The 72,089-nt window shown below is 38.9% G+C and overlaps 1 long non-coding RNA gene across 3 annotated transcripts; it reads left to right on the forward strand.

Annotated features, from left to right (window-relative positions):
* The first annotated feature begins 5,576 nt into the window (after positions 1-5,576).
* LOC139046621 (uncharacterized) lies at positions 5,577-32,658 on the forward strand. Of its 3 annotated transcripts, XR_011506921.1 has the most exons (4): positions 25,014-25,149; positions 28,254-28,376; positions 30,155-30,339; positions 32,285-32,655. It is a non-coding gene; the product is annotated as an uncharacterized lncRNA (long non-coding RNA). The 3 variants fall into 3 exon arrangements; XR_011506920.1 differs by lacking the exons at positions 25,014-25,149; positions 28,254-28,376 and adding an exon at positions 5,577-5,811 and having other exon boundaries at positions 30,155-30,351; positions 32,285-32,658; XR_011506919.1 differs by lacking the exons at positions 25,014-25,149; positions 28,254-28,376 and adding an exon at positions 5,589-5,811 and having other exon boundaries at positions 32,285-32,656.
* The last annotated feature ends 39,431 nt before the right edge of the window (positions 32,659-72,089 follow it).

The raw sequence follows: 72,089 nt of genomic DNA on the forward strand, positions 1-72,089 counted from the left end.
ACAGATAAGATAAACAACAATCTCTGTTTTAGCCCCAGAGTGTGTTATATACCATGTCAAAACTTGGGAGAATAGATTTTAATTACGTAAGCAGCAGAATTGGATTAAGGACAATTAGCTAAATTTTTCAGCATTTTCTCAAGGCTGTAATTAATGTTAGTTATTTATCCAAAAGCAATATTTTCCCTTGTCTGCACTGGAGGGTGCTAATCACAAGTTCACCTTGGTGCATATTGGCCATACGTTTCCAGACCCTTTCACCAAAATTTCTAATTGTTGGGAAGGGAGACTTCAGCTTAAAAAAATGCAGTTGATACAGAGTAGGTAAAAAAATGGATTAAAAAAAAAAACACTAAGCAACAATACCAGAAAAAGATAGAAGAATGGAATCAGTAAGAATTTGGACTGTGTGGAGAGAGGAGCCAAATGTGAGGCTTCTTGAGCAGAGACAAGGAGAGGAGGCAGGAACACTAGGCAGATTTGGAGAATCCTAGAGTGGTTTTTCCCAGAAGTAAGGTATATGGTAGTGATAGTTGGAGGGATCTTACTGGTGATTATATGATACATCCACACAATATCACCTGAAAGTAAAACTAAAAGATAATCAATCCAAACCATTTTCTTAGACTTCTCTCTTGTTATGAAAGTGAGTTGTAAAGAAGAGAAGGTTGTTGTAACACAATGTTTTTCAAATTGGAGTTCCAAGGCTTGAGAACTTTGGATGTTTTCTTGGGTGTCTGAGAGTTCTCTGCAAGAATTTTCAGATATTATGCTTTCACTATGATGACAAGCTAAGCACCTCTGAAGTCAACAAATGGATGTTTTGGATTATTTGTATGGCCACGTTATTATATGGAAATATGACAGAATATTTCCAGTAATTTCAATGCCTGGGTTTTCTATTGATTAGAAAGAAAAACAGGCAGATTAAATAGGAAAATGAAGTGTTCATGCCAAGTGAGAGCCAAGTGATGCCATGGTGTGCTGAAGTAAGAGTTTAAACAGATAAATGTAGTGGAAGAATTGTGTTGTCACACAGCACATGGCAATGTGACTCAATAATATTTTAAAAACATTAACCAATTCTTTTTGCCTCTACTGTTTATGGCAGAGATGCTAGAGGAGTTCTATTCCACTTGGACTTTCTCCTCCATCTTCATTCCTAGACAGAGCATGTGGGAGGTGGAAAACTTTTACCTACATTTGGGGGACCCAAGAGTAGAAGTATCTGAACTTTGCTTCCAGGGTAAGAGTCCAATGGAGGTGGCAAAACCCGCAGAGATTATGGCTGTCAGGTATGTCTGGGAAGATGGGCTTGTTGATGGTGTGATGGAGTTTCCTGTACCTCAGCCAGGCAGAGAGAGAGAAGAGAGCATTGGGAGACTGAAGGAGCTCAATGGACAGAAATCAGCACACTCTTTATGGTGACCTGCGTGTGTTGACAATGGCTTTGTTCGCAAACATTGGTGTGGACAGAGAATTTGAAGGTCAGCTATTTACCTTCCCCATCCCACCACCCACTCCCCCACTACACATCCCTTTTTCCCCTCCCGCATATGCTTTCGTACCATCCAAAAGCCACAGAACTTAGGTGCAATCATGAGGAGAAGCAAGGCAAACCGTAAATTGACTCTGAGATTAAGTTTCTACTGTTCTGGAAGATGAAAGCTAAAAATAGAAATTAAGTTGAGTCATTGAAATAGCAAAGTAAGTGATTTTTAGGTACACGAGTTTACAGACAAAGGTTCATGCCTCTATGAATCTGCACTATCACAAATCAATTACTAATCTTGTAAGCAGTGATTTATTTTCAGCAAAACAAGATTATGTGTCACATTAATTTTAATTAAAATTTTATTGATTTTGTAGTTTTGTTTTATATTTAATTTGTTTTGGTTTTATAGTTGTTAAATTGTGAAAGAATTATACCCAATTTTATGTTTGTACATATTGAGTATCATAAAAGCAGTAATTTATGTCAACATTGTAGTACACTAGAGTTTTTCTTTTGAAAGCGGTCCAAAATTTTTAAATGTGAGAAACACTCTTGTCAAGACAAAGGTGGTAAACTTCAAGGAATCTAAGAACATGAAATGAAGAAGCAAGAATTTGACATTGTTTTTCCAGCTTTGATCAGAAAATCACCACCACTAACTCTTCAAAACAATTCCAGTTAATTACAGAAGCTGTCTTTATATGGAGAAGGTCATCCATTCATTCCCAATGAGCATTTAGTAAGCATGCATTAGGTATCAGAGCTTGTGCCAAGAACTGTGGGTATACAAAGATAAATAAAACATGGCTCCTGCATTCAAATAGGAGCTCCAACTGTAGGAAAATGTGTGTATACAATTAAGTGAATGAGATAATATTATACTTGGGGTTTGAACAATATTGCATGTGGGAACACTACAAATTATTAGTCCTCCTTTTGTAGAAGTGGGTGTGGTATGTTGCAAAAAATGGTTACAAATTTATTCTCTCCCTGGGTCCGTGCCCTTGTAATTCTGTCACCCAGAAGTGGAGTCTTTTTTTTCATCCCTTGAATTTGGGCTGGCCTTGTGACTTGCTTGGGCCAATTGAATGCATCAGAAGTGACAGCATGCCAATTCTGAGCCTAGGCCTCAGGAGCCATTTTGCACTTCTAGTCTTGTTTTTGGAATGCTGTTGCCACCATGTGAACAAGCCCAGGATAGCCTTCTGGAGCATGAGAGACCATGTGCAGCAGAGGCAAGCTCTCCCAGCTAAGAATGCCCTAGACTAGCCTGCCAATAACTAAGCACAGACACACGAGGAATCCCAGCTAAAGCCACATGGACTAGAAGAGCTGCCCACTTGAGCCCAGCTTAAATTGCCAACCCATAAAGTTATGAACTAAGTAAGGGCTGCTACTTTAAGCTGCTAAATTTCAGAGTGGTTTGTTATACAAAAGCGTTGGCTGAGACAGCAGCTCAGGGAACTCTTTACCAAGGAGGTAACATTTGACCTGGGCATTGAAGGAAGTGGTTTCTACAGACAGAAAAGAGTGGGGAGGAAAGAATGTTTCAGCAAAAGAGGAAGCATAAACAACGTCATGGATCTTGTGTGCATGGTGTCCTAGGAACAGTCGACACTGTAGTTTGGGGCATGAAGAGTTTGTATTAAGAAACACAGAGGGCTGAGGACAAGATGGTGAAGGTATGGGAAAAGAAGGCTTTATAAGACGCAATAATAATTTAAAAAATTGTAAGAAATGTCAGAGAAGCAGAAAAGGGAGGCCTTGTGGAAGGGTGACTTTGCAGGTGGGTGGTCAACAGTGTTCAACGAGGTCAGTCAAGGTGAGGATAAGAAAAATTTTATTGGATTTGGCAGCGGTGAGAAAGACATTGACGATTTCTGAAGTGTTTTTTCATGGAACTGTTCAGGTCCTCTCCTGCCAGAAGTAAAATTGCCTTACAGAAAACAGAAACAAAAACTAGTTAAAATAGCTCCAGGTTATTATCACATCATCAAGCTCGGATGAGCATCTCCAGTGTGTGTGAATTCTTGGGCTTAAATACTGGGTAATCTCACACCTGATCCCAGCTAAGTGCATTTTGTGATTGCTTCTTTCCTGCTCATCATGCAGGTGTTCTTTTTTTTTTTTTCTCCTTCTCCTGTGAGTTCCAGGAGATGGAGTTTATTTCTTACTTATTTCTTGATACTCCTATTCAATATCTCTCAGCAACTTCAAATGCCTGAGATCATTACAGTCTCTGGGCTTTATCATTGTAGCTCATGTAACACATGCTTGGGGATGACTTTGAGCATGTGGAAATGGAATAAGTACCAATTCTCTGTAGAATTAGGGTAACTAGTGAAAATATTAAAAAGAAGGTTGGTAGAAAATCTTTTAGAGCAGGACAATGAAGATATGGAAATCTGTCTTCTACACTGCATTCTTGCTAAAAAGCAAAAGAAAAGAAAACAAAAAATTGACCATGTTATTTCCCCCACCATTGACTCCCCATAGCTACAAGATGAAGTCCAGTCTCCCCTTTTTTTCTCTTGATACATTCAACTCAGTCCCCAGCATTTACCATATCAGTTGTGTCTGAGCCCCCCAACCCTAGGAGAAGATAACTGTCCCATTCTTACCTTTAGCACTGCTGCAGCAAGTCCCAGCTTAGCACCTCATCTTATTGGCTTCTGGAATTTTGGCCGAGGGGAGATCACAACCTATTTGGCACCCAGGACTGCACGAAGACTGCATGAGTCTGGCCACAGTTGGACATAAGTTACACCAACTCTCTCATCACCTTTTGTCTCCAAAATCATACTATCAGCACTGCTATGTTTATGAGTGTGTGTGTGTGTTTGTGTGCATGTATACATGTGTGTGGCAGACCCTCATTTGTTACTCAGAACAACCCCACCTCTTTGGGCGCAGTACTGAGAAAATCCAAAAATCCGAACACCTTTCCTGAATCCAAAAGCATCGTTTCTCTCATCCTAGTTCCTGCGTGTCAAAGGAACTCTCTCCCTGGCCCTAGTCACTCACTGGCTCCTGGGGGTGGCATGCCTCATTTCTGTGGAGGGAAGGAGTTTAAGCTACTTTCGCTATGTATACCCTCCCTACCAAAAGAAAAAAAAAATCTCTGGGATACCCTCTTTCACCTCCTCACTATTTTCCCTTTACAGTTTCCGCTCTCTCTCTTCTCTATCCATATTTTCCTCAAACTTGCCCTCAGATTTGATACTTCCCCTTTTGATATTGGTCTTTCTACTTCAATGAATTTTTTTTTTTTTACGCATACTTCATTCCTCTTCTGCTATGAACTATTACTGAACAAGTCATGGCCCATTCTCTGTGGAAGCTCCCGAAGCAATTGGTTTTTAAATCTACTAGAGCAGAGACCACCAGACGAGAGTCTTCTCAATATTAGGTAACATGCTACCCTGACATCCCCAATGTCTGACACCGTGCTTGCCCCCTAGTAGATGCTCCAAATATTCATTCATTAACCAATTCTTAAATTCTATGTCCCTCAGTTTTCTCATCTGTAAAATGGTATTAATAACAGTATCTACCTCATGGTGTGGTTGGAGGGAATCGAGTTAATACATATAAGGTGCTTAGCAAAGTGCCCAGAATACAGTAAGTGCTACACAGGAGTAAGATATAGTAATTGCTATTCCATACACTATACTGTTCCTGGATGTGTAGCCTGAATAAGTCAGAAATAGAGTCTAATCCCCAAAGAAGCTACATTTTAGGGGAAGATAGCTATTTAACAAGAAATTATAGTAAAGGGCAATAAACGAACTAACGGTCTTTCTAGCTGTCTTAAATTTCTCAGCGCTTCTACACATCGTATTTCAGTTGTTTCAGATCAAAACTTTCTTGTATTGTATGCAAAGCAGGTACCATTGTTTTTATTTTGTAGGGGAGAAAACCAAGGCTTCAGTGGGATAAGTGATCTTCCCATGTTCCTAAACCTAATATGAGTGCTCTGACTTCAAGGCCAGTGTGTCCTCCACTGTGCCAGCCTGCCTGCTTTCAATCATCCCCCACTCCTGGGATGATAAATACGTGAAGCCTTGGGACACACGTGACCAGAGTGCTGGGCACTGTCACCTCTGCTGGGACAGGCTTTTACTTGAATTATAAAAAGGGATGTCTTTCCTACAAGTTTGTTCATACAAATGGATTATATATGATTTGTTTATTCATTTTGGCAATGCGATCTATGACTTCTTGACATCCTTTCAGAACAATCCAGGATGGCTCCATTGAGTGGAAACAGCTCGTTTCTCCTCGAGGGTCCACTTGGTCCTTCAAGGGTGCAATTGGTAAGTTCGGCACTGCAATTCTCACTTCCGGTGTGCTCCTGAGAGCAGCAATTTCATTAAAGTATGTGGAATCTTATTAATTCAAGAATGACAGTTTCAACTAATAGGAGTAAGTCACAGCACTGATCTCATTAAATACTTTACCTGTTGTACCCAAAGTAAGACCATAGGAGCAAAAATAATTAACTGCAACTTTCAAAGACTTTTAAGAATGAACATATATTTGAAAATTGTTCCCAAGAATATATATATCTCTCAAACATGCGGCCTTTGTTATCCCTAAACCAAAGTGTAATTAGACATCTATTTCTGTATCTAAGGAGCCTATCTTGAGAGAGAATATTTAGCTCATCCAAGGTGTATTTCAACCTGGAACCCAAGTTGAACCCAAACTGTAGTGACATAAAAAATAATCTTTTTTATTCAGATATAAGTGGCTTAAAATAAATTGCATATATTTAGTATGTAAAATTTGGTAAGTTTTGACATGTGTACACACCTGTGAAACCATCATCATGAGCAAGACAGTGAATGTATGCATCACTCCTAAGGTTTCCTCATGGCCCTGTGCGGTCTCCCACTTGTCCCCACACTGCCTCTCTCCAGGTAACTCTGATCCACTTTCTGTTGCTGTAGATTAGTTTGTATTTTCTTGAGTTTTATATAAATGGAATTATACAGTGTGTGGTCTTTTTATTTGCTTCTTTTAGTCAGCATAATTATTTTGAGATTCATCCATGTTGTTGCGTTTATTAATAGTTCAGTTCTTTTTATTGCTGATAATATACCACTCTTTTTTATTCTATTGATTTACCTGTTGTTGGGCATTTAGGTTGTTTCCAGTTTTTGGTTATTACAAATAAGGCTGCTTTTCTTTGTAGCACATTTGTGTACAAGTCTTTGTAGAGGTGTATGATTTTCTCTCGGGTATATATCTATGAGTGGTGTGCCTAATCATATAGTTGGTGTATGTAATAGGGTTTTCCAGAGGAATAGAACCAATTATATACATATACATATATATACATATATATATATATGCACACACAATTATATATATGTAATGTTTGTGCACATACACCCATCTATTTCTTCTAATTGGGTGGTTCTTTATGTAGTCTGAATACACGTCCTTTATGAGATATATGCTTTGCAAACATTTTCCTCCAGTCTGTGGATTGTCTTTTCATTCTATTAACAGAACTTCCAAAGAATAGAAGTTTTAAATTTTGCTCAAGTGCAATTACACTTTTATGGATTATGCTTTTGGTGCCATATCAAAGAAATTTTTACCTAACTCAGGATCACAAAGATTTTTTCCTGTGTTTTGTTTTAGAAGTGCTGATGGTTTTCAGTTTTATCTGTAAGTCTATGATCTATTTTAAGTTAAGTTTTGTATATCGCCCAAAATATGAATTGATGTTTAATTTTTGCATACAGATATCCAAATGTTTCAGAACAATTGTGTTGAAAAGCTGTACCCTCCCTTTTAAACCTCCAGCACGTTGTCAAAGAGAAGCAGTAAGAGTAAATGTCCTTGTCTTGTTCTTTATCTTAAAGGGAAAGCACTCGATATTTTACTATTAAGTTTGATGTTGGCTGTAAGATTTCTTGTAGATTCTTCTTAACAAGTTGAGGAAATTTCCTTCTCAAATTTCTATTCCTAGTGTGTTGAGAGTTATTATCATGAAAGTGCTTTCAATCTGGCAAATTTTTTTGCATCTGTTGAGATAATTGTATGGATTTTGTCCTTTCTACTATTAATATGGTATATTTAATTAATTCTGGATATAGCCTTCTAGGATAACAGCTTTTGTCCCCCAATGCTTTAAAGATGTTGCTTTCCTCTCTTCTTGCTTGAATTGTTTCTGAAAAGAGATCTGCTAGGTTCCTAAATTTTTCCTACGTGTAGCACACCTTTTTTTCTCTGGCTGCTTTTAAGATTTCTCTTTATCATTGGTTTTAAGAAATTTGATTTTGATGTGCCATGGTGTATTTTTCTTAATGTTTCTTATGATTGAGATTTATTGAGCTTGTTGGATATGTGGCTTTATAGTTTTTAATCAATTAGGAAAATTTTTGCCCACTAATTTTTCAAGTATTGTTTCTATCTTTACCACTGCCAACAGACATCAACTATTAATATATTAGTCTGTTTGAAGTCATTCCACAGCATCCAATTGCTCTACTCTGTTTTTTTAAAATTATTGTTTCTCTCCATTTCATTTGGATAGTTCCTATTGCTAAGTCTTCAAATTCACTAATCTTTTCTTCTGCAATGTTTAATTTGCTGTGAATCCCTTCCAATGTATATTTCATCTCCTATGCTGTAGTTTTTATTTCTAGAAATTTGATTTGGGTCTCCTAAAAAATATTTTCCATTTTCTTTCTTGACATTTGGGAGATATGGAGCATAGTTATAATAATTACTTTAATGTTTTTGTCTGCTATTTCTAATATCTACATAAGTTCTGGTTCATTTTTGATTGACTAATTTTTCTCCTCATAATGGATTGTATTTTCTTACTTGTTTGCACGTCTGGTAATCTTTGATTGTGTATCAGATGTTGTGACTTTTACCTTGTTGGTTGAGTGATGTATTTGTACACCTATAAATGTTCTTGAACTTTGTTCATGGATGCAGTTTAATTACTTGGAAACTGTCTGACTCTTTCAGGCCTTGATTTTTTAAGCAAGATGGGAACTGTTCTCAGTTTAGGGCTAAATATTCCTCACTACTGAGGCAACACTCTTCTTTATCTTCTATCCAATTCCTAAGTGAATTATGAGGTTTCCAGTCTGGTTACTCAGAACAGGTACTGTGTGAACACCGGATATTGTTACTTCTAATCACTTTGGGTGCTTCTTTTCCAAACTTTGAGTAATTTTCTTACACACTCTATCTAATGCTGATATACTCAAGGGGGCCCCTCTGCAGGTGTCTGGTGTTCTCCTTCCATGTAGCTCTCTCCTCTCTGGGACTGTATCCCATGAATGCTAGATGATTTGGTCTCTCTGGACTCTCACCTTCAACCCTGGAAGTCAACGTGGCTCCATCTGGATTCCCCCTTCCTGTGGTGTGGCCTGGAATCTCTCTCAAGGCATTAAGCTAGGTCAAAAATGAGAGCTCACCTCATTTGTTTCCTGTATCTCAGGGGTCACTGTCATTCATTGCCTAATATCCAGTGTCTCAAAAACCACTGTTTCATATATTTCCTCCATGTTTTCGCTTGTTTCAGGAAGGAGGATAAATCTGTCAGAAGTGGAGGTCCCAAAGTATTCTTTTGAAATACTGTACCTCAATTAAACTACCCCATTGTGATACTCACAGCATCTCTGGAGAATCATTTTAGAGAGAGATGGAACTTTACAGAAAATTGGATCCATCTTCCTCGTTTGCAAATGTGAAAATAGAGGAGTGTGTGAGTAGTCTGTGCAAGGCCACAAAGTTTATGGCAGCAAAGGCAGGATTGGAACCCAGGTCTTCATATTAGAGCTGATCCTACCATGAGAAACTCTTATTAAATAGTAGAGTAATGTTAATTAATATCATTGATTGGACATGAATTCTCTTTTGGCTATGTTTTATTTTAAGGAAAACAATAGGGTTTTTTGGTCTAATAGCAGATCAAAACTTTCAATTTATCAGATTTTTAAAATACTTATTTCTGGAAGAGTCAAACGCTAAGAAAACAAGAACTTATCTAGTATATAATTATTTTTAAAAAGATAACATTTCAGGGTTTGTCTTGGGGTCAGTATACAGTCAACCCAATAATCTACATACACATCTGGTATAACGAGAATTGATTTTTAAAGTCATTTCAGAATGATCTTAACCTTCTGCAGCACATTGAATCTTCAAAGAAAAATGCTTTTAATACAGCTATACTGCAATTATTTTCTCACCGAGGCAGAAAAGTAAAGTAATATATTTAGGATGAGTGTTTCCCTCTTAGATTTGAGTAGTCATCTCTAGAGGAGGAACTGATGGGAAAACAATATCCCACTTATGATTTTCTCTGCTTTGGTATTAACATTGCTAATAATCCTTGCAAATCAAATTTAGACAACTCTCACTTAGAAAATACAGTAACGGTAGCATTAAAAATATAATAATTAAGGTTTTTGTTATCTTTGTTTTATCTCTTACTACAAACCAATTACAACACTAAAAGAGTGTTATTTTGAAAGTTTTTCTTGTTCAGAAACCCAGGCAAATCTAATCAGGGGTGCCAATTGTACACTCAGAAGGCCTGTAAACAACCTTATCACAGAAGGATTATATAGACCAGAATCCTTTTGCATCAAAAAGAAGTTAGAAAAACATTGAGAACATTCTTAGCTTCACTATTCTTGGTAATGCTAGGCCTTAAAAATATAGAAATATGGGACATTTTGGCTGAAGTATGATTCGATGCTTTCAAACATTCTGTTTGTGTAAATCACAGCCAATCACTGACTAGTATTTGTTTAAGTGCTTCTGATGTGCTCCTGTTAGTGCTCCCACTGACTCCTTCTGAAAGCAGGGATGCTATTCTCTTTATGAAAGATGGACTTTTGATAAATCAATCAAGTGTGAAATAAAATACCATGATTCTGCAGATCTTCAACTTGCATTTCATTGATAATTTGTAGACTTTGCTGTGTTTTTTCATAGCACAATTTTAAAGAAGTTTAAATAAACAAAAATGCTATTAGCATTGCATATAATTACACTAATAAGTCTTTTAAAGCATCTATAGTAGAGCTGCATGATATGTACCTTAAACTTACGTGAATTCAACAATACATGCTCAGTCAAGGGGATAAAGTTTCAAGAAGTAAAAATAACAATTTAGGAGGCCAAAAGATGCTGTTCCCTTGGTTGGCTTAAGTTCTTTAAAGTGACAACATTTTTAAAGTGTTGCTTCTGCAAGGTGTGCTCCTTAGGTTGTTGAAAACATTGTTGAAGTTATTTTTTAACTTATTCTCCCAAAATCAGGTGTCTTCCAACCTCTTCACCAGGGAACCAAGGGATTTTCAAAGGATAATTTTGAGCATATGCAATCTTCTCTTTGCTTTAGTAGCTAATACCTGGATAACGTGTGTATTTGCTGTAAGTTGGATCATAAGAATAAAAAGAAACCATGTAAAGATCAGGATATTTTCTACTCCTTTAAAATTTCCTCACAAAATAACTGTGTCTCTGAATCACAGACATCAGAGCAAACTGTAATGAAAGATTTATACTCTGCAACCAAGCAAGCACTTTGCTTAGCACATTAATTCCTTCCACCTGCAACTACTTTTAGGCAGGTGATAGTTTTTGCTTTAATTACATAAACCATGTTACAATTTTTAATGTTCACCAAAATAGTGTTAATTAGCCAAAAGCTATGATAGACTAATTGCAGAATATTTGCAGAATATATGCTGAAAGTATTAAGGTTCTCATTTTTTTCTTTTTAATCATTCTGAATATCCAAAAGTATTAGGCTTTTGTTGGGGATAATCAACCAAAAACCTGTATAGATTATCTCATATGCACCATGAACTCTGTATATGTGGTTCCACTCTTTATTTTATTCAGATTCAACTTATCGAATATCTACTATGTGCCAACACATGGCTAGCACTTTTAGAACATTTGGAAATTACTCAGGAAATAACTGCAATGTTATGTTGTATTGGGAATTTGTCAGTGCTTTTTCTCTCTGCTATTGCTTTAGCAAAGTTAGGTTTACAAAATTGTGATGACTGAAGACCAGTGAGTGAGTGGACATTGGGCATCCTCTTCGCCATCTTTGTCATTACTGTACAAAACATCCCATGGATATCTATCAAGAGCTCTCCTTCCAGAATATGTGGACTGATGGTGAGATCTGCAAAGGGAACCACCTGCTCTGGTCACGAAGATGGTGATCTAGGAGTGGAAGTGGATGTGACAGATGGGTAATGATGAAATTAGTGAAGAAACTTGGGGCTTTTAGAGGAATTATGTCCAGAAATGAGGAGGGACGGTTATATTAATTGTCTATACAGAGGCAGGAGAACAAAAACAAGCTTTTGTTGGACTTTTGTACTGGACTATTAAAAAAGGAAAGAGAACATCTAAGTCAGGAAAAGGAGCCCCCAATTTAGGGTGAAAGAAAGCTGTTTCAAATCGTCTGGAGACTGAGGTTAGAAGTATGCTTCAGTAGGGCTCTGGTTGTGGTTAAGAGTGAACCAAGTGTTGTTAAAATTCTAAAGATCCTAATAGATAGTCAAAGAAACTAAATAGACAATCCACTTAAGAAGAAATACAAAAAGGGAACAACATATGAAAAATATGGAGTAGCTGTTAATGCTTTACATTAAAATTTTATTTCTGCTTCTAGGTACAAAGTATGACTGCATGTTGAGCATGGACATGGAACTTTCTTGAACAGTGAACTGTGAGTGAAATGATGTGTGTCACTTGCAGCAGGAAGTGTTAACAGCCAGTGCTGACTCACTGAACTCGATCTTTCTTTCCGCCACTCCTGCTGGTAATATGCCAGGAAGAGTGGTTTTTCCTTGAACCTGGGTCCAAAGTCAGAATGACATAGCCCTCATCTAACCCATGAAGAGGATCTGACATAAGCAAGAACTAAGCTTCTGTTGATTTAAGCCTGCCTAGCCTATCCTGACCAATGCTAACTTCAGTGTTAACTAGAGACAGACATATTCAAATAAGAGAATTCCTTTTCATTGCCTCCAGAATTTGTGAAAGTAGTTGGCTTATTATTATTGAAGCAAGACACACTAAATGCAGCTAATTATACCTAAATTCAGATGATACATAAAAAAATCAGGAAAAAACTAAAAGCCTTCAAAATCTTAACCTCAAGAGAGAATTACCACAAAAACTCCTATCATCAGTAATCTCTTTAATGAATACAAGTTTTCTGTTTCAATGGTTATATTTTTTCATTTCTAGAAATTCTTTTTGGTTCTTTTCAAATTTTGCTTATTCTTTTTCATATTGTTCTTTTATTGATCTTTTTTTTTTTTTTTTAACTACCAGATACTGGTTGCTTCTTGGAAGGAGGGAGGATGAAAGACAGGGAGCACTTATCTGTATTAACTTAATATTTTCCTTTGCAAGTAGTCTGATTCATTCTCTCTTATTATTTTATATATTTCTATTAGTTGTTGATGTTTTGCAATTTTGTTTGGGACTCACTGACTCTTATTTTTCATTAATTATGGAAAATGAGCAATTATCTATTTGGAATTTCTCTTCTACTTTTTACTTCCCCATTTCTGGAACTCTTATAGACAGTTTTTTTGGACTCTCTTGTTCTGTTCTCTTAACTTCTCTTTTTCATCTCTTAATCTATGTGTTCTGCTTTCTTGAGTAATTTCTTCCAGTTTTCTAATTATATCTCTGGCTGTGTCTAACCAGTTAGTTTATCTAGTCATTAAGTATTTAGCTCCTATGACTATAGTTTTTATTTCTAAGACATCTGTTGGATTTTAAATTTTTCTATTCTTTTCATAGCGATTGGTTCTTGCTTTATGGTTTTAATTTTTTCTTTGATATATTTATTATTTTTAAGTTTAATTATTTTATAGACCACTTAAGATTAACTCATCTAATAATATTACTAAAAATCTACTCTGTGGAAGACACTACTCTAGGCACTATGCATAATGAGCAAACTGGTCAAAGCCCTCTCACTCTGGGAACTTCCTTTCCGGTGAGGGAGGAGAGATGATAAAGAAAAAGAACACACATTGTGTTGGATGTGATGCTTGCTATGGAGAAAAATAAGGCAGGGAAGGGGGTGTGTAATGGAATTTTAGAGTGTTAGAGAAGCCCTCTTTGAGATGATAATATTTACAGAGATTTGAAGGAGGCAAGAAAGCCAGGCACGTGGGTATTTGGGAGAGGAACATTTCAGGTAGAGGGAACAGCAGAAGTGGAAAAACTCGAGGTGGGAGGATGCCTGGTGTGTTAGAGGAATAGTAAGAAGGTCACTGTGGCTGAAACCAAGTGATTTGGGGGAGAATAGTAGGAAATGAGGTCAGATAACATGGGGCTATGGGCCACTGCAAGGCCTTCACTTTTCTTTCCTCTAAAGGAAATGGGAAGCCATTGGAAGGCTTGGGTTGAGTGGCCTGACCTAACACAGGCTTAACAGCGTCGCTCTGTCTACTGTGTTGAGAAGAGATGATGACAGTCAGGAAAGGAGTAGGGGGATCACTAGGGAGGCTACCATGCTAATTCAGATGAGAGATGATGGTAGCCTGGACCAAGGTGGTGAGAAACTGCTGGACTCATTGCTGCTAGAAAATGGACATACACTGCATTTAAATGTTAATGTGCAGAGACTTGGAACCATCACTGTAAATATTGTTTATTTTTATTGAACTCCTAAGTTCGGCACATTATGCTAGAAACTGGGTACACAGGAAATTATCACCTTGAGGGAAAAGCTGAGTAGATGTACTTATGCATTTAATTTCTATTTCATGATGCTACATTCCAAAGTAATTACTTTTTTCAAATTATATTCATTTAGTACTATGAATACAAAAAAAACACTGACTCATAAAAATAAATTAGAATATGAAATAAGAACTTAATCTTTGAGCAAGACATTAGAGTTTGAGTGACTTAGTGATTCTTTTGCTTTGAGTTTCTAAATGGCAAAGCTTCATGCCTAGAGGAAAGAACAAAAAACCGCTTTAAAGGCAATAATTAAGATGGTCAGAAAAATAATATCAATATTATAGCTTAGTTCTGGTCTAAAACTTGAAATAAATGATCCTGAGCATAAGGAAATTTAAAAAATTGTCGATTTATTACCACTGTAGATAAATATAAAGGTCCAATAATTTGGAGGGGAACTATTGATTCAGGCTCTAGGAGCTTTGTGGGTCAATATTCCTTTCTTCGTAAAATGAGAGTGTTGAATTAAATTTTTCTTCTAGCTTCAAGTATGGTCCCAGAACTGGCAACATTTGTCCTTTCTTGCTTCAAAAAAGAGCACGTTAAAGAGAATATTCAAGTTGACATTCACCATCCTTGGATGTTCATAAAATTCAGGGTCCGTATATGAGAACATTGGCCTATCTATCTCCTCCGGTGGACACATTTCTTCAGAACAGAAGCGTATATTTTATTGAAATTATGTTTAGCTTCAATTGATCCGTTCTTTTAAATGTAGAAATTCCAGTGACTAGTCTGTGGTAGGCAGGGTTTTTTGCTTTATAAAATCTGATCTCTCTTTTTACGCTTCCAGTGGAGACTTGCATGGATATTGACACTGAAGAGAACTTGAGTGGGGTGTGGTGCTTAACAGGAGCCAGTCTCAATGTGTCCGACTGACTCGTGGGTCCTAGTCTGAGAGGAGAGCCAATAAAGTGACATGGCAGCCAAGGAATCCCCAGCTTCCTCCTGTGGCCACTACCACTTACAAGAAGACCTTATTGTTCCACCCCTATCAGTCTTCTGCCTGATTCAGGGGGAACCAGCTTGGTTCCTTGGATACCCTAAGGCTCCTGCAAGGCCAACCTGATTCCCAATTTCACAGATGGCCACCAGCTCCCAGACCTCCTCAAGTCTTTCCCAGTGCCCCTTGCTATACTCAACTCCAACCTAAGTAACGGTTGAGATGCTCCCCAATCCTCGTAGGGGACCCAGGGTCAAGTTACTGTCAGCATAGACCCTCACTGAGAGGTGCCTCCATCATACTCCCTAGAGTCTCCCTGGAGAAGCTGCACAGGCTGGCTAGAATAGATAGATACATGATAGACAGACAGATAGACAGGGAAGGTTACATGGAAGGATAGATAAGCAGGAGAAGGATAGCTGATAAATAGATAGGTAGGTAGAATATCAGGAGAGGAAAACTGCTGAGTGATGGCATTCTTGACACAGAAAGAGTAAGGTGAGCCAAGATCCAGTGAGCCATAAACTGAGTAGCAGGAAGATATGAGTAAAAGTTGTAATTGCACAGGTGCTACTCCTAGGGCCCACATCATGGGGTAATGGCATTATCATGAGAAAATCCACAGGCAAATGAAGTAAACAGTAATTCAAAGCAGAGGTACATAAAATCTTGCTAGCTCCATTTTGGCAAAGTCCAGGGAGGAGTTCATGTTACGATAAGGAGGTGGTAGCAGGCAGGATAGCCTAGATGATACTGTGGTAATAATTCCCAAATATCAATGGCTAAAAAAAATAAAAATGTATTAATTGGTCACGTTCCATGTTCTTTGTATGTGTACAGGGAGTTCTAGTCTTATTTGTTACTTAGCCACTTTTGTCAGAATTGCTGGTCACCAAACAAAGGTGAGAAAGCAAGCTCTGGAGGATCTTGCATCATGAATGAAGAACTCTGGCCCAGAAATACCACACAGCATTTCCTCTTACCACTTATCTGTCAGAACAAGTCATCTGGCCCTACCCAAACACAAGGGAGCCAGAGAATGCAACCTTACCTTGTGCCTAGACGGGGGAGAAATGTTTAGTGAATGCTACTGACTACCACCATCTGCCCTTTTGGTCAACAATATTCCACCCACCGACACAATGTACTCACCCTACCCCGTGTGAGACGATCAAAAAGTTTCATCTGGTCACTGAGCTCAAAGTTCAGAACGTTTAGAACCCATATGTGATCCACACCCCAAACCTCAGTGCCTGGCCCCCAGCCTGGCTGCTGGCTCCCTTCTGACCCAGAAGGGGGTGGGTCCTGGGCACCCTCCTCCCCCAGAGGGCTTTTTGGGGACTGCGGCTCCCAACCTATCTGGGATCTGCTCCTTGGCTCGCCTGGCCTTGCTGCTCTGTGGTAAAGAAGACATGGTTTAATGGATGTTGGAAAGGGAGCGTAGGTGGAATACATGTTTAAGTTGGCATATTCTGCGAGTATTTTTAAAAGATTAGTACACAGTGGTTGCGAGGATTTATTGAAACAGCTACCTTAACACCTTTTAGGTGGGACACCACCTGGCAGTGCACATTAAAAATGTTTAACAAATCACTTGCAGAAATACTGTTCCTACTATTTCATAAGCATTTTAATCATTAGTTTGGAAAATAGGAGAATTTGATAATTGTGCAAATTGTATAATATACTGTGATTCCTGCGTTCAATTGGTTAAACCTTGTTGATTATATTGCCTCACAACCAGAATTTGGAATATACATTTGCATTTCCACAGTTTCACAAAAATCCTTATTGCTCTCTCATAGCTCTTTATGCTTTTCATTTATCTTCAGTAATCTGTTCCCCACTGAGACTAAACATAATATAAATCCATTATTCAATGCCTCTGGAGAAAAAATTTTTCTAGTATGTGAATTTTGCGTATATGAAACATATACTTTTAAATAATGAACTTTGTTTTTGAAATTAAAAAATATATTTAAATGTTCTGTTTCACTTATTCTGTATAACAACCTACTTCTGAACTTAGAGACTTGAAACAACCACCGTTTAATTTTTCCGCTTTTGGTTCTGTGTTTGAGCAGGCTCGGCAGGGATTTCTCATCTCTGCCCTATGTGGGTCAGCTGGGGTGGCTCGGCTGAGCTGGCCGCACCCACAAGCTGGCATGCCACTGCTGGCGACAAGGTGAGAGCTCAGCTGACTGAGGGCCTGGATGCTCCTCTTCGTGGCCTCTCCACAGGGCTAGGCTGGGCTTCTCGCTGCATGGCGACCTCGGGGTAGTCAGACTTCTCACAAAAGTACAAAAGCAGAAACTGCCAGGTTTTCTTAAGGCTTGGACCTGGAACTGGCAGAGTGCTGTTTCTGCTGCATTCTACTGATCAAAGTTGGTCACAGAGTCATAACAGGCTCAAGGGCAGGGGGCTACACATGGGTATGAATACCAGGAGGCCCACCAAAGAAACAGTTTACCACAGGTTCACTTCATTTCACCCAATGATTCTATCAATGGGTCTCCATTCTAAGGATATGGAAAATGCTTTGTCCACAAAGATATTGATAACGGTATTAGCAACAATGAAAACATCTTTTTTTTTAAACAGACGTTATTTAATTGAATATTTTTAATACATTAATATTTTAAATAAAAATTAAATTAAAATATTTTAATTGAGATATAATTGACATGTAACCTTGTATTAGTTTTAATGAAAACGTCTTAAAAGTCCACATACAATAACGAGAGCACTTACTAACTAAGCCATAACATATCATCAGATAGAATATTTTGGGACCATTGAGAATGTTACACAGAAATTTTAATGACAAGAAAAGTAATTATGGTAAATCATTAAATGTGGGGAAAAGGATTCAAAATTGTATTTTACACTTTTATAATAGAAATTATAATATGAAACTCCTCATGCGTAGGAAAAATCTGGAAGTAATACATTAAAATACTGACAATAAGCCTATTACCATGGCAAGTCTATGAATGAATTTATTCTTATTCTTGGATTTTGATATTTTTCAACCTTTTCTCAACATGTATTAATTTTATAGCAGAAAATAAAATGGACTGTGTGATTTTTAAAAAGTAGATGCAACTGGGAAAGGAAGCTGAAGACCAGCTGCAAAACCAGATATACATCTAAACTTGTTTTAATGATAGTAAATAGTGACATGTAATATTTTTGGAAATATTTTGTGTTTGAAGTTCTCTTAACCTATAACTATAAAAGTAATTTTTACAGTTGTAATGCTGAATCTTGCAGGTGCTGTACCATAGAGGTCAAAGGTGGCTCAGTGGACCCTGCAAAGACTGATTCCAAAGGGTCAGGTCCCAGGAGGAGTGATTCTGATCTGGGGAGGAGTTGTGTTTGTGTGCATGAGAAGGGCAAAGAGGCCTGAGGGCAAGGAGAATTGGTCAACGTGTGGTGATATTGCCTAGAAAACAGGCTGTCGAGGGGCCACACGGAGTCGCATTTCAACTTGACCACATTTTTCACAGTGTGCGGATGTTAGGGCTACAAAGGAGAAAGGAACAATTTTTTACATTTAAAGAGGTAACAGTCTTGGGAAGAGACTTAGACAAGGTAACTAATGCAGAGTAAGGTGAGTGTTGACAAAAAAATGAAAACCAGGGTTTCGTCAAATAACGTCCTGATCTTTGACTTCTAGATATGTAGGTTTTTCAGCAAAACGTTTGTCATTTTGATAAACCTAATTATTTTAACTATAAAATCTTTTTCTTTTTTTAGCATCAGACACTCAACGTCTTCTGAAGTCTCTTATTTGACCTTCTATTTTATTTGCTATTAATCAAGCTTTTCCTGGGAGATAATTTATCTATACATCTAGAAGACAAAGTATAAAAAAAGAATGAAAGAAAGAAAAAGAAATACTCATATCTTACAAATCTGATTCGTTGTTCATTACCTAATTTCTCATTCATCTCATTCAGAAGTTCTTCTATGATTTTGCAGTCTTTAATAATTACTTTTGGCTTCTTTTTAAAAAAACCTAAAAGGAACCTAGAACTGTATAAAATAGGTTCAAATCTATAAATAAACACTCATAACTTATCTCTAGCACAAACACTATATAAAGTGCTTTTTTCTGAATATAGAAGTGAACATGTTTTATATTATTTGAACAATAAAAAATCTAATGATAATATTCATCTGCAGTCCTTCCACCCACATTATGCTTAAATTTATTTGCCATGAATATACATAATGTGGCTGTTTATTTTAGAAAATTTGGATTATGCCATATAGTTCTGTATCCTGTTTCTTCATATATTATGACCGTTTCTGTGTTATTAAAACATTTCAGTCATATTTTTTAATGATGTGTAGCACTTTATTATATGGATGCATTATGATTCAACTACTGTACTATTTTAGCCTTTTAGAGTATTTCCAAATTTATATTTTAAATAGATGTTATTTAGTAGGAAATTTGCTTCTTTGAGATTTCTTCAAAATAGCTTTTATATCAGGTATAAAGAACATCTTGACTCAATAAATTAAAGCCACAAGTATTTCTAAGGATTCAGGAAGAGCTGAAAGGGCATGTGAACAGTAAGTGGGTGCAAATTAGTTACTGCCCTCTGGTGTTTCCAAGTTCCATTCATCCATCTCCGTAATATATTGATGAAGATCACAGAGTTTTGAATTACCAGACTGAAGTTCAAACCTGTGTTCTAACATTTACTACCACTGGCCAATTGCTCAGTCTGTCTACAGTAGAAGCATGTTGAATTATTTGCCTAGCACCCTTCCACAGGGTTGTAATGGACACCCCAAACACATTTGATATGACCCAACTCCTTGACCATAGTTCTTTAGACCAGTAGATACTATCCCAGGCCCACGAGTTTGTTTTTCTTCTTTCAGATATTTGTAGCAGGTTCAGTCTTTCTCTAGGTGGCTGGACCATAAATGTACACTCAGGAGCGGTGGCAGCCATGTTTTTCCCTGTATGGATGGAGATGTAAAAGGTACACATTTGTTGTGAACTAGGTCCAGAGAGAGTAATGAAGATGATGGATAGAGAGACCTGTTCTAGTTCATTCCCAATGCCTACCTACATTCTTGTCTGGAGATGAGTCTGGGAGGCTCTGGAGAAGTATTTATTCCATGCTTTCTGGTAGCATAGCTGAAAGCTGGCTTAGTAGGTCCGAGTTAGGACAACAGAAGAGCATGCCCATACCAGCTGCTGGGCTCTGAGTCTCTCCCTTTCTAACCAGGCCATTTCTGTGCCTGAATCTTCCAGGATTACATAGTCACATGGATGTTTCCTCACCTCTGACTCTGTAAATGTGTAGAGCATTATGGGGGCACACTCCTCACTAATGGAACTCTGGCCTTGGTGCATGCAGACCCTCTATACCCTGCTTAACCTGTGGGATGCTGAGTTCTGGGGGGATTGCTCCCTCTCTGCTACTTCTCCGCTTCTAAAGTTTTCCTTGGTTATCCTTATTTTTAACTGCACTGTTCAGTGCTAGTGGTTTGTATTCACATCTCCTTCATGACAATTTATTACTTTGAAATAAGGGAATCTATTATAAATAAATCCTTTTTTGTACCCTTAAGTTGATTCAAGTTGAGTTTCTGTTATTGGTAAATTTAAGGGTCATAACTACATTACTGTAACCTCTCTAAGCCACAGTTATCGCTTTTTAAAAATGGGGCAAACAATGCCAATTGAGACAAGAAATGTAAGACGATTGCTACAAAAAATAAGTTCAATGAATTTAAACTGAATACTTCTTGAAGGATCAATATTATAAAAATAGGCAAATGATTGAAGGATCTTGGAAATAACTTTACTAATAAGTAAATAACTTTAATAAATGACTTTCTACTCCTGTTCAATTCGGTTTAGTGACTGGCCAGTTCCAGTACCGTACAAAGATTTGCAAAATCTCTTTCACTTTTTATCTTTAAGTCTGTGATATTTGACCTTTTCCTCTCATCATTTATCCTGCTTTCTCAGTCTTACTTTTCTACTAGTCTTAATTTCCAACTCATTTGTTGTCATCTATTTATTACTGTATTTTTTTGATATTTGTTCATTTCACTCAACCTCAAATCTCCTTATTTTTCTTCTAACCTTACAGGCTTTGTACAGTTAGGATGCCTTTGGCTACAAGTAGCTACCCCTCCTCCACAACTCAGATTCAACTTTATTATATCGCATAAGATGAAGTCTGTAGGTATGATGAGTCTATAGCTGGTTAAGTTAGAATCTGAACAACATGTGTGGGCCCCAAATCCCTCCACCTTGCCTCTCCGCCCTCTTCAGCCCATCGGCTTTGTCCTGAAGCTATCATCCCTTATGATCACAGACAGTGGCTGCTGTTCTGGTTGCCACATCACAAAACAACATCCAGACAAAAAAGAGGCCTTTTCTTCATTTGTGTGTTTTTATAACCAATGAATCCTTTCCTATAAGCCCCCAGAGACTTTTCCTCATGTCCCAGTAGCAAGCATAGCACAACACAACAATTCGTAACCCAACTGTTAGCGAGGGGAATAGGATTAATGTTACTGGCTTCAGAAGTAAAATGCATAATTTTACATTAATGAAAAGCAGCATGGGACTCCTGTGGGAACGAAGAGGACAAGGTGGAAACAAAAGATGTACAGAACTTTGAATCCCTCAGATGCTGTGACGATGATCCAAACAAAGCAACACAATCTCACAGTCCTTCAATTGGGCTCTCAATGTTCTTACACGATTATGTGAGTTTTTTGGCTCAGGTTTAAATCCTGATTCTGTTAATTACTGCTTTATGATATGGGTAATTAACTCAGTTTCCATATCTGGAAATAGGAACAATGAGCACACCATATTCATAACATTGTTTTGAATATTAAGTGAGTCAGTATAAGGAAAGCATTTAGAAGGGTGCCTGGCTGTAGGAAGCAATCAATACGTTGTATATATACACACACATACATGCATGAAACTATATTTGTTTATTTATCTATCTATTTATTCATATTTATATAATTTGAACAGCATAGCAGAGGAATAAAGATGTTGTCAAGGTATTGTTACAGTCTTGCTGAATCCTCATGCATGCTTAGATTAAGTTCCCTGGAAACAGACTCTCAGATTTGCTTCCAGGAGATTTGTTGGGAATTGCTCTCAGAAACGACCCCTGTGAGGGGGTAATGGAGGCAGGATTGGGCAGAGGGGGATGTTGGGCTGAAATGAAGTTGCCTTAAAGGCCTCATGTGATCCTGTGGGGAACTCTGGAACTGGGGTAGCCCTTCTGAATTGTCACAGATTGAGGCAAGGAGGCCTGGCCTTTGTGTCCCTCATATTGCAGAATCATTCATTCAGACTGCAGGGTCAGGTGTGTAATTGGAGATGAGGCAGCTTCCTTTGGTGAGGGCAATTTCTAGAGAAGGATGCAGTTATCAGCCAACACTACTAGCAGCTGGGGATTCAAAGAGTGCCTCCGTCCTGAGGGGCCAGGGTTCTGGGCAGCCGTCCACAGCATCAACTCCGGAAAATAATTGCTGTCACTGTGTGGATAGAATGAAAGACTACAGCACAAAGCTAATGGCATTGGATGAATTGCCTGAGCTTCTAACTCTAAGCCTTCCAGCTACAGTGAAAAATCAGCTTCTAGTCATGTGGTGTTCATGAGTGACCCCAGAACAGTTGGGCCGACATGGTGATGGGGAGACCATGGGTTACCACCTGCCTATTACACATGGCTGGGGATTGGAAACTTCGAGAGAGGCAGAATGCCTTGGTTTGATGCAAAGGAAGCCTTAACATTCTTAGGAAGCTTTAAATCACCGTTAAGAGAGACTGTAAATGAAGAGAGGTCACAGCACAATAGACTTTATCTTCAAAAGTCAAAATTTAGATTATTATTGTGGTTAACTATTGAGATTAAATCTTGAATTTTACCTTGAATGCTAAAGTGTTCCATGTCTAGAACACTCTTTTTAACTCAAATCCTTACTTCCTACCTGGCTTTCTCAGAACTTAGATCTTGTGAATGTTAAAGACGTTATGTGTGCAAGGATATATTGAAACCACAAGGGCATACTTTATGTTGATAAATAGAAGCAATTTTGCACTTGTGCAATGGAAGGCCTCCATTAAGTAGGTAATAAATATTTGCAATACTAAAAGAAATTGATGGAAAAGCAGCAACTTTCTGCTTCTTGAGTCGCATAGCTGATTACTGAGTTCATTACTATAATGCACAAAACTTATGTGGAAGTCAAAGCTGAACGGTGTGCTTGGAACTTCCCTTCATGTTTGCTGGCTTTCCATATTTAAATTTTGAGAAGTACCTGGTGGAATAGCCTCAAGAAGGATAAAATGAAGAGAATTAATCTTATTGGAATAAAACAAATGAGTTGAAGGGGTAAAAAAATTGACTATCGAGGAGGTGGAGCAGAGAGGGGAAGGTGACAAATGCTCAGACTTTTGTTAGAACTCTTTCTCTGCAAACTTGGAGAAGCACTATGGTGTGGGAGAAAGGATTAGATACATCAAGAAGACAGAGGACTTGGATCCTGAAGAAGTTCTTTCACTTGGTAAATGTGTGATCTTGGGTAAATAATGTCAACACTGGAAACCATAGATTCATCAACTGACAAAGTGACGTGACTAGTGTAAGGTGGGATATGTGGTCACTGAGATTCCATCCTCGGTGGAGTGAGGCTCTGGCTGGTTCTTTAGATCATCCAATAATTTTTTAATGGTAAATATAGTTGTAAATTGCTATGCTTTTTGGAGACGCTAGAGATGTGAAAGAATACTGGAATAACTAAAGTTTAAAAAATTGTTTTGTTGATTAAAAAATGTGTCCAGCAACTTTTAGAGACAATTCTCATATAATTTCACTGATGTTGTGCAGAAAATTTTTATTTAAATTTAGTAAAGGATTGCAATTTGATTCAAAGTTGAATCAATTAATTGAATGTGAAGATGTTTGGGCCTTCCTGGGAACAGGTAGTGAGGGTTTTCTAGGAAAATTGTTGTGCATGAGGGGTGAAGGTGCTTCTTGGGATGGGTCTGAACTTTAGGGAAAGAGACTCAGTCATGGTAAGCTTGGTCCAATAACTGAAAAGTTAAAAGGATGAGCAAATTCTGAATAAAGAACCTGAAATTTAGATTTATCTCTGGACCACATCTGAGTCCTAGAGAATGAGAGGGAGGCTACAAGTTAAAAATCACAAAACCCAAACATCGTAAGTAGTGGGGCAGCAGGCAGCAGGTGTTACCATACCTGGGGGCATGGGAAGGAAATCCTGGGCACTCCCAGTGGGTGAGTAACTCCTGAGGTTGTTTTGGGAGACTTGAAAGCACATCAAAGGAATCTGGATCAAGCGAGTGGTATCTCACAGGATACATCCCTGAGGAAAGGCAAGACATGTTTTGGGAGTTCCCAGAAATAAATAAGTCTGTGAGTGGAGGCTCACAGCAACAAATAGGGATGAGAGTGGGAGAAAACCCCGTTTGCTACTGTTAAAGTCACTCCAGTTTAACTCCTTGTGGTGGCAGATATATCTTTTTCCAAACCAGTTTCCTGATTTTTTTTTTTTTTTTGAGACATGACTGACAACATTTTCTAGTCTCTCTTGCATTGGTGCGTTGGTGTGGCCACAGGACTGAGTTCTGACAAATGGAATATGGATAGAAGTGATGTGCACCCCTTCTCTACGTGGCCCATAGAAACCTTCCTTCATGATCAGTCCTCCTTCCCTTTCTGGCTGATTGATTGGAGACAACCTCTTGGCTCCACTCCCCAGAGCAACCTAGGGAACCACATGTTGAAGGCAGCAGACCCACAAGATGGGAGAAGTCTTCTGGAGAGCATCTCTGTCCCCCCACAAGCTCTTCCCTCCCACCCTCCACCTTCTCACCTCCACACAAAACACAAGAGTGAACTGTCAGGTGAGCAAGAAATAATTGTGTTGTTTCTAATGTATGTCATTTCATTGTGTTAAGTCAATGAGATTTCAAGTCTTATCTGATATGGCAGCTAGCAAACATCTCATTAATAAATGTGTCTGTTTTTTGGGGGGCTTGGGCAAACAGGTGACATAGCTAACTATATACCAATTGTTTGTGGGTATTTTTTCTTTCCTTCTTTTATCTATCTTTTGTATGCATATTTTTTTATTTTTAAGGAGTCCCCAAGAAAGAAATTCTTTTTTTTTTTTTAAGATTTTATTTTTTTCCTTTTTCTCCCCAAAGCCCCCCTGGTACATAGTTGTATATTCTTCCTTGTGGTTCCTTCTAGTTGTGGCATGTGGGATGCTGCCTCAGTGTGGTTTGATGAGCAGTGCCATGTCCGCGCCCAGGATTCAAACCAACAAAACACTGGGCCGCCTGCAGTGGAGCGCGCGCACTTAACCACTCCGCCACGGGGCCAGCCCCAAGAATGAAATTCTTAAGATCACAAACTAGAGACTAATGGACTGGATCAGGGCACAGGCATTTCTTTGTTTGGTCTCTGAAGTAATTAAATACAGCCATCTACCGCACAAGACACTTCAGTAAACAACAGACCACCAATGATGGTGGTCCCCTAAGATTAGTACCATATAGCCCAGAGGAGTAGCAGACTGTACCATCTAGGTTTGTGTAAGTATGCTCAATGATGTTTGCACCATGATGAAATTGCCTAAGGATGAATTTCTCAGAATGTATAGTCTCTGTTAAACAACGCATAACTGTATTGTCTAGATTCATTGTCAACACACACGTACACACATGCACATATGTGCATACACATATACATACTAGATCTAGCTTCTCTGAAAAAAGCAGAGTGTTCCATATCACTATGGATGGCAACTATTGGCTGGCTGAGTGGAGGCTGCCACTGTCAATGAAGCATGAGAGCTCCAGTTGCCACCATCCCCACCTCTCCTCCTAAATGTATCATGGGCGGCCCACCTCCATTTATGTTTTCTGCCAGATTTCTGGAACCTTAGGATGTATTCATCCTTTTCTTTGGAAAAAGTACTTATTCTTTCTGAGAGGTATTCTTTGGTTAGTTTGTTTCTCGAAGTGCTTTCTGCCAACACCACCTCAAATGTCATTCCAAGCTCCACAGGGCAGGACGGGGTGCTCTTCCTCCTTCTGTTCATCGTAGCATCTGCAGTATTAATGGACACAGAATCAGCACTTTGCCTGGCTCGTTTAATTCCTCAACCCTCTACCCGACCTCCTGCTTGGGGGATTTTTTGCCTCTCCAAAATGACCACAGCAGAGATTTCCTGCTGCTTTTCTCTCTAATCCATTAGAAACCCTTTTTCAGATACAGGATGTACAGGACTATGGGTGTCAAGATGATGGAGCCACCAAGAATTGTGACCCTTGCCCAGGAACATGGAACTATCAATTACTGCAGACCATGCCCCACTGCACTAACACTGAGAACAGCATAATGAAGCTCCATGGAGAAACTGAGAGAAAGAACACCCTACCATTAGCTCTTCATACAGACTAGGGCAGGGAAGGGCAAACTGGAGCACAGATAAAGATTTCCATTAAGGGTAACTGGGGTGGTGAAAAGTATTTCTTTAAAAGTTTTTCTAATAGCCAAGAAATGGAAGCAACCTAAGTGTCCATTGATAGAGGAATAGATAAAGAAGATGTGGTGTATACACACACACACACACACACACACACACACACACACACACGGGAATATTACTCTGCCATAAAAAAAGAATGAAATCTTGCCATTTACAACAACATGAAGGGACCTAAAGCTTATCATGCTAAGTGAAATAAGATAAAGAAAGATAGCTACCAGATGATCTCATTTATATATCGAATCTAAGAAACAAAACAAACACAACAAAACAGAAACAGACTCATAGATACAGGAAACAAACTAGTGGTTACCCGAAGGGGCAGGGGGTTGAGGGAGTGGGTGAAATAGGGGAAGAGGATTAAGAGGTACAAACTTCCATTTATAAAATAAATATGTATTGGGAACGTAAAGTACAGCATAGGGAATATAGTTAATAATATAGTAACTTTGTATGGTGATAGATGGTAACTGGACTTACTGTGGTGATCATTTCATAATATATATAAATATTGAATGGCTATGATGTACACCTAAGACTAATAGGATATTGTATGCCAATTTTACTTCAATTAAAAAAAATGTTCCTGAGGAAAAAGTATAACTTGTCTTAAAAAGAAGCACTTGGAATGATTAAATTGGATACTACGTAAGTAACATGCTTTAAAAGCAACACTTCATGGGAATAGCGTGGTGTTCTTTATGGCCCAAGAATTCTGAGGAAATGGTTTAAATTCAATTATTATCATTTTTGTTTACTTTTTTTTTAAATTTTTTTTTAAAGATTTTATTTTTTCCTTTTTCTCCCCAAAGCCCCCTGGTACATAGTTGTGTATTCTTCGTTGTGGGTTCCTCTGGTTGTGGCATGTGGGACGCTGCCTCAGCGTGGTCTGATGAGCAGTGCCATGTCCGCGCCCAGGATTCGAACCGACGAAACACTGGGCCGCCTGCAGCGGAGCGCGCGAACTTAACCACTCGGCCACTGGGCCAGCCCCCATTTTTGTTTACTTTTTAAAGAGTCATAATAGGATGGTCCCTTTTCCTCATAGCTCTCTTCTCATGACCTTACTCAAATCTAAGTTTCCTTCCTCTGAGTCTAAATGAATGGCTTAGATCTGTATTAAGTCAAGGCCAGTGAGAGAATTGGGCACTATTTAACTGAAGTTATTTCAAATTCTGGAAAAGTTCTGCTTGAGTTTTTTCCTTTTCCATCTAGCATGCTAATCCCCATCTGGCTTCAGTGGCTGCATCTACCCTTAAAATGACCCTTCTCTGTCTCAAGCCAGAGAGGTTCTGCTCTCAATGACTTTGCAGGATCAAATCTCTCTTGTGTCGCCATCTTGGCTGATGTGATTTTCCATGAGTAATATTAAAATTCACAGAGGTATTTTTCCTTTTTCTTTCGACCAGCTGAGTAATTCAAGTTTCATTTTCTCTTTCTGGATATTTAAAGGCCAGCCTTCAGAGCAATTTCAGCCATTCAATCACTGGGGAGGCCAATCTCTTGAGAGGGCTATTTGCAGGCCTGGTTCTTTGAGTGCGAGCTTGCTCCGCCAGCCACGACCCTACACTGCAGGTGGGATTTGTTGAGACAAGGTCATTCTTAGAACGTGTAATGAATATCACTGGTTCAGTCTCACTGACTTGTGAGGCTATTTCCGGTACCCATCGGGCACTAATTGGGGCTTTTACTGAGTTGCTACTATTACCGATTTGGTAAATCTCAAGTATTAACCAAACGACTTCTGACACATTCCAACCTATGACTTTCTTTCTTTTTAGTTGTGTGCAGAAATAGAAAGAACACTTATTTCACAAGCACTATAATGAGGGCTTGTGGGCAATGGGAAGAGGTTAGATGATTCTCTGGTAGCTGAGGAATTGGATGACAATTTCCTGCTGCTAGAGAAGACAGGTGACACGTTAGGGGGAGGAAAACAACTCTGACTACATTTCTCATACTATTTTTGGAAATAAGCAAATGTGGAATTTGGATACAAGCTAATTTATATATATTTATACTGGTGTACATATGTTCCTATTTTGTGCATGTTTTGTGGAATCTGTCTCATTATTTTGTAATCACAGCTCATATGCATAACCATAACACAAAACTTTCTATAATCGATTAACAATAAATAAAATCCTATATAGGGCAAATGAATCTGACAGTCCATCCAGTGTTTAGTGTATGGTCATGTACGAAATCCTACATGCCTGTGAAATGTGAAATTTGGATTTGTATATACTTTGTTCTAGGTCTGGAAAAAAAAGTATTTCATCACTTTAAGCATGTTTCTCAGAGTTTGTCTTTCCTGATCAGGATCCCTGATTATTAGTAAAATTCAGGTGTTTGAAAATGATTGCTGGAATGCTTGCAATTCTGAAAAGGCAGGATAGGAAGTCTCTGGGAAGCAAAGAGGCTTCTGAGTAATATGATCATCAAAGAGAGTAAAACTCACTGTTGTCTGGCTTATGTGAATAATACGAACATCATTGGTCATGGAGGCAGCCATAGAGTGAAACAGCAGTTGCAAAGAGATTTTCCTCCTTTTCCTTGGAATCCATGCATATTTGGTAACTATATTTTTTAAAGCAATAAGTGGACCATGTAACATGATTTGAATGTTCCTTAAGGATCTGTCTTTGGTAGAATAATTTTAAGCGTAATGGTAGACAAACTTAAATTCAGGTCTCAGAAAAGCTAAAGTGCATTCTTATTTTGAATTTCACTCAATTTATACTCCAGTGAGAGTATGAATGTGAGCCATGAAAGTACGATCTCACTGATGAATTAATATTAGCTGATGAGAGAGCTCTGATGGGCACCTCTATGTGCATTTTTATTTTTGGTATAGATCTTCTAGGCTCAGTCCCTTTATTTTCATTGTTTTCCCCAGAGAAAGTATAATAGTAAGAATTTCAATCCTGGTAGGAAAGGAGGCTTACGCTAGGGATAAAATAGGAAAGCAAATTAGAGAAAGGAGGCTCCAGGAAGTCATGCACATACTTCCTGTTCAGGCTGGTAAGAGACGAAATCAGTCGTTGGGTGACATTTTTCAGCTACTAAGTCTGAGTTCAGCAGTATATGGTATTGATGGAAAGGCATCTTTTAGCCCAGGTTAACTAATAACCATAACAACAGTAATAGTAAATGTCACTTATTAAATGCACACTATGTGCCAGACATTGCTAATCAATTGCTCCCTGTGGACTATCTTATTTAGCCCTTAGAACATCCATACGATGAGGAACCATTATCCTATTGTATAAGAAAACAGCTTGAGAGAGATTACTCCATTTCATTTTTCTGAGGTAAACATTTTTTTTTGTTTTTACATTTTATTTTCTTAGATATCATGCCACATCTCAAAATGGATGGAGCCAGCTAGCAGTCATGACAGTTGTCATTGTCTGCTTGGTCATAAGCATCAAGAGTGCCGGGATGAAAACTTGCAGAATGTTCACCAAGTATTTGAAGAAAATCCCAGAGGCAGCAGTGAGATTTAACCTCCATAAACCGAATGGCTGTGGGGATGGTAAGAAAGGAGGTACATCAGACTAGTTTAGCATCATTCCCAAACTTGGAGTTAAAAGGAGGCTGGCCCTGCAGAACTGTAAGGCTAGCACCTGCGTCTCTACTTCTTTGTGGATTTCTTCACAAAGTGCTGCACTGTCCACGCTCTTGATGGACACTGGATGATACAGTGTGGACAAATGTGGACATCCGTCACTCTGAGTCTAATGTGATTCAGAAGAGTCAGATTCTACATGTGAACAAGCTTTAGAAATACCTTAACCGATTTCTTTCACACATATTTTCCTTTTAACATATACACAGAAGTACTCTATGATAAAAATCTATGGCTAATTAAATTTAGATAGGTTCTTTCATTAATTCTAAGATAAAATGTTTAACAGATAAAAAGCATTGTGTTATAGTCTACAATCACTAGTGTCTTCAATTCAGTACAATACAGCAAAAGATAGAGATATAGCTTTGTCTGGCTCCAAAGACCAAGTTCAGAACATCAGGCTGTAATGTGTTCACTAATATTATTTTTAAAATTCCTTTGTTGCAGACAAGCATGGCAAAATCAATAACCTCTCTTTGGTGAATACATCCTGAGACAGAAAAGTAATAACAATACTAATTGTTGTTAAAATGCCATGTTAAATTCATGTTGCACCTTACAGTCTGCATAGCTCTTTCACTAAATTAGCTTGTTGACTCCTTACAACAATGCTATGAGGTAGGAATTGTTATTATCCCCTCACTTCATGTCACAACAGAGTACCAGATCAATCCTCACATACACTTGCTGACTTATGGTGGATTCTTTGTGAAAAGGACTCTGAGTGGAAATGTTTGTACAGGAAGTTTGTTTGTGACTGCTCCCAGGAGCAACATCCTTTGGGGAGGGACGGGAGTAGGAATGGGCAGAGTGACAAGTTGGGCTGCAATGCAGTTGTAATTGTAATAAAAGCTCAGGTGACCCCAGGGAGAGCTCTGGAGTTGGGATGGCCATTCAGAGTTGTCCTCAGTTGAGGCAAGGGGACTGGCCTTTGTATCCCTGCATCAACCAGCCATTGGTTATGGCTGTTCCCAGAAAGGGGATGTAATTTGGGTAAGGCCACTACCTTGAGTCGATAGAAATTTCTGAGGAGGGTCTCAGCTATGAGCCATCAGCTATCAGCACTTCGGGTAGCTGGCAACATGGGCATTGGTTCTGATGGGGGATCTGGGTAGGACACCACAGCATCCACCAAAACCTACTTCTGGTGCCACTCAGATCCACTTGCTTTATATAGTCAGGCCACCCCATCTAAGAACAGCTCCTCTGTCATTCTGGTGGGTCTCTTTTCTTGGGGAAACTTACAAGGGGGAGAATAGTCAGATAAACCCAGTCCTCTGTTTCTGCAGCTAGTTTCAGGCTACACTGATACTCTCTATCTCCACCTTTCCTACCCATTCCCTTCACCCTTGGCTAGGACTTCTTCTGGTCTAGGTGGCGTGGTGGAGTGACAGATTTTTATCCCTGAGGGGTCTGAGCCCCTGGCCACCATGCCTGTCTCAGGCTGTGGCTGCTGTACTTATCTATATGCTATCAACACTAGGCAGGGGAGCACCGGGATACACTCCAGAGGACCACCTGGGTGTCAGACATCTGCCCCTATTGTGTAACACCAGTTTTATTTCCTCTTGATGATCATAGTCTGTCACCTATGCCAGGATGGTGACTCCTTTCCTTCCTTGCTGGTCTCTTGGCTTGAGGACCACAAAGTGACTGGGTGGCAGATATAGCTGAGAGTTTAATGAGACCCTACTGTGTCCCCTGGTAGAAGGATTCCCCTTCCAGCAATCAACACTTGAATTCACAGAGCCTGGAGTTTTAGGAGTGGGAAATAAAAATTCTCTGAGTGAGCTACTTGAAGTAATGGAAAGCAAAGACATCCTGATTCTATCTTTTGTTTCTGTAACAGAATCTCCTCCCATCCATCCTAGCATACAGAGGACAGCCATCACTTATCTTCTCAATGATAACGGTGCACCTCTCACTAAGAGTTCATATTGCTTGGAAAATGGAACTCAAAGACAATGGCCACTGTGGACCAAATAAAGAGGTTTAAAATCTCTGCGAGTTTAGAAGTTATGAAAACTTTGCTTTTTTAAAAAAAGGTGAGGATATTTTGACATCTGAATACTGGGAAAATGTAAATATATAAAGTACTTTTTTTGTGTTACTTCTACAGGTCTGAATGATTTTGTCTAACTCAGGAGTCCATAAACAATAGCCCATGGGCCAATTTTAGTCTATTATCTGTTTTTGTAAATAAAGTTTTATTGGAACACGGTCATGCCATTTGTTTACATATGTCAACGGCTGCTTCTGTGCTGTAATGGCAGAGTTGAGTAGTTGAAACAGAGATAGTATGGCCCAAAGCCTAAAATACTTACTATCTAGCCCTTTCCAAGAGGAGTTTGGGAATCCCTGGTCTAGCTAGTTGAATTGAGATTAACAATTTATTTGGTCCAAAAAGGAGTAAGAATGGTATATTTAGAAGGCAAGTTGTGAATAAGAGCTTTTATTTGAGGGTAACATACAAAAGTTTTTCAGGAAAAAACTACACTCTTTCTCCTAAATATTTTGTGACACATCTCTAGTCCTAACTTTTGAATTTCTGGGGTTTTCCTCCCCTTCTAATTTCCATCCAATGGTCTGTTTGGTTTGGGTGTTTATTTTGTGGCTTGAGTTCATGTCACACTTCTCTACCCTGAGCTTGCTAAACTTTGAGTCTTCTGAGTTCACATAGCTTTTCAATCTTTTTCTGCTTTGTTATCTTTTCTTTCTAAACATAGTTAAGAGCTTATCTCCACATTCTGTGCCTACAGCAGTCAAGTTCCAGGGTCCTGACAGGACGTGGTTCTCTCATTTGCTAGGAACATTCAACAACAGTATGGATAGAGAAATCGTGTCTGGCTTAACTCCAGGATCCTTTTTCTCCTACGGGTGCCAGTGAGGTTGTTGGGGGTATGTCTGGTACTTTGTGCAGTTGCTTGGTGAGGGGCATCTAGAAACAGATTCTGCAGCTGGAGCCACAGCTCTCAACTCCGTCTGCTGCTCTAAGTCAAGCAAAGACGCAGTTGTCTAAATAGCACTTGAGAGCTTTGCTGTATTTTCAAAACTTCCTACTGAGCCTATGAACGTCAGAAAAGTCTTATTTTTCAAGTGAAATTGGAACATAACCATCACTGTCCCATCATTCCTCATAACGAGTCTGCTGTGACTGGTTCTGCTGTGAGGGATGAATATGGATCCTTTTTCTGACCCTGAGGGAGGATGGGAGAGGGCATGGGCAGGGGCTACTGTGTGTTCTTGTATTATGTGAGACTCTGAAGAAGAGATTTCTTGCCCTCATCTTGAACTCATTTATTTATAAATGTGTGTCTGCATGGCTGTTCACCAATGCCTTTTGGGTTAGAGAGATTGTACTTTGGGGTGGGGGAAGAAGGGTTTGGGTGCTGAAATTAGAACAAGGAGTGAGGAAGGGAAGTGCTTTGTAGGTCCTGCTCTGGTGCCCCCAGCTCCTCTGTGCTATCAACAAGCATGTGAGAGACTCTGTTGCTTTGCAGCAGCTGTGTAGCTCCAGGGCTCCTGTAGCCTGGAGACACTACAACAGCATCAACACTGTGTGTCTGAGGTTGGACTAGAGCTGAGCAGCGCTCCCTCTGTTGAGACTGAATGAAACCACTGTAGAAAACAAGGCTCGCTTTAGGGTAACCTGTCACCAATAGCAGTTCAATTTTGCCTTAAATAGCCATTTCTGTCAAATGCTTGACAGCTAAAAATCTTAAAGAATTCAGGGCTTTTTTTTTTTTTCAATCCTACCCAGGACAAGAAATTCCAATATTCTGGCACATAGCAGGCACTTGATAAGTGTCTGCTTATTGTGCTCAGGCTTTCTACTCATATCCAGAGGAATCTGTAGATTATGCCATTATTTTTCCTTAACACTTTGCTGAAGGTTGGCCAATGTCCAGAGCATCACAAAGATTCTGGAAGTTGGAAGCAGAAGAGCACAGAATGTTCTGCAGAGATGAGAGTGTGCTCAGGAATTGCTAAATCCCCTCCTTGGCTTGACTTGCAGGGAACAAGTCCAGAGGACACAAGACAGATGAAGTCCTCTGTCTTCACCTCTTACCAGAAAGTTGGAAGTATCGAAGCAATTCAGCAGCCTGGATGGGAGAGCAAGGAGATATTCCACAGTCAAGGAAATCTTTGCAGACACCTAAGTGGGATGGAAAAGAGCAAATCTGGCCTGTACGGAGAAGCAGGGACAGTGCTCTGTGAAGAGGGAGTACGTTAGTGAGGGAGCAAGACTCTCAGGATTTACACCTGGTGGCCAGTTTATTTGAGAGAACAAATATTTCCTGAACTCCTGCTCTCTGTCTTCTAGTTTGTGGAGAGACAAGGTGAAAGAGAATGCCCTTGGCCTCTAGGAGTCTATAATCTAGAGAAGAGAATAACCTCTCAAACAGAATCATTTACATTATGGCTCTTTGCTGAATGAAATGAGTGAACACTGGTCCTATATGATTTTAGATTTGTGTGCTGAATTACACATACAGTTTTTTGGGCGTCCGTCCTAGGTCAGATCTACTGGTAGCCATTTCGCAACGCTGAGGCAGAGGATAGAAGAAGAGTTGAGGGACGTTGTCATGCTCCCTGCTCTCTGGAGATCCAGCCCTGGGGCTGGTGAGCAGCTGTGCAGACATGGTTCAGCCACAGAGTGCACAGTGTTAATCTCGAGGGTCTGCCAGGCCCCTTTGAGGTCGCTCTGCTTCTTGGTAAGTATGAACGTGTCTATGGGATTCTGATCATGAATTTAGAACACCTCTCCTGGGAGGGAAATTCTGAATTACAGATGAGAGAAAGATCACACATTCAGAAAATGTTCTAATTCCAAAACTAAACACTGAAGAGCTGTCTGGATGTAAAACACTGATCAATTTTCGCTTGAGCACATCTATTTGCCAGAATATAAAAAATATCAACACATTAAAATTAGCCCTCATAAAATTCAGGCAAAATGCTTCTCGATGTCATGTATTAACTGAAAGCTGACATCTGATACCATTAGAACTGACATTTGATACCATTATTATCAAAATAAAAGTCTATTTTTCTTCCAAAAGAAAGAGTGACATAAATAATATTTGCAATTGATATCTGTTCTTGTCAAGATTAAGGGCAAATTTTGTGTTCTGTTTGCTGGACAAACTGAGGAAGGACAGGGAAAATCTCATGAATTTATTGCATGGTTTATGAAAAATATAATAGTCCCTGAAAGCTTAGCAATCATAAAACAGCTTTTCCATTAATTCAAGTTAATGATGTAAAGCCCAAGTCAAAAATCCATGAAGATCAATCAAGAGGAACACATATAGTCTGGCACAGTATATGATGGCAGAGGGTTCCAGGAGGTCAGAGTAGTTCACTCTATAACACCCAGGCTAATGCCATGCAGAAGAGACAGAGAAATGAATTCCATAGGAGCCTAGAAACAAAGAGACAGTAGCGTTCCATGGCAGGTTTTAAGGAGCATTGTTCAACTGACTTCATTTTGCTTTCCAGGAAGTTTGATCCCTGAGGTAATTGTTTTAATGTATGGTATTTGTCTTCCTACCTGAAATACTCACCAATTATATGTGCTGTAAATGAACTCTGTTTTTTCTACTTAAGACAGAGGTCTTGAGAGAGTAAAAACATTCCCAAGAGAATCTAAGATGTTGTCGAAGAAGGGAACTGAAAAGAGACAAAGAAAGAATCAAGACTGTGATGGAAGAAAGAATATTCTATTTATACAAGGAGACAATATTACAAAGGCAAGAATATTGTCCAGAAGAGAAAGAAGAAATTGTGATAGCACACATAAATAGCATATTATGCCAATGTAAACAATAAGAGGAAGCCATAGGCTCTCCTCATTTGAAAACTCTTATTTCTGGCCCCGGAAGAAGAGTTGCTGCTGTGCATGCTCTGACAGGGTGACCCATGAGGTTGGCTGTTCTTCTGGGCTGAGTATCTGAGAGGTGATGAGTATTTTTGGACTCATCAAGCTGCTATAACAGTTGCCCACTCCTAATTCATGAGTGAATAAATGATACCAACAGAAGAACTCTGGAATGAAGCTTTGTGTTCTGGGTGTGATAACTGACGGATTTGAGGACATGGGTAGTATTTTCAGTTCTTCTTTTAGTTAAAAGTTGAGTCTTTGGAAAATGAAGGAAAGCTTAGGAAATTAATGGGTGGTCTCATAAATGGTATGGACTATGGCTTGCTTTTAACTAGACTCATATGTATATATTGGTAGATAGTTTATTCATCAACATTATTGGAGTATTTACCTATTGCTAGGTGTGAAAAATACAAAAATAAATAAGACATACTTCTTTTTTAAAAATGAATTTTAGCCTAATGGGTAAAGGAGAAGTAAATCTAAGAATACACAGAGTGATAAAGGATACAATATTTCTATGCCCTCAGCACTATGAAGATATAGAGAAAGAATCACTAACTCAAACTGGAGGCTCATGGAAAGTTTTGCAGAGAAGACATGTCTTAAGCTGAGCTAGCCAATTATGATGTGGGGAAGGACATTATAGGTTGGGAGCATAGCATGTTTAAAGGACAAAATTCCTGTGTTCCTGGAGCTTCAAGTATTTTGCCGTGGCTGGAGTCATGAGAGTGTTTGGGGCCTGGAAAGAAAGGAGTTGGGAGATAAGGTGGGCAGATCTCAGAAGGTCTTGGGGGCTAAGCCATGGGTTTGAACTTCAGCCTGAAACCTATGGAGTGTCATTAAACAATTTTAAGAGGGGAATAATATAGTCACATTTGCATCTTAGGAAGGTCACTCTGGGCTGTGTAAAGAATGATTGAGCCCAGAGGATGTGAACACTAGACTCAAGGAAAGGAAAGGGGTTCTTCCAATGAGACTGAGAATAAGTATAGGTTTGGCCAGAGGCTTTCTGGTCAAGAATGCCATAGAATAAAATTTGAGGGAGAGAAAGAAAAGCACTCTGGTAGAACTGGAAAACTGAATATAATGGAGTACAACAAATGTGCCACGGGAAGAAGAATTGTGGGGGAGATCCAGGTAAAATTTAAGAGTAAAGATTCACCATTTTTTTCAGTCAACAAAACTATGTATTATTTTCTATTTTTCTTTCCCTCACGTCTTACATATATACCTTAGCAAGTTCTATCAGCTACTCTGCCAAGATATATCCAGAATCTGTCAATTTCTACCTTTCTTCACTGTTTTTGCTTGAGTCCAAAACACCATCAACTCTCATTTGGAATATACAAGAGCTTCTAGTCTTGTTCACCTGCGGTGAACTGAATTGTGTCCCTCTAAATTCCTATGATGAATGCCTAACCCCAATGTGACTGTATTTGGAGACAGGGCCTTTAGGGAGGTAATTAAGGTTAAATGAGATCATAATGGTGGGACTCTAATCCAAGAGGACTGATGTCCTTATAAGAAGAGGAAGAGACATAGAGGAAAGGCCATGTGAGGACATGACAAGAAGGTGGCCAAGTGTAAGCCAGGAAGAGAGTTCTCACCAGAAACCAACCCTGAAGGCATCGTGATCTTGGACTTCCAGCCTCCAGAACTGCAAGAAAATGAATTTCTTTTTCATTTTCTTTAAGCCTCCCAGTCACGGCATTTTGTTATGGCAGCCCCAGTAGCCTAATACACACACCTACAATCCATTCTCCACGTGGGGATCTTTTTTAATTGGAAATCACTTTCTGTCACTGTGCCACTTAAAATCCTCCTTGCCTTCCTATCCTACTTAAACACAATCCCAAACATCTTACATGCCTGATGAGGCCCTACAAGATCCATTTTCCACCTCCCCCTCTAGCTTCCTACTCAGCCAAACTGACTTTTCCTTCTATTTTTCAAGCAAGCCAAATTATTTCTTGACTAAAGCATTTTAACTTGCTGTTCTCTGTGTCTGAAAGGCTGTTCTCTGTGTCTGAAAGGCTCTTCCCATTGCCTTCTAGGCCGTTAGGCTGCCTCTTTTTTGTTGTTCAGAACTCAACTCAGTTGTTATTCTTCCGAGAGCCCTTCTGATCATCCAGTGTGATCCCTCTTCCCTCCCTGCCATTCTCTGCTTCATAATCTTGCGTACTTTCTTCAAAGCAGTTGCCATGATCTGAAATTTTCTTATCTGTTTGTCATCTGTCTTCTCCACTAGATAGAATGTTCCATGAGGGCAGGGACCCTCCTTGACTGTTCACTTCTCTAAATTCTTAGCATCTAGAACAGTGACTGGTCCAAAGCAGGTTATAACGAGTAATGAATGAATGAGTGAAGGGTTCCCAGGGGCTGTATCTATCGCCTTAATATGGCTGAGGCTCTTCCATCTCCTTCTGCAGACACAGTCTTATGTCAGTCTCTAGAACCCATTCTGACCCGGGGTAGGAGGGATTAGTGTTCCTTAGTTAGGATTCACCTTTGTTTCTCACCAACTCTGACCTTAAACTCCAGTTCTGACAATGATGCCTTTGCCTCAGTTCAGATCTTGTTCCGTTTTGCTCTGCTGTTCTGGTACTGGCTCTTTTCCTTTCCTGGGGCTTCCTCAAATGTTAGATGAATCTTTCTGGGGACTAACATACTGTGTTAGCAAATGGGAATTATAAGTCATTGAAACGAGTTATTTTTAAAATTATAGTCTCATTTTTTTCATAGATTGGTGAGTCCTGGAAAAATTTGGTTTACAGTTGGAAATAAAGCTAGAATATTTAAATTACATGAAACCCTGAAGTTTTTTTTAAAACCTGACAGAGGTTTTTATTTTGTCTTGCAGGGAAAGACTTACCCTGAACTAACGTCTGTTGCCAATCTCCCTCTTTCTTTTTTTTCTCCCCAAAGCCCCAGTACTTGGTTGTATATCCTAATTGTAAGTTGTTCTAGTTCTTCTATGTCAGCCACCACCACAGCATGGCAACTGACAGGTGGGTGGTGTCGGTCTGTGATCAGGAAGGGAACCCAGGCCACCAAAGCGGTGAGTGCTGAACTTTAACCACTAGGCTATCAGGGCTGGCTCCCTAAGTTTTTTATTAGTGCATATTAATAAAGAATGTGCAAAATGTCTTTGAATTGTATCAAACAGCCAGAGGAATAAAAAAAGAAACCTATATCCTGCCCAACTCTCAAAAGGATGGCACTCCTCTGCCCCCCACACCCTCCCACCAAAAGAAGTGTGATCACGCAGGTTTTATTTTCACAGTGCTTTTCAGTTTTGTATGACTAACAGGAGAGAATGTCTCAGGGTTAACAAGAAACCGGAACTATTGGAACATTCTAAAAGATACTTATTTTTTCCTGAGATTTTTAGTCTATATTTCAGGCTTCCAAGCCTCGTAGGTTTGGATTAGGATTTTAGGACAAAAGGCTTGATGATGGGGAAGAATAATTGAAAACGAAAATCTCCCAACCCAGAAAACCTCTCCACAAAGGCAGAAGAAACAGAATACAGTTTTGTTATTGAATAAGTATTAAATCAGAATGTGATGTGTGTCACAAGCAATTGCTAAGAAATGACAAAGACAGAAAGAAATCTTGCTCTTTTATATAGTGACACATTATATAGCCGAGAATATTCCCTACATGTTCTCAAGATAAACGATAACTAGGCCTCAAGTCAGAGGATTTGATAGTACGTTTGTCACACATAGTTCATCCCAAATTTACCTGTAATTGGGGTGACCACCTATGTTAGCTAATTGGCTGTATACAAAGAAAAATCACCTTCTCATATCTTTATGACAGGAGGTTGATTTGCGACTTTGAGGGAGGCACCCACCAAAGTTAGGTTCCTACCTTCCCAGAGAACCTGAGAGATTCAAAGGATGGCTTCCAGGTCTCGAGAAAGACATTTCTGGGTGGTAAACTGGCAATATACTTAACAAAAAAAAAAGGGGGATTTACATATGTCTCAAAGGGGCAGAGAGAATTTACAATATCAAGTTTATAAAAAAGATGCTGTAACAAGAGGGAGAAGGAATGTCTCTTCCCTTATTTTTAACAGGGAGCCTTTTGAAGACTTTTATTGCTCATTTTTCTCTGTCCTAACAAGGTGAACTTCCCAGGTTTGTAAATCCCTGCAATCAGCCACATCCACAAATAAGAGAAGCACAGGAATTTCTTGAACACCAACTTCTGTAAGGAAACCAGAAAAAATGCTTCTTTCTTTCCCCTCATTCTCTATTCAGGGATTAGGCTATTTTTCATTTACTCCTGAGAGTTTCTATTATGTTACCAATTAATCGTTCTAGTTAAGAGAGAGAGAAAAATAAATCATCCCCGCATTTTAAAGACGCATAGCTTCCCTGTAACAATTTGTCACTGTTTCCTAAAAGACGTGAAGTCTTTTTAGCTGGTACTTGGGTAAGATATAGGAAATGCCTACTCTGGGAATCAGAAAGGTTCTTTTTACAATATCCTGGTCGCTAGAGTAGGGAGGGGGGTGAGCTGGGAGACCTGAGCTTTGAGCTTCTCCAGAGTGGATGCCCCATACCACTGAAGTGCACTAAATGGTTTCCACTTAGGCGTGCATAAAGACATCGTTTGCTGAGTTTGTGTTCACTGAGAATTTAGACTTGAGAATTCTTCAGAAAATCACAACTTATCTGTTGATGGATCAACCTAGCCCTGACTTATGATAGCTTCTCCATTTTTTTTTTTTTTTTTTTTTTTGCTGAGGAAGATTCGCCCTGAGCTAATATCTGTGCCAGTCTTCCTCTACTTTATATGATGGTCACCAACACAGCATGGCTCATAAGTGGTGTAGGTCCATACCTGGGATCTGAACCCTTGAACCTGGACCACCAAAGTGGAACCACTACGCCATGGGGCCAGCCCCTCTTCTCCATTATTTAGTGAACCTGTTTGGCGCTGGGTCAGTCTCCAAAGATTCTGTGTGATTAGAGAGAAGAGAAGGATTCTGGGGACAAAAGGTTGGGTCTGGAGTCAAATATTCATTCAAATATTCCCCTAAAGAAGCCCAGATTTAAATCCTTTTTATTTGGTTCTGGGACTGAGCTCATGTCAGGATCTCCAGATAAGTGATGAAGTAAAACCGAACACTTAGCACTCACCCTGTCAAGGCATACTTCTGTGGGGTGGACTCATTTATAAAGCTGGCTTCTTATGATGTATTTGATCCTGTTACTATTTATTAGACTTGCAGATCAGGCAGTTCAACTTGTATGAGATAAAAGTTCTAGAAGTGAAGGCACCTGGAATTAATACAATCTTTCTAGCTTGTATTGCCCACCCCCTCAAAAAAGTGAAAACTTTGGAGGCAGGTTTATTTAGTCCAATGGAATTTAAAGCACTTTTCTTCCCAAAGCCCAAGGTTACCTTTGAAAATAACATTACTAGTCCTCTAGCTTTCTACCCTGAGCCCTTCAATGTAAATGTCACTTCGATAGAGGTTAAATAAATAGTAGTTTATATTTTAGGCTACATGCCAAGTGCTAACCTTAAAATTCTGCCTAGATTGGAAACAATAGGAAATCAAAAGTGTTTATGGTTATTTGACTTTACCTTGGTATAATTTATAGGAGTTTAACATAACAAATGTATTTAGTCATGTGATGGAAGCACGCAACTAGTAGATAAATGAGCTAATTTTATTATCTAGATTTTAATAAAGCACTTGCTACTTCGCCTCGTGAAACCAACTTGGAAAATTAAGCCACATTAGCTCAGATGTGAATATTGTCACGAGTGCTCACTTTTGGCTGAAATCCCATAAAGAAAGAATAATGATGGTCATCAATGCATTAAAACTGCAGGAAGATGCTGAGAGCAGCGCCTCAGGAAATGGGCATGAGACTGGTTTAAGATACTGTTTCCATTAACGTTATAGTGGAGGAGGGCTAGGGAGACTCTCTCAATGGGTTTGATAAAATCCCCATAAATGAGGTCTTTTTCATTTTTATTTTAGCCATACTCTAGCATCTTGAAATAAGGCATAATTAGAAGTGGTCCAGAAAAGTCTTGGTCATTTTAAGTACACTTAAGTCCATCTTATGGAAGTAATTTCATATGTAAGTTAAAAGTAAGTTGCATTCACTTTCGAAGTTTGCTTCCTCCAGAATGTGGAAACTAGTTTCTGTGAACTATTTTGCATCACCGTGTGTTAAATTGCACAACAGGCTGAAAATAGCCCCTCCAAGATGTGACGGGGAGCTGCTGCACTGCATTTGGAAGCATTGGCAAAGCACCTAAACTTATGTTTAGAAGCTCTTTCCTGAGAACGTTGTTAAGGACTGGAATCAGCTACTTTTTGCATATCTGGAAAGTTTTTAAAAAAAGGTTTGTGTTGGTGTTGGTATGGACAATCCTAGGGGTAGAGAATGAACTAGATGGCGTTTAAGGATTCTAAATAGATAAAGAGGTATCTTTATGTCACTGAAATGACCTGGAGAATGTGTACTAAAAAATTTAGTCATTTGGGCCTTTTAAAAAAATTACTCACTGGAAGATAGCAGCTGAAGAGCTCAGTTTTTTCCTCTTTTCTATTCAGTTCAAGCAGAACCCAAACAATATGTTTTATTATTACCTAATGGTTGCCCTATATGAACTCATGGCATATTCTGAGATCTTTTTTTCCTGTCATTTAAAAAGTATTTGGTTTTTAAATCCAGGAGCTCTCATTCAGCATTATGCTGGGTTTGGGGCCCAGGTGAGGGCTGCATCTGTGTGTGGCGGGATGAGATGCTGGGCAGGATGAGTCTGCAGGCTCATCGTTAGAAGAACCTGTACTTTGAGCCTAGGATGGGAATGTTTAACAATAAAGACCTGATAAAGTGCTGAATGACCCTGGTTTATATTGGCTGGGGTGCTGAAGCCTGACTATGTTGCTAGTTTCAAATGAATTGACCAAAGGGAAATATTGAAGATATCAAGACTATGGGTATCATGATAGACTGAATAATAGCCCTCAAGGTGTCCACGTCCTAATCCCGAGATACTATGAATATGTTACCTTATAAGGCAAAAGAGACTTTGCAGATGTAATTTAAGTTAAGAATCTTGAGATGCAGGGATTATTATGGATACTCAGGTGGACCCTAAATGTAATTACAAATATCCTCACATAAGGAAGGCAGAGGTAGATTTGACCAGCAGCACAAGGAAAGGTGATGTGGTGATGTGAGTAGAGATTGGAATGATGTGTTTTGAAGATAGAGGACGAGGCCACAAGCCAAAGATGAGGACTGGCCGCTAGCAGGTGAAAAGGGCAAGTAAACAGATCGTTGCCTGGGACCACCAGAAGAAACCAGCTCTGCCGACACCTTGATTTAAGCCCAGGGAGACCCATTTCAGACTTCTGACCTCCAGGAGTATAAGAGAATGAAAGTGTGTGGTTTTAAGGGACTAAATTTGTGATAATTTGTTACAGCACCAATAGGATACAAATGCAAGTATAATTAACAAGAAATGTCCCAAGACACAGATGTGAGGATCAATATTGTTGCCTGGAATGCTATGGACACAGGTGGAAACAAACAGGTTTGAGGGCAAGGTTCTGGACAAGAGAATGATGTGCACATGAACAAAACGAAAGCTTCTAAGATCAACATCACAACTTAAAATGCACAAAGGAAAGTGATCAGGATAAAAAAAGAATTCCTAGAGAAAGTAACTTGGGTTTGACTAATGCCTTTTCCATGCAGACCGACACTATATTGGAAATAATAGCAAAGAACTTGGAGTGCTGGGACAAAACCCCTAAAAATTCAGGGTCCAAAAGATTTACAGAAAGTCTTTCACCCAGACTGGAAGCTTCCTCTACTATCCGTAGGCTGACCTCCAGTTATCTTTCCTGGGAACAGATAGTCATTGTGTGAAACCTACCATAGAACCGAACTGCCTAGATCCCAGTGAAGCTCAGTTTCATCAAAGGTGATATGTCCTCAGGGACGACAGTAGGATTTCACTTTTTGCTTTGCTTTTCTAGTCGAGTTCAAGTGATCAGAATTAAAGAGAAGAACAGAGGGAGAGAAGAGGTGAGGCTCCCAGCCTCTGTTGGGCTCAGGACAACGTTTTGCCATATGATGCTGAAGCTGAAAATGGGTAGATTGTTTTCCTGCTGTCAGTAGGCTGAAGTATGTCAAACCTTGAAACCTCCTGCTTTTATAGAACAGGAGGTCACACGGGCATAAGAGGATCTGTAAATAGAGTGCTGGCAATAGAACTTCTCCTGGTGAAACAGCCATGTTGAATTGCTCAGGAAATGACTTCGATTCCTAGAGAAAACTACATTCAGCTTCTTGATTATTGTACAATTCACCTCAGGGATTTTTCATTCTCTTTGGAGTAAAGAGTTTGCTTTCCAGAGAAAATAACAAACCATTAATTAGGACTGTTTCAGAGCAGTGAAATAATAGTCCAAAGCAACCGGTATCAAGTACTGGGTCTCTGCTGATTACAACCATTTTTAAATGGATGCATCTTGGAAAAAGGTTTTATTTTTGCTAAAGGCCCCAGCCAGATAAAGAATATAATACAGAAAACAATAGTGTCCTACTTTAGCCTAGAAAATAGATAAATTCCTACACGTTTTGACTTACTATAGTGATGACTCTCCCTGGAGGGGATTCAGAATTGAAATCCTGTCTCCATCAGCCAGAAGCAAGTTTGCTCTTTCCCCTGGCTGATAAGTTTCTCTGTTCTAGCTTCTGAGTGAAACATGCCCTTTTTAGTTTTATAATTTAAAATTTGTAAAAGGAGCATGTTATGCAACCAAGTAGGACATACTCAAAGCTTTATTGAAGAGCAATGATGAGATTGGGACTGAAATTTGTCCCAAGTAGCACCTTCATTGGCACTCCAAGGAGTCAGGAGTCACAATGTTAGAAATTTTAGTCTTTTTTCGAAGATAGTCATTTTAGAAACTAACTCTCCACCAGCTGTTCATGGGCCTTTCTGTGTTCGCTTACTTAGAACATCAAGGTGAATGCACACAGATCTAATATGAGATATCTTGATTGGCATTCATTCAGCACACATTTATGGAACTCCTACTGTGTGCTAGACCCTGTGCTGGGCCCAAACTGACCCAGTCTTTGCCTTTATGGAGCTTACATTCTACTGCAGGAAACATATGAATCAAATGTCAGTGATCACGAGGGTACAAATGAGAGGCGTGTGATGCCACTGGGAATATTACAGGAGACTTATAGTTGGGGAGGGGATCAGGGAGGACTTCTCTGAGGAAGTGATGATTGAACTGAGAGCTGAAGGGTTAGCAGGACTCAATCGGGCAAAGAGGTGAGGGTGGGAGTGGGGACGGGATTCTAGGCAGAGGGAATAGAATGTGCAAAGACTCTTGGTGGGCAGGAGCATAGTACATTGAAATCACTGAAAGATACCTGGTGCCACTTGGAGAATGGGTTGGAGACGGGCAAGGGTAGATGTGAGAAACCAGTTAGGCGAAGGCTGCAGCAGCATGAGGGTGGTCTCGTGTTAAGTGTTCTTACCACAATAAACAAGACAAAATAAAAAGACGTTTGTGATAGCTGATTCTCAAAGACGCTGTGCTGTTTAAGTAAAATCCACTTGCGCAAATACTAGACTAACAGCTCAATCCATCTTTAGCATTATTTCGTCAACACCTACCTGTTCTCGTAGCGACTGTGCAAAATGAATTAAACTGACAAGATCCCTTTAGAGCTGCACTGGCCAATACAGTAGACACTGGTCACACGTGGTTGTTGGGCACTTGGTGTGTGGCTCATCTGAGTTGAGATGTGTTGTGAGTCTAAAGTACACACTGGATTTTTAAGACAGTATGAAAAAAAGGTAAAATGATTCATTAATGTTTTAATATTGATTATTGTTCTAATGATATTTTGGATAAATTTTATTAAATAAAACATTATTAAAATTAATTTTACCTATTTCTTTTCATCTTTTTTAATGGGGCCACTAGAAAATTTAAAATAACACTGTGGCTTGCATTATATTTCTTTGGGCAGTGAGTGAGTGCTGCCTTTGACTGTGAGCTAAGTTTGCTTTAGATAGTATGAAAGAAGATAATTTTATAAAATGAAATAGATCTTGAAAAGGATGTCAGTTAAACATAAGAAGCACATTTAATCACCCCAGGCTGAACTATAGTGTATATTTCATCGTGTGTACACGGTGATTCATGGTTTATACTTTACTCCAGTGTAGACCAACTGTAATAACAGCCTATGCCTGAGATCAGGATTAGAATAGGATACTGTAAGCAAATAGAGAAAGGGTGGGTACACTGAAGCTTGTTGAATTAGCTTAAACAGGCCTAAAGGGTAACTGGGCATTGAATCTGTGGCCTGTGGAACAACTTGTGTTTTTTTCTTTCGTAGGAATCTACAGCAATGAGCTTCCTGGGGAAAGTCTGGAAATGTTGAGATTTGCCATGCATGATATGTTGTCTCATCTTGGCATCTGTTAACTGGGTGAGATTAGGCCAGTTACTTAGCATCACTGCACCTCAATTTCCTCATCTGTAAGTAAAATCAACCTCATAGCACGGTTGCTATGAGATTAGAAATAAGCATTTCTAGTGCTGTGCTGAACACATGGTAAATACTCATCAGATGGTATATTAGTGGGAGCAGCTTGTGTTTAGGGTGTCAGAGGAGTACAGAAAGGGACGGCACAAAATCCATGTTAGATTCAGAGTGCCATCCTCTGCCTCGTATGTGACCTTTGACGACTCACCAGTGCTCTCTAATCCTTGATGTCCAAATGCACAGAATGAGGTTAGTGACACCATATTGGGAGAAGTCAGTCGCCCAAGACATTTTAAGTAGCCTGTGGTGACATAAAGTATCATTCACCGTTGTGGGAACATAAACATCAAACTGTTAGGCAGAAATTTAAAATTCTAATCCTGTGAAGTCATTACAACCCTTCCATTTGGCGAGATTCTCTCTCCTGTTGCTAAAATTGTGGACATTCTACAGTTTCCCATAGAGTGTCAGTCAATTTACTTAAGGTTTCCTACTGAAGAGGTAAAAAGAAATCTGACCTAGGCACAGAAGGAGTCATTATACATCCATTTCTAAAAAAGCCAAATTTAAGCTACCACATGTATTCTATCATATCACGTGTGTCATCTGATAAAGGGGATTTCTTTATCAAGGACAATCAGTGGAAGGGTTGACTCTGAGCCTTTGACTTGGTCCAAAAAGGGGCCAAGGAGTAAGTCAGAGCCTTTCTAGAATGCAGGTCCTGAGGTGCTCTCGGCCAGGTGGGAAGGAGCCAACCTACCAACCGCCAGGGGCAGGGATCTCCATGCCGCAGAGTCAGAAAGACATTTTTCCTTTGTCTCTCTCTCTTTTTTTGGTAATTATTTCCTTTACTCTTTGTTTTTATGGAGTCAATTTCTCTTTGAAAATGCCAGCTTGTCTCCTCTAAACAAAGGTAACCTAAGGAAAAGTTTCCTCCCCCCTGTGAAATTTAAGGAAAATTGGAATTCATTATTAAGAAAAGTAACTAATACGTGCTCATTGTGGAAACTTGGAAAACACAAAGGGATGAAGAAGAAAACTTAAATAAATGAACATGCCATCATTCAGATGCAACTATTATTAACATTTTGTGGTGTTCTTCTCTGCATAAACATTTTTGTGGCTATGGATATATATGTAATTTTTACAAAGTTGGAATTCTTTCTATATAGGGATCCTTTCTCTATGTAGGACAAACTACCCAGTGACTATATTACGGGACAGTGCCTCACAGGGAGCACACATTTAATAAGTATTTTAAAAATGGTTATACTATTTATATCTCTTTTTTACCTTATATTTTAATCTATATTTTCTTACATTATTCAACATTGTTGAAAAACACGATTTTAAAGTGGCTGCTAGATATCATTTTTTAAGTGTGTAATCACAATTATTTAAGCAACTCCTTACTATTAGTCACTTTGTTTTAGGTTTTTCATTTCTAGATTGCTGAAATGAACAGCCTTGTACATGATAAATCGTTGAGCATGGGTCTAATTTTCTCAGGGTAAATTCCTAAAGTGAAATTTTTGGGTCAATGAATATGAACAGGTTGCTAAATTGTCTTCCAGAAACTTTTACGTTAATTTGCGTTGTGTGGAAATTACTAATTTGATTGCATCAAGAACAGTTGGGAATTGCAGTCTGATTTAACAAGGGAAATACTGTCTCATTATCTTACTTTTGACTTCTATGATTACTAGCATTTTGAACAAATTTTCTTTTCTTTTTTTTTATCATCATACTTCTTTGGGTAAATTTCCTATCCTCTTTCTACTTTTCCTATTGGTTTTCTCATCTATTTTTTTTCAATCAATAAGACATCTTTATTATCCCCAGCTGGTGGTCTTTAAAATTTCTTTGCAATACATATGTTTTTAATTTTTATATAGTCAAATCTATCAACCTTTTCTTTATGGTTTTAACCTTTTTCCTTCATGCTTTAGAACAGCTTTCTGTATCAGGAGATCGATTTGCCATTCACCTATTTTTTTTTTTTTTTATTCTAGCTCTTTAGTGTTCTCTTTAAACATGAAACTCTTCAATCTATTTCAATCTCATTTTGGCCTAAGACAGGGCGTTAACTTTTTTCCCTTCTCTAGTAATTAACCATTTATCTCAGTGTGACTCACTGAATAATTCATTCTTTCTTGAACAGGTTAAATGTCATCATTACCATAATAAAAATTTATACAGAGGAACTGATTCTATTTCTGCTCTTTCTGTTTAGTTCTGTTCATCTGCCTGTTCATTTTGGGCTAGTATAACGCTATTTAAATATTTGGTGCAAATCATTTCTCTTTCTTTTTAAAAAATATTTTTGCCAAGAAATCTTGGTTTTATTTCTCTCCTCCCTCTCCCTCACAGCTTACCTCCCCATGAATCACCACGTCCTGAGAAGCCTACCTTTGAAATACCTTTTGAGTCCATCTACCTCCTTCTACTCCCTCTGCTCCTGTTTGCTCAGGCCACCACCACCTCTCTACAGCACTAATCGGTCCTCTGGTTCCAGGTTTGTCCCTATCTTATTCATTCTTATCCCTATAGCCAGAGTGATCTTTCTAAAACGCAATCTGACCAAATGACTTCTTTTCTCAAAATTCTTTAATGAATCCTCATTGCCTTTATGCTGAAGTTGAAACTTCTTTAACTTGTGGTCCGATCAATGAATGTTCTACTGGCAAAAATATTTCCTGCTCTACACCTAATGATAGCCGTGCTTTTTTTGACCTAACAGAATAAGGATGAGCTTAGGCAGGTGCAAACTGCCAGCTTCTGTCTGTCTTGGTGTTATCAGGATGGTTTCATGCTGGAGCATGCTAACTGGGGACATGGCCCCATTCTACGGTTCTCTGTTACAGCACATCTCAAACTTTATGGTGTGTGTGCATCTCCTGGGGAGTGGTGTCAAAACGCAGGTTCTCATTCAGTAAGTCTAGAGAGTGCCCTGAGATTCTGCATTTCTAACAAGTTCTCAGATGATACTAGTGGTGCTGGCTGAGGACCACACTTTAGTACCGAGGCATGCAGTGGGTGTCCAGTAAATGCTATTTCTTTGCCTCCTTCCCTCAGTAGATTCTGGAAGATACAATAACACACAGTATTTTAAAATGCATTAGTCTTTTTAGGAAATCCAATTTAAAGACTGTATATTTTGAGTAAGTTCTATGAAAGTTTTGCTGTCATAATTAATAATGTGAATCTGAGCCTTTGGCTTATCTCTTAAGGACACTTAGAAGGAGAAATTTCATGTAAATAAAAAAATGAGAACCCAATGTTACTACAATGTTAAGCGTTTGGAGAGCTGTAAATTAATAGCGATATGAAATTGTGACTCTGGTACTTGATAAAACAACTTTGGACTGGACTTTCCATTTTGACAATGTACAAAGAATCTTATTGCCAAAAGAAATGAAAATATTTTGAAGAGAAGGAAGGAAATAATGAAGAGAGGGAAATCTAGGAATGTGTTTTCGTTTCCTCTAAATTTACAGTTTATATTTAAGAAGTATGAGTAACGGTTAAGAGGGAAGATCTTCCTAAGTTAGAATTCCAGCACTGCCGCTTGCTAGCTGTTACCATGGGGCTAGTATATCACCCCTTTCTTCCTTAGTGTTATCATTTGTAAAATGGGAACAATGGTAGAATATTTCTCATAGGGTTGTTGTGAGGATTAAAGCACCCAAAATAGGCCTAACACCTAGCTAGCGCTTACAAATGCTAATTATTATTGTTAAAAATGAATATAATTATTAGAATGGCCCAAATCTGGAACACTGACAACATTGAATGCTGGTGAGCATGTGCAGCAACAAGAATTCTCATTCACTGCTGGTGGGAATGCAAAATGGTCCAGCCACTTTGGAAGACAGTTTGGCAGTTTCTTACAAAACTGAGCATGCTCTTATGATATGATCCAGAATTCCCACTCCTGGGTATTTACCCAAAGGATTTGAGAACTTATATTCATACAAAAATCTGCACACCGATGTTTATGGCAACTTTATTTATAATTGTCAAAACTTGGAAGCAACCAAGATGTCCTAGAGTAGGTGAATGGATAAATAAACTGTGATACCTCCAGACAATGGGATATTATTCAGTGCTAAAAAAGAAATGAGCTATTAAGCCATGAAAAGACATGGAAGAAACTTAAATGCATATTACTAAGGAAATAAGCCAATCTGAAAGGGTTACATACTGTATGATTCCAACTGTATGACATTTTTGAGAAGGCAGAATTATGAAGATGGTGAAAAGATCAGTGGTTTCCAGAGGTTGGAGGGAGGGGATGATGGATAGGCAGAGCACAGAGGAGTTTTAGGGCAGTGAAACTATTCTGTATGTCACCATAATGGTGGATACATGTCATTATGTATTTCCCAAACCCGTAGAATGTACAACACCAAGTGTGAACTCTAATGTAAACTATAAACTTTGGGTGACAATGAAGTGTCACCATAGGTTCATTGATTGTAACCAATGTACTGCTCTGGTGGGGGATGTTGTATTGACACTGATCTCATTAAAAGCATATGAAGGGCTAGCCACCTGACCTAGTGATCAAGTTCAGCACACTCCACTTTGGCAGCCCTGGTTAATGGGTTTGGATCCTGGGTGTGGACCTATACCACTTCTCAGCCATGCTGTGGTGGTGACCCACATATAAAACAGAGGATGATGGGCACAGATGTTAGCTCAGGGCTAATCTTCCTCAAGCAAAAATTAAAAAAAAGAAGTATGAATAAAAATATATATGAAGAACATTGTAAAAATTAATAATTCAAGAATTCTGCTTTTAAAATTGGTAAGGAAGAAATTTGTATGTATGTTACTGTTTCATTTATTGCAGCAAAATTCAAAAACAGAAGAGTGTGGTGAAGCTTTTTGTACTTGCTGTGGAGCATCTTGTAAAATATTGAGAAAAGTTTGAGAGTGTAGTACATGAGAGCATTTCTTATGACTTAGTCTATGTTATTTGTTTTCCTCACTCTAAAAAGTTGAATAAAACTTGTTTGGTTCAGTTCTACAAAAAAAAGACTGTGGGTATGTGGGAGCAGGGGCATATGGGAACTCTCTGTATTTTCCACTCATTTTTGCTGTGAATCCAAAACAGCTCTTTAAAAAAAAGTGCATATATATGTACATTGTATAAGTGTATTTCTGCATAAATATATATATTCATATATGTGTATGCATATCTATAAATAAAAAATAAACCCACACTTTTTACCGTGATTTAAATAACTTGTGATTAGAAGAACTTAGTAACACACACACATACACACATACGTATTCAAGTTGGAGAATTTCTAATGTTAATTTGACAAATAAGAGATTTTCTAAAGAGTTTTGATTTGCCACTCTAAAAGATTCAGCTATCCAGACTCTTCCAGAAGTTACAGAATAAACTATTACCATAAAATGCTTCTCACCCGGCATTCAGTTGCGTTGACAAGCAGAGCTATAGCAACACTGCCTCCCTTCGTCCCAGGCCCTGCACAGGCCCTGCACAGGCACCGTGGTCCTCACACAACCCTGCCTTCTTCATCCCTCTTCTGATGAGGAAGAGGAGGTATGTAAACATTCTTCACGAATTCAGCGGGCATCTCATGAATGATCGGAATTTTTCAGTAAATTTATGTCTCTGGTAACTAACGCAAATAAAGAAAAGCACTGAACAAACTGTGCTTTTTATCATGACCAAAAATTATAGTAAGCTCAGCTAAAAACTGTGGCCCAACTATAGCTATTTGGAAAAATCCTTCAGTCATACATCAAACAGTTCAAGGTCCCAGCTGAAAATTTACACGCGCTTTATAAAACCCACCAGCTCCTTGGAAAGAACCTAAATTTCCCACGTGGATACTACATAAATCCTACAAGCCTAAGCAATCCATTTGTCTTCATTTAGCCTTCAACCACTCCATTCCCAAGGAATCGCTTGGCCATTTAAATATAACTTACTTTTGGAGTGGTACAGTTTCTCAGCACAGTGTTTAACTTCCCAGAACCCCAAGGCTTGAAAGGAAAATGTAGGCAGTCCTGGGAGATTATGGGTAAACTGCAGTTAGACAGAAAATTTTCACAAAATGCGCTGGGGACATGTGCAACCCCGCCTAGAAGCAAAATTAGTGTGGGGAGGGGCATGGACAGGACATTAAGCCCATTCTCCCGCCTCCAAGTGGGCCTGTACATCCACTGGCCTGAGTCACATGGGGCGGAACTTAGAGGAAGCCTTTAAAGTGGGACACTGAGGGAGAAGTTTGACTGTTTGCAGTCAGGATGCAGTCAGGATATGGACACCACCTAGTTATTTTAACGGAGAGAATTTAATATAGACAGTTGTCGACCAAGTTTTCAAGAACTTCAAAGATGAAAGGGAGACACTGAGGTCTCTCAGAGGAAGTGAACATGGGACGCAGCTACCATTCCTGGGTCTGGAGAACGAGGGAAGAGGTTGGGATTACCAGAACTCAAAAGCTTGGAGGAGGAGTCCGGTGGAACTGGGACGCAGACCTGGGCGGAGGGGGGCTGCCTGCTGGAGCTGGCTTCTGGGAGCGGTGTAATCAGGCTGCTGCCGAGAGTGGCTGAAACTGCAAACTGAAGACACTGCTGGTACTGAAACCAATTGCTGTGTCCAGTGTGAAGACCCCGTTCTGGGGCGATGTTGACAGCAACAGGAAGCAAAGCAGCAAGGAGTCAATTCCTTCTCCCTTCTTCCTTTTAGCCTCCTCTAGTGAAGAACCACACAGGAAGCCACGTGGCAAAAAATGAAGTGTGACTGTTAATTTAAATTTACAACACCAAAATTTACAGTTCTTATTTAAAATGAAGTGTGGGTCCCAGCCCCAACATCCCAAAGCAGAGAAAGGAAGGCGGGTTTGTGCTGAGAGCCAATAGTCCAATAACCAATATAACACCCAAAGTAAAAGTTGGTGAGGATTTACAGCTGGGGCATACATTTGAAAAACTCAGCAAAAAGAGAGACTGTCTGAGTATAAGACAGCAGGACAGATACCAGGAAATCAGTTAAGAGTCTAAGTGTGAAGCTGGATGACGGCAGGTGATGATGGGAAAATCGACAACTGAGAGCATTCTGTCACCATACAAACATCACTGGAAGCTCATCTGTAAGATTCCTTTGTGAAACCTTTCAGTACCTTGAAAGGGGAGATAACCCTAGCAAAGTAAATGAGCTTGTCTCTCTGTTCCTTCTTCCAAAGTTATCTGTGCCTTAAGCCAAAAAAACGAGCAGCTTTGTCTCCTCCTATTAACACAAAGACCCTGCTAATGTTTGAAATGACTGCTTCAGAGTCTGTTGCAGTTCTTAGATGACTGCATCCTTTCTCCTGTCTCAGAGACAGAGCAGTGATTTCATTTCCCTGGTTATATTTGGAAGACCACTTTGAAGAAGCACGCAAAAGATTTTCTTAAACACGGAATGCTAGACTCAGCATGTCTAGGCAGGACATGCGTTGGAACAATGTGTTCTGTCCTTTATGACCTGGAGTTCCTCGCATTTGTACCAGAAAATGAATCACGTATTCAAATACCGTCATTGCTCTGTTTTCCTCCCAGTCATATGCCCGTTACTGCTTTAATCATAGCTTTCCTCCTGAGCTGCAATGAAAGAAAAGTGAATGCAGAATTCTACATCCTACTGTGATTGGACCTTTATAGCTATGCTCAACTGTCAGACTTCATTCCCTTGTGGAAAAAAGCAATATTTCCTTCCAATCTATATCTTTCCCATTTTCCTGAACACATGCACACATACACACACACAGTAAAACACTCTTCTATAAAAAGAGCAAGAGACCAACAAAATAAAAATATTGTCAGACAATATCAAAAATAAAGGTATAACAGCATAACAATCAGATGCATATGTAGCGAGCTGCTTATAAATGTTAGAAGCAAAGTAATAAAGTGGAAGTCATAGCCTGCCTCATCCGTTCACGTCAGAGTGGAATGAATCATAGCAACAACTAAGGTAGTGACTCAAACTGTAATTTAAGAAGAAATTTGGGAAGCAGAAGATGAAAAGAGGAGCTAGCAACTCTGTAAAGCTGGAGAGTAGCTGTTCATGAGAAACCAGGGGCTAATCAACCTCTAACAATGAACCATCATTCAGTGTCTCTCGCAGTTAATGTGATGGAGAACTTCCTCCTTATTCTAAAGATGGGTAAGAAAAACAGATCAATGGTAGGTCTCTTCAACCCACCACTTCCTAAAGGAGGTACTGAAATTTCCTGATTTGAGATCATAAACCTATAAACGTAGCTAATTAAGGGGTAGTAGTACTCTAAGAGACTGGCTACCCATGAGTAATCCTGTAAGAAATAAAAACAGGAACCAAATTTAACCACAGTTGGTAGTTTCTGGAAAGAATGCAGGAAACCAAAAAAGAAAAATGCTTGTAAATCACTAAGTCCTCAAAACGAAAATCAAACTGACTATCCCAGGCGTCTTCACCAAATAGGGGTCCACGGAGGGATGCCTCAGTCCTTCCAGGATGTAGAATGACTGTGGAGAAAATCAGGACCATAAAATGGAGGCACACAGGCATTTGTCTCTTTTGCACAACCTGGAAGACTACATCTTGGGAGTAGGGTTGGAGGAAGGAGGTACACAGGGGCAGATGCTTTCAGTTGTCTATCCTTCCATCTTCAACCACCCTAATCCAATGAGGCCTCCAAGGACACCACAGCCTCTGGTTGTAAGTGTACTTCTAACTGAAAGTGTTTCACCTGTAAAAACTTTAGAAGAAGGAGGAGCTCATTGGCTGGTCCCACAGGGAATGTAGACATTCCTTGGGGAGGGAGAAAATTGTTTCATGAATCGGAGAGGTAGCTGATGGCTAGAAGGCGTGTCTTTCCTACTCCCGGGGCACTGAGGCCAAGCATACTTGGGCATCTGGTCCAGTCAGCTACTCTCTAGGGACTCCTTGAAAGCTTTCTTCTCTTGGCTTCTGTGACATTAACAATTTCCTTCCTATACTACAGCTCTCTCCCAGTCTGCTGCACTCCTCTTCCTCCTCTGGCCATGAAGAATGAACTGCTCCAAAGTCAGGTCTTGGGCCTCTTTCTCATTCTGTCTGTCCTGCCACAAAGTGGGTGTTATCCTGTTCCATTGCTTTAAATAAATCCCATAGGCCAACAATTCCAGGTTTTCCTGATCTCCATCCTGAATATCCACATGTGTGAACAAAGCCCTATTCAACACATCCACTTGGGATGGCTAACAGATATCTCAAATATGTCTAAGACAGAGCTCTCTATTTCCCCTACTCCCCTCTCAATCTGTTCCTAGGGAGTCCTCCCAGTCTCAGTAAATGGTCCCATCCTTTCTCAAGTCAAAAATCTAGAAGTCATCAGTTACCCACCGCATAATCAATCCGGCAGTGACTTTGCCAGTTCTAAATACAACATATATTTCCAATCCACCCATTTCTCCCCATCTCTGCTGCTCCCCCTCTGATCCTGTCATCACCTTCTCCCTGGATTATGGCAGTGATCTTAAAAAGATCTCACTGCTTCTGAAACTTACAGCCTACTCTCCATACAACTCTGCTTGACCGATTGTTTAAAACGTAAATCAAATGGCATCACTCACACTTAAAGCTCTCCAATGATTTTCTACCATACTAAAGAGTAAAATTAATGCTCCTTCCATTGTTTGCAAAACTGTATGATACCTGCCCCTTGCCTCCCCCTCCAGCCTCACCTCACATGTCTTCCTCCTTTGACCTTACTACACTTCAGTCCCCTGGTCTCCTATTTTTCTTCAAAAGCCCCAAGCTCACATCTGTCCTAGGGCCTTTGCCTTTGAGGTTCTTTTTGCCTAGAACACCTTTCCCCTCAGATCTTTGCATGGCCAACTCCTCGTTTTCATTCGTGTCTCTGCCTAAAAGTCACCTCTTGAGAGGACTTCCCTGACAAAACTCCTACAGGTTTTAGAACCAAAGAGACACTATAAAAACAGAATCAATGGGCAGAGAAAGCTTCTTAACATCTTAGTCCTGGGGACAGAGCCTTGGGGACCGCTGGAAACCTCAGAAAGCATTTGCTGCACATAAGGCTGGAGTGTGGAAGAACTTCCTGATCTTGGTAAGTCTTCAGAAAGTCTTACTACTAAAGTGCCATGATCTCTATCACTAGAGATTCTGGAAAAAGACTGAGACCCAGGTCACGGCATGCTTATATCACCATGAGGTTAGATTCAATGATTTACATTGCAAAGAAGTCCTATGCACGGTTGGAATGAAAGTAGAAGATAGGAATATGGAGGACTGGGCTAAAATATCACAGAAGGGCTGACCGTGTTTATGACCTGGTCACTAGATGGATCAAAATGTATGAAAAGGAAGAGGAAGGAATTCAGAAAACAGAGAGAAATTCTCAGGAAAGCAAGAGGACTAGGAAAGAAAAGGGCATTGAAGATGAGAAGCCCTCCAAAAAGAGTGGATAATTAGAGCAAACTTTCTTTTCAATTCCTCTTGGTGTTAAAGGTAAATAAATGACAGCTTGACCTCCTGCAAAGAATTGCTGGCAGCCAGAAAGCAAAGAAGAAAACTCAGACAGCAGTACTCCAAATGGGACCAGCTACTGAGCCAAAGTCTGCCACACTAAATTAGACTGGAGGATTTATTTACCAGCTGAATACTATGCTAGAGGCGGAAAAAGGGCTGCTAAATCAGCTAGACTAGGCTTACCACAGTTAATGCGGCTTGAGGGTAAATAACGGAAACCTTCCCATGAGGCAGAGTAGGACAGATAGGAGAGGGACCATTAGGGTCTCTGTCACCATCAACAGAAAGTGACTGGAGTTCTCTTAAGGAAAGAACAACTGAGTGGTAAATGCCCCTGTCAATATGTCAGCTCTGAGTCCATATTAGCTGGATACAGGCTACAGGGTGAGAAGTTGGGCATGCCAAAGAGGGTGACTGTAGTTGACTCAAAAATGGAATCTGTGATGCCTGGCCTCTCAGAGTGCCCAAGTCGACACCATCACTCAAGGTTTCTGTGTCTGAGATGAAGGAGCAGGAAGAGGGGAAAGATGGCTAATGTCATGATCATCTCTAAGGGGTAACTAAAAACACCACACATGAGTGAAGCCTCTAGGGTTCTCTGTAACTCAGCATCAATGCTCTTTGCAAGTTAAAGTTCTTATTTTGAAGAACCCCACTTAAAACTATGCGCATTTCATTTTTCTCTCCCTAAAGGAAAAAAAATGTTTTTTCCATGATGAAGTTAATTCCTTGATTTAGGCATGAGGATGGGGTTAATATTCTGCAATTAGATAACTTAGTGTGTCAAAAGTGAATAATTAAAACTGTAAAACTGGAAAAGAAAATTTCATGGGTAACATGTGTGCACAGGGGCCCGCCCCATGGCTGAGCGGTTAAGCTCACCCATTCTGCTGCAACTGCCCGGGGTCCGCCAGTTTGGATTCTGGCTGTTGACTTTCACACTGCTCTCAAGCCATGCTGTGGAGGCATCCCATATAGAAGAACTAGAATGACTTACAACTAGGATATGCAGTTATGTACTGGGTCTTTGGGGAGAAAAAAAAAAGAGGAAGATTGGCAATAGATGTTAGTTCAGGGCCAATCTTCCTCAAACAAACACACCAAAAACATGTGCACATGTGTATGCACGTGTTGGCTGATTGCAGCTTGGCTGAGCTCTTTGTGACAATCTCTGTATGGACAGGTGCATTCTCTGTTTCCCTTCTTGGGTCACGCTGGAGATAAAAATCCATCAATTAATATTTACAGCACCAGCATAATATATATAATGAATTTGTCCTTTGTTTTGGAGTTTGCCAGAGAAATAAGCAGACTTTGGAAAATTAAAATTATTAGTGTATATTAACACATGTACTTAATCATTAACTCTTCTCTATTTCAGACTCAGTGTCTCCAGAAATTTGAGAAAACACATGGATGTGTGTGTGTTTTTGACATTTCACACTTCCGTTGTGGTTTCCTTGATTTGAGAAGAGATTCCATCTTCGATTCCTTGGATTTCAAGCAAACTTTCCCCCTTCTAATTAGGGAAATAACTCTCTTTGTGTCAGAGGTGATCTTTAGCATCTCAATGAGTTGGTTGGAGATTAGACACTGATAAAGAGAAAAAATGTAATGGCATCACGGCAGCAGTTAGGAGTTGGATGAAATTTTTTAAGCTTTTTCACAGTGTTGGCCTGAAGCTGCCACCTCTCAGCTTGGCAGAACAGGTGGAGGTAATAACTCCACAACCATTTTCTGGTGAAAGCACAGTACGAAGTAATTTGAAGGGATTATTACACACTTTTATTTTTAAATAAAAAGTAAAAAGTGATGGAGCATATGGTACAATATCTGGGGACTCTTACACAATGTTTGCAGTTGAATCAGGGAGAAATTTGTCAGTAAATTTGGCCTTTCATCTTTTGAGGTGAAAATGTGTTTTATCTCATTCTCACCATGGAAACTACCTTAAAATGTAGAATTGTGGTTATGGCAGGGTGTATTAAAATACATACCCCAAACTGTAGATACTTGTATTCCAGCAAATGTTACCTTCCAGTTTCCATATTTCTCTTTGTGCAAAACACTCTGGGCCAGCCCTCAAAATGTCTGAAAACTACATGAATATTGAATATAAATGTAGATATAAAGTGAACTTGGAAGTGTAACTGAAATGTACTATCTGTGTTTTCTTTTGCGGTTTGAGTTTTATGAACCCAGACCACGCTGCAAAAGCTCATGAGGAAATTGTCAGACATATACTTTCTGGGTGAGAGTTTTTACACTATAATCATGCATATATTTTTAATATTTTTTTTAGTATGTATCCAGTTGTACCTTCTAAGTGGCTGTAAATATTGACATTAGATTAAAATTTGACCTGAAAACCCTCAGTATCCCAGAAATCCTTTCTACTAGTTATACTGAAGCTTTTTAAATCTCCACAAAAGAATGGTTAGAACTATATTGGCTTTGCTTAATGGCTCATTTTTTTTACCTTACTATTGCATCTAGAGTTTCTGAAAGAAACACATTCCTTATTTTATGATTCTGGACCCCAAGAGCAGACTAGTAAGCTGATGTTCACTCCAGGTGAATGGGTAAGTGAAGACTATTAGTGCCTGAAAGGTTTAAAGCAGGGATGGAGAAAAGGAAGCCTCTACATTGAGACAGATTTAAAAAATAGTATAATATTCTAAAAACAAAGGAGGGAAAGTATCCACCCTGAATCTTTCTGGAACAAAATCAACATCAAAAAGATGAATGAGCTCATAAATGGAAGAATATAAAAATAGGTTCTAACATGTGGGACTCTAGTTGATAGGCTGAGGGCCAAATTCCCGTACATCTCCCTGTGGTCCCCTGGGGGAAATGTCAGGACTTCTTTCTTTTTTGCAGCCAGTGTTTACTCGGACGGTGTCAATGTGGAAGATCATTTGAACTTCTCACATTTCAGAGCTAAGTTCAAGATGTGTAGAGAGAAAATCAAGAAGGAAGAGAGAAGTAACAAGAGGGAAAACAAAAATCACAGGCTGTGCTCTGTTTCCATGGTGCTTCATCTGCGTACTCTCCTTTAATTACGTTAATGCCACAGTCCCCAGTGGGATGAATAACACAACCTAAATGCCCCATTATAGTATGTGTGTATCACAGCAAAAATGTTTAAACACATGTTTGGTGCTGATATTATAAATAGCAAACCTAGTAGGTGGAGATATATTTATATGTAAATGAGCATAAATACAGAGTTTGGAAACATTTCATACTGAAAAACAATTAAAGCAAAATAAACAAAGACTCCAGTGAATTGACCTGGACCTGAAGACTGGACAGTCTTATCTCCAGGCTCAGGCAGGTTGGACATCTGCTCTGAGGCCCATGGAGCTGAGCATCCATCACCTGAGCAAAGACAATAAAACTCACTTCACTGCAGAAGAAAACCATCCTAACAAAAGTAGACCCCTATTTTCCATAATATCACTCTGTTCTGTATTTCTGCACCTATTGCCAATGGAAATTTAGCTCTGTTTCTGTCTCCCACTACTAGAACGCAAGCACCAAAGAGCAGGGACCTCATCTCTCTGGTTCGTCACTGGATCTTCAATACCCAGAACAATGATTAGGACAGAGTAGGTGGAATATTGGTTTAATTTGTCAATGAGTGTTCTGAATTCACAAAAAGAGGCTCTTCATACCACTATAGTAGATATGAAACCCATTTTTTAAAAAGCCTGATTTATATGTAAAATTAAAATAGAGTAATACTGGTTGGTGTAAGTGTGGCAGAAAACATTCAGTATAGGCAAAAAGGCAGGGATTAAATGTTATGTGTAGACTGAGGGGTGGGGTGCAGTGAAAAGAAGAATGAAATGGGAGGATTCAACTTTATCTAAATAAGAACCTGATAGACTAATACGCTGCTATTGTTTCAAGAAGGCAAGACCAACCAATAACCACTTCCTGCCTCCTACTCATATGTCCAATACAGTTGACATTGGTGGGTTCACTTCAGTTACCTCTTTAAGCCACAGCAAGACACATATAATTGTTTCTCTGGGTAAATTAATCAATTTTGATTAAGAATTCTACCTCTACTGACATTTTCAATGTGTATCATGAATTCGAGTACTACATTTCTAGGCCTTTAAATATTTCTGGCCATGATACTCCAATTCTATCTTTCTAGTGCAAAGTTTAGACCATAGATCGGACAAAACAACTTCTTGCTCTAGTAAACTCTGACATTCTGTGGATTAGAAGATTGAACTCTAGAGTCTCACTAACCCAGCATTTTCCTGTAGATCAGCCAATCAGACTCATTTTCTTTGAACTAATATCTCTTGGTGAACAAAACAAGTGCATTAAAATCATTATAATGCCACCCATTAAAATAATATTTTCCGTGACTGTATAAGAAAACTACCATGATATAATAATATAATAGTATGATATGAATGTTGTAGATTGTTTTATTTTTTGTACGTTTTTGTATTTTTAAATTTTTCTAAGAAAATGTACCATTTTAGAAAGAGGAAATAAAATTTAAAATTTTTACATTTATAAAGATCTGGAGAAATATAAGTTCTGAATGGAAAACTTTAAGTTTTATCAATTAAAAAATATAATTTCAAAATTGGCCTGAGAATTTGCTCCTTGAAATAATTCCCCAACAGTCTGTTTTATTAAATATTTTACTCAATTAAATCTCTTTTTCTTTAAGTGTTGGTGGAAGTCTTATGAAGGCAAGAATGTACAATTCTTTATACAATTCTCATTAGTATGTTCTAATTTCCGCAAACTATTTCTTTTGTTGCTCAGTGTATGTTCACTTATCATACACTATTTTACAACCTTATCAGCTGTCTGCAAATAAAATCTATTGCTTTCAAGATAGTGTACTTCTTAAGTGCTTTTAGTTTTAATTGCAGTATTTTTCATGCTGACTTTTACTTAAGCCACATATTTTGTATTCAAGCAGATGTTCATGAAATAAATATTCATATTGAATTCATGTGGCTCATAATTCTATGTATTTCAGACTGTCTCAGATGAGTCTACAGACCTTATTTTCTTCTCACTTAAAAAGTGCACCCAGAATAATATTTAAATTACATTTACACATCTAATAAAGAAATACAGTCATTTTAACAACCTCTGCACTGTCAATCACTGATAGGAAATGATAGAAAAATATAACCTGACGTGCTCTGGATATTTCTCTAGCAGGCAATGCATTTAAAAGGCTATAACTCTGTGTTAACACAGTCTTTTCCTGGGATGTCATCTGCCATCAACGTGGGTTTTTAATTTTTTTTTTGGATACTCTTCTGTCCCTTGTCAGGTAAAACCACAATTCAAATGTATATGTCTTTTTCCTCCGTGGTCCCATGGATGCCTCCATTTGGAGCAGTTAGTTGGAAATCCAAATTACTGATGTGATGATTTTCAAACTTGTGTTATGAACGTTGTATAAATTTACAAAGTTAAAATTTAATACAGACCAAAGGATTGATTGCTTCTATGGGATGAATTGCAGTCTTCTCAGGGGTGGCATCCCATTCATACTTTTAAAGTCTTTAATTTTCTAGAACAGTTTTGTATTCACAGCAAAATCGAGAGGAAGGTATGGACATTTCCCATATACCCTCTGCCTCCCCACAAATGCATAGCTTCTCCCATTATCAACATCCCCCACTGAAGTGGTACATTTGTCATAATTGATGAACCTACATTGATACATCATAATCACCCAAAGTCCATACTTCATGTACATTAGGATTCACTCTTGGTGTTGGACAAATGAATAATGATACATATCTACCACTATAGTGTTGTATGAAGTGTTTTCACTGTTCTAAAAATCCTCTGTGCTCCACCTATTCATCGCTCCCTCCTTTCTAACTCTTGGCAGCCACTGACCTTTTCACTGTCTTCATAATTTTGCCTTTTCAAGAATGTCATTATAATTGGAATTGCACAATATATAGCCTTTTCAATCGGCTTCTTTCCTTAGTAATATGCATTTAAGTCTCCTCCATGTCTTTTCATGACTTCATAGCTCATTTCATTTCATAACTGAATAATATTCCATTGTCTGGACGTACTACAATCTATTTATCCATTCACCTACTGAAGATCATCTTGGTTGCTCTCAAGTTCTGGCAATTATGAATAAAGCTGCTATAAACATCTTTGTGCTGGTGTTTCTGTGGATATAAGTTTTCAATCATTTGGGTAAATATCAAAAGGACGACTGCTAGACTGTATGGTAAGAGAATGCTTCGCTTTGTAAGAAATTGCCAAACTGTCTTTGAAAGTGGCTGTAGCATTTTGCACTTCCACCGGCAATGAAGGAGAGTTCCTGTTGCTCCACATCCTCATCCTTATTTGATGTTGTCAGTGTTTTGTTTTGTTGCCATTCTAATAAACTTGTGGAGGTATCACATTGCTGTTTTAATTTGCATTTCCCTAATGACATATGATAGTGAATATCTTTTCATATGCTTATTTGTCATCTGTATATTTTCTTTGGTGAGGTGTTTGTTCAGATCTTTTGTCCATTTTTTAACCAGGTTGTTTGTTTTCCTATTGTTGAGTTTTAAGAATTCTTTATATATTTTGGATAATAGTCTTATATCAACTATGCCTTTTGCAAATAGTTTCTCCTAGTCTGTGGCTTATCTTATCATTCTCCTGATATTAGTGTATTTTTAAAACACTCTATAAGCATATGAACATATGGTTTTAAGTATAAAAAGTTTTACGTACATTATTTTACGTGATGCTCTCGATAACCTCATACCATAAGTATCAGCCTCAGTGTCTTCCCTTGTAAAATAGGGATAATAAGAGTGTCCCTTCCAGAGTTTTTGTGAGAATTAAATGAGCAAATATATATGTAAAGAGCTTAGAACAGTGCCTGATACATAGTAAGTACTATGAAAGTGTTAGCTGTTACTACTCTTGCTTTGCAAATGAAAAAAGTAAGACTCAGAGGGATCACACGACCAGTGAGAAAGGAAGCCAGGACTTCATCCCAAAGGCTCTGACTCCAAGGCTGTCCTCTTTCAATTGCAGCTTTAAGACAGAACAGAGGGGAAAGCTCTTGAAGTTACTCTTCTCTTACACCACAGGGCTAAAGCACCCCTGCCTTTCCCTGGCGACAAGCTTTTATAATTGAGAACTTGCTCCTTTGAATTTATAAGGCTTTTTGCCTCTGATCTGAGTAGCAGTATCAACCTATTTTCAGTTATTTGCTGAGGGATTGGTCTTAAAGATACAAAGTAATGGAAAAGCTATTAGAAATCACCTATTTCAGACTCTTTATTCAGCATCTAATAACCCTCAGGGGAAACTAATGAGACCCAAAGAGATTGATCGACTTTTCCTGTATCCCACTGAGTCGTGGGTAGAACCAGGACTGCAACTCAGGTCTCCACGTACTTAGTTGGATATTCTTTCCACCTCACCGTCCTGCTTCTTGCTTCTCCTCCTTCCCTGCCTCCCTTTCTTCCTCCTCCATGTCTTTTCTCCTCTTCCTTTCCCTCTTCGCTTTGTGTACGGGTGAAATATAGTTAAGTCAGAGAAAAGTCCTTAACACCTGCCCCACCCCCCCGACATCTTATAAAGCAAACTCCCGTGAATCACTACCCACGTCAAGAAATAGACCATAATAACTCCCCCTCAGAAGTCACATGTATTCCTTGTTGATGAAAAACCCTCCTCTCCCCCCACCTCCTCTCAAGGTAACCACTATCCTGACTTTTCAGTATCATCACTTACTTGCTCTTCTTTGTAGTTTTGTGATCTGTGTATACAATGTATCCGTAGGTTTACCATCCATGTATGCACGTATGTATTCAATATAATTTAGTTTTGCCTATTATTTTATAGCTGTATTGAGGTATAATTGATACACAATATGTATAACTGATACACAATAAACTTCACATATTTAAAATGTATAATTTGATAAATTTTGACATAGGTACATACCTGTGAAACCACCACCACCATCGACAAAAGTTCCCTGTGCCTTTCGTATTTCCTCTTTCAGATCCCTCCGTGACCCCCGCACCCTTCCCCCACACCTTCTCTAGATGACCACTGATCTGCTTTCTAATTATCAATTAGTTAGCATTTTCTAGAATTTTATATACATGGAATCAATATACAAATATTCTTGTTTTTGTCTGGCTTCATTCATTCTAGCAGGTATGTAGTGATATAGTGGGTTTTAATTTGCGTTGACCTGATAATAGTGCAGAGCATCTTTTTATATGTTTGTTTTCTGCATATCTGCTTTAGTGGAGCATCAAAATCTTTTATACATTTTTTACTGGGTTCTTTGTCTTCTTCTTATTGGGTTGTTAAGTCTTTTCTACATATTCTAAGTATAAACATTAGTCAGATATATATTTTGAAAGTATTTTCTCCAAGCATGTGGTTTGCCTTCTTTTTTTGTGACAGTGTCTTTTGAAGGGCAAACTTTTTAAGATTTGATGAAGCCTAATTTCTTTAGTTTTCTTGATAGTTCATGCTGTTTTTTGTATGTGTGAGGAAGACTGGCCCTGAGCTAACATCTGTTGCCAATCTTCCTCTTTTTGCTTGAGAAAGATTGTTGCTGACCAAACATCTGTGGTAATCTTCCTCTATTTTATGTGGTGTGCCACCACAGCATGGCTTGATGAGCAATGCTAGGTCTATGCCTGGGACCCAAACCTGCGAACCCCAGACTGCCAAAGCAGAGCTCAAGAACTTAACCACTACACCACCAGGCCGGCCACTCACACTGTATTTACATGTTGTACTTAAGAAATTTTTCCTCAAACCCACATTACTAAAATGGCTGCTACATTTTTTTCTAGAAGTTTTATAGTTTTAACTCTTACATCTGGATCTATAATCCATTTTGAGCTAAGTTTTGTGTATGTTGTGAGTGAAAGTCAAGGTTTGTATATTTTGTCTATAGCTAACAATTGTTACAGAACTATTTGTCAAAAAGATTATTATTTTTCTATTGGACTGACTTGGCACCTTTGTCAAAGCTAATGTACATAAATGTATCTATTTCAGTATTTTCTATTTTGTTACATATGCGTCTATTTTATGGCAATATGATACTATTTTACTAACTTTATAGTAAGTCTTGAAATCAGGAAATTTAAGACCTTCAACTTTAAACTTCTTTTTCAAAATTCTTTTGACTATTCTAGATGATTTACGTTCCTACACAAACTTTACAATCAGTTTGTCCATTTCTAAAAAAGCTATCCTGAGATTTTGGTTAAGATTACATTGACTCTCTAGTTTAAGTTGAAGAGAATTGATATCTTAACAATCTTGAATTTTCCAGTCCATGAACATGGTATCTCTCTTCCATGTATTTAGGTCTTTAATTTCTCTCAGTAACTGTTTCTGGATTATAATGTTCTCTGGCATTGTTTGTTCTGTTTGAGGTTCATTCAGCTTTTTGGGTCTCTGGGTTTATAGTTTTCAGCAAATCTGGAAAATTTTTAGCCATTATTTCTTCAAGTATTCCCTTCCCTTCCACCTTGTCCTCTTTCTCTGGGACATCAATTTCAAGTAAGTCAGACTATATTATGCAAAGGTCACTGATGCTCTGTTCACTATTTTAGTTTATTTTTTTCTGTTTGCTTCATTTTGAACAGTTTCTATTGCTACACGTTCAAGTTCACTGATCTTGTCTTTCACTGGTGTCAGTTTACTGTTAGCCCCATTTTAAATATTTTTCATTTTGATATTGCGTCTTTTAAATCTCTAGAAGACCCATTTGGTTCTATTTGATTCTTTTCTATATTCTGCATTTCTCTTCTCATCGTGCTCATATTTTCCTCTATGTCCATGGACTCGATGGAGTAAAATTCCATGAGGAGAGGATTTTTTTAAGGTTGCATGTGTGTACAAACTTTTTCCTGGGGCTACTTGCTGATCTTGCCATAGGCAACAGGATGAGAATCTTGCCCAGGCCTGAGGACTGAGATTCAACAGAGCCTTTAATAGTCTCATAGAGCTAGGGGACAAAATTGGAGACTGAAGAGCTTTCAAATATATGACCAGTTTCTTTGCAAGTAGGTGTGCAATCAGTCTGAGGTCACCTTAAACCAAGGTCAAGTTTAGAAGTATCTCGTGAACGACCCAGACAAGTCAAAGCTAGGCTTTACTTTCAAGCAAGGGTTCACCTACTTTTGATTCACCTGTACATTGATCTGGTAACTTCTGGGCCCAGTTTATTTCATGGAAAGTCTCCTGTAGATGGCCCTGGATATTGACTTCTGTTCTTTTTACTCTATGAGGTCAACAAAATAAAAATTTTCCGGAATGAAAAAATGATCTTGTTGCAATATTACCTTTAAGTTCTTCAAATTGCCTTTATCTCTCTGGGTTTGTTTGTTTTTTGTTTGTTTTTACTGTCCGTGGCAGTTGTCAGTGCGGTTTCTAAACTCCCAAATGTCCTTCATTTCTCTTTTTGATTTTGGTGTGTTTATCTAGGCAGGCTTCTCCTGGTTTTCTAAAATACATTTGCCTCTAGCAGCAACACCTAGATTCAGCAGTGCCCAGTGGCCAGCAGAAATTGGGACTTCCTCATGACCAGCTTCCCCTGGCACCCCTCCAGGTATCTTTTCACAGAGTCCCATGAATGACTTTGCCCAGTATCCCCTTGGATACCTTCACAGGGGTGGCACCAGCTCTTTGGCAGCTCCCTCAGGCGCCCCAGAGAGCAGCTTCCCAGTGAGTGCAACGGCACTTCTGCATCGATGACTTCCCCCAGAACTGCTCAGATAGCTGTCTTATCTAATCTTGGATGTCTTTAAGAATATGTGATTATATCCAAATCAAATTATTTTCAGCAGAGGTATTGATCCGAATAACTTAGCTTGTGTTTACTAGAGACTTAAGACACAACTTTAGTTTTTTCAAAAAGGCGGTTTACTGAATTCTGGGAGACTAAAATACAGGAGGACGTGGTTTTGACTCCTGAGTTGGAAATCATGCCATTCTTCTAATAAGTAAAGCCTTTTTGGCTTCCCATTGCCTCCAGATAAACTCCACCCTCATAGCTGGTTGGCATAGATGGCCCTCATGATTTTGCAGCAATTGTCGTTCAAAACTCATCTCTTGCCACTTTTCTGCACTAAGTCTAAGCTCCAATCATGCTGAATTCCTTGCATTTCCCTCAATGTGCCATGCTGTTTTCCACCTGCCTTTTGCACATGCAACTCCAGCTGCCAGATTAACTCTTACTCACATCTCAATCTGTAGTTTGGACACAACCTCTCAAAACTTCTGCTGGCCATATTTATGTGCTTCTCCTTAGTGCTTCCATGAGCTACTTCTATTTGTACTTAGCACATTATATGCATCCATTGATTCAAAAGTTCATTTATTCATTCAGCAAATATCTGTAGAGCATCTTTCCCTCCCCCTCCACCAAAATGCCCTGGGACAATGAAGATACAAAGACGAACAAGACAACCATTAACCCAGCTTTATATTCTTATTTGTGCTTGTCTACTTAATGTTCTGTCTTCCTTAGTCTATTATGAGGTTGTTATCTTTGCAGGACATGGTACAATACCTGTACCTAATAAGTATCAAATAAATGTTTCTTGAACCAATTAATTAATGAGTACTACAGCAGAAAAAGGAGGAATTAGGAAGTTCTAAAAGATAAAACTTGCATTGAGATATGTCAAAATGTAGACAGTGATTTAGCTATCTCTTTGTAGTAAGTTTTCAGGCGAATTTTACTTTCTTCTTTACATTTTTCTGTATTATTTGATGTTTCCATGATGAACATTTATATATAGAAGACTAAAATAATTAAAAATTTTCAAAAGACTTAAAGCAACTCTGCAACTATTCACTGCAAGCTCAGACATTTTTGTATTATTCTGGAGCCACCTGACATCAAAGTCCTGCTTCCCCTCAGCCCTGACAAATCTGAGCTTGGATGGTTTATCGTATTAAAAATATCTGTGAGGACTTTTGGTTAACTACTTCAGAAGCTGAAGTACCAATCACTGTCACAGAGGACGTGTGAAAAACTGGTCACTTAAAGCGTACCTTTCTTCCTAATAATTCCCATAACTTAAATCCACTTCTCTTTGGCAAAATTCAGATCTGCCATTTTTATCATTTTCAAAAGTGTGACATTCCTAACAAATCCTTTCAATAGCCCATTTGAGCACCACCTGCAAAACAGTTCTCACTCTTTTAGCCGATGATGTATTTTTAGAATACCTGTCTTTTCCCATGGGTTTCATTCAAGGCTTTGCTTTTGTGCCTTTTGGGATGGGATATGGCAGAAAAGCCTGTGGTTGAGACACAATGCTGCTACCTTGAGCAATCAGTTTTAGAAAATGTCCAGGACTGTTGTTCAGAGGTGAAGAACATCTGAGCCAAAAGCCACAGTGAGTGATTCACTTTGTCAGACTCTTCATCAATTCTGATGGGAGAGGAGAAATTTGAAAACCCCTCACAGGCTTGGTCGATATTGGGAAAGGAATGCAGGTGTTAGTGAATGACATCTTGGAAGGAGCGTGGCACACTGGTGTGGATATGGCCTCGAAGTCCAAATGAAACCTCCATCTCATATGGCTTGTATTTTTGTCCAGATTAAGCTCTCAGAATTCAATACTCTTATCTACAAAAAGGGGATAATATTAATATCTATCTCATGAGAATGTTGTGAGGCTCATCTATGTCCAGAATATTCATAAAACATAATAAATGTTAGTTTCTCTTTTCCAGTAAATGAAGAAAAAAACCCTTAAACCTTTAACTTGGCAGTTGCTTACCTTCACTCTATTGACTCTCTGTATTTTTAGAATTTTTTTCCATGAGTATGAATTACTTTTATAAATCTTTTAAGTTTCAGCAAAGCAAGCAACACAGTATTGGAAGTCTGGGATAAATTTTAGGCTCAAAAAGATCACCTATTAAAGCCACACATATATCAAAAACCAACAATCCAAAACTTTGAAGCTGAAACAACAAAATCAAAGAGGTTACTCAAAAGGAAAGAGAGTAACTTGCTGATTCATGAAAATACAGTCCAAGGGGGAGAGGGACACTTCCTTCAAGGATCCCTCTTGCTCCACACTCTCTCTCTGCTCCCCTGGCTATTCCCCTGAAACCTACCACCCCTCACCTCCAAGGTGGGGGTGGGGAGAAAAAGAACTACTCCACGGAGACTTTTTCTTTGCTTTCATCAAGAGAAGGAAGTCTGCTACACCATAGAAGTGGAGATGTTCTGTGATTATAATGCAAGAGTGGAACCTCAAAATGAAAAGGCAATTTTAGAAAAAGTGGATGAATTGTTTGTGTCTGTACCAAGAGAAACTAGGGGAATTCCAGCTTCTCCAGCTTCCAAGTTGAAGATCCGCATATGCTGGACAGAGCAACAGGTGCATCTAAATGAGGAACTCAGTGAAGGCAGAAGACCCAGCTCAAATAGAATCCCCTGGAGGGTTTTCAAGACATAAGTAAAATTGTGACATGATGCAATTAAAAGTAGTCTTAATTGAGAAACAATTAGAGTGTCAGCCAACATTGGTACCATACCAAACTGAGTCTCTGGAGGGGAATATGGGAAACAATAATAGCTAGCACTTATTAAGATGTGGTGGAAACTGTTATAAGTGCTTTATTTGTATTATCTTATTTAATCATCATTATAATCTACAAAGTAGGTACTTTTATTAGGTAATTTGTCTGATGTAGCAACTCAGGCACAGGAAGCTAAACAATTTGCTAATTATCACGTGGCTAGTAAGTGGTGGGGCTTGAACTCTGACCCACTATGCTATGTTGCTTGATAAGTTTCAATCTAGTAAACGGGAAACCTCATAGCCGGTTGGATAATGAGTATGGCAGTCTCTGGCTGTTGAAGAGAGGACTTTAAAGAAGAAAGGAGGAGGTAGAAGGCTTGTTGTGAACTGATCTTAGGCAGTCTGTCATACATACCTGTGAGGTTCTTTTTGATATGTAGCTATTGCCCATAACTTTGAAACCAGGTTATAATGAAATCAAGTGTCTAATCAAATTCTTCTACACATGGATACATTTATTACATACATATTCATTAGCAAAGAACACACAAAAAATTTCCTACATCATGTCCTCTATCCTCAATGAAATTTTGATTTTCTGCTCTTGTATGAAAATTTCACTGAGGCAGACCAACATAACTTGTGAGGCAGGACTCTGCATCCCTAAAGTGGTAGGCATCCTGTAATTAGAATTCTCCTAAACTGATAGCAAGATACAGAACTGATCAGGGACCAAGATACAGACTCCATCCACAAAGGTGAGGGATACATACCTGGGTGGATTCTTAACCTTTTACTTACAAGGATGGAGCGTGTCTCTAAACAGTTTTAGCTGACACATATGACTACTACATCCACGCAATAAGAAAACCTTTATTTTCTTCTAATAAGAACCTGTTTCTAATATTCATCATGCTTAATAATGTCACTGGTTCTATGAAGGAAAATCCATTTTGTTTTCTAGTATGCTAATTAGCAAATTGCCGATTATTTATTGGGACATAAATAACTGAATGACTTGTAGGAGCTGCCTCTGGAGTGTGGCCGCTCTGGTATAGTGCTAGCCGATTGCCTCTAAAATTAAACTTTAGCTGATGCAGACATAA

Source organism: Equus asinus, chromosome 11 (assembly GCF_041296235.1).
Source record: "Equus asinus isolate D_3611 breed Donkey chromosome 11, EquAss-T2T_v2, whole genome shotgun sequence".
Lineage (NCBI taxonomy): Eukaryota > Metazoa > Chordata > Mammalia > Perissodactyla > Equidae > Equus > Equus asinus.